At 46.5% G+C, this 72,089-nt stretch overlaps 1 protein-coding gene across 1 annotated transcript; it reads right to left on the bottom strand.

Moving 5' to 3' along the window:
* Window positions 1-5,603: 5,603 nt before the first annotated feature.
* On the bottom strand, window positions 5,604-50,134 carry PDLIM4 (PDZ and LIM domain 4). Its single transcript, XM_058815213.1, has 7 exons — window positions 49,907-50,134; window positions 36,722-36,873; window positions 28,233-28,317; window positions 17,090-17,268; window positions 12,923-13,080; window positions 9,145-9,265; window positions 5,604-8,295 (listed from the first exon to the last, which is right to left on the bottom strand). The coding sequence occupies exons 1-7, from the start codon at window positions 49,997-49,999 to the stop codon at window positions 8,091-8,093; spliced, it is 993 nt and encodes a 330-aa protein (XP_058671196.1). The 5' UTR covers window positions 50,000-50,134; the 3' UTR covers window positions 5,604-8,090.
* Between the last annotated feature and the right edge of the window lie 21,955 nt (window positions 50,135-72,089).

Consider the following 72,089-nt stretch of genomic DNA (forward strand, 5'->3'; position numbering starts at 1 on the left):
GCTCCAGCAGAGATCACAGAGGGCGAGGGGGAGTGTGGGAAGGAAGCAGGGAGTGGAAGCCGCGCTGCCTGGGGAGGAGAAGCTTTTGGCAACATTTATCTGCCAGGCAGCGATCTGCTGCTGCTGCTTTGGATGTGGGCGAAGAATTCATGTCATGGGAAGCTTCAGATATCTCCTGTTTGGAGAGGACATCCTCGTGCCAGGCCTGGGCTACTGAGCAGTCTAAGCTGTCCCCAGTGATAAGAGCAGGGTGGTGGCCAGCTGGGACGGATCAGGCGTTCCCAGGCAGCAGCCCTCCACCTGCCCTGCCCTGCGGCTGTGCAAGAACCACAGTAAAATGCAATGCATGCCTGCTCCCGTGAGGAAATTAGGGATGTGGAGTGTATTGTCTTAAGCATTAATGTTAATGCAATCTTAGCAATTATTCAGTCAACAGTAATTTATTACAGAGGACTAATTCGCAGAGCTCAGAAATAACTGTGGTTAGGCTGCAAACTTAGCATATCAAAAGTGGTAGACACAGACTCAGTAAGTGGTAGATGATGTGCTTAGGTTTATCTGGTTTGCAGATGCATGCTTAGCATATTAAAATTGCATGTGTCTGACATGAGAACACCACAGGGTTTTCTCTTATACTGTGAACCTGCATAAATTAGCAGCAATAGAATCCCTTGTGTTCTAGCCAGCTCTGCCACAGCACCACAAGCTCTTGCTGCAATCACCATAGACCAGAGCTTTTGCTGGGTGTTCCCCAGCTTGCAAAACCCACTTGTGATCTAACATCAGGGATGCTTTAAACCAAGCACAGAGATTATGAAAACTACATGAAACAGTGGCCAGTGAATGGCTTGGACTGTTGTGGAGCAAATTCACTGTAGGGGAAGGACTAGTCCTGGTTCTTGCAAATGACCCTTCTTAAAGAGGTCAGTGCATGTGTCCAGAGAAGGACAACAGAGCTGGGAAAGGACCTGGAGCACAATTCTGATGAGGAGCAGCTGAGGGAGCAGGAGGGGCTCTGGAGTATGGGAGGCTCAGTGGGGACCTTCGTGCTCTCTACAACTCCCTGAAAAGAGGAGTTGGTGAGGTGGGGGTTGGTCTCTTCTCCCAAGGAACAAGAATAGGAGAGAGGAAATGGCCTCAAGTTGTACCAGGGGAGGTTTAGGTTGGATATTAGAGAAAATTTGTTCGTGACACTGGTAGTGGTGTAGTCACCATCCGCAGAGGGATTTAACAGGTGTGAAGATATGGCACTTGGTGGCATGGTTTAGTGATGGGGGCTTTGGTAGTGCTGGAGGCTTTTTTCACCAAAACAATTCTGTGATTTTACCACAGCCTTATAAAACACACTTTCAGCTATTAGGTAAAGAGCAGTGTGTGGGAAATGAGCTCAGATTTAAATCCTTTAAATTGAACCCATATGCCAAGGAGCCAGCAGAGAAAAGGAGGAGCACTTTGTTATAGGGGGAGATGAAACAAATCTTTGAATGCCTGAGACACCACCTCTAGTGCAGGCACTTGGTTCTTGTGGAGGCAGGAAGCTGCTCCAATGGCTGCTGGATGCCACAGGTGCCCCCAGCTGTGGAGGAGCCCAGCTCCTGCTCGTGCAGTCACATTACCCTTACCCAGTGTCCCACTGCTGGCATCAGAGCTCCTGCTCTGCTCCAGAGTGGGGTGGTGCTGCCCACAGCAGCTCTGCTCTTTCTGCCAGGGCAAAAGCCCCTTTGAAGGGACCCTCTGCTGTGGTGGGACAGCTGTGCCACTTTCCCAGTAGCCATCTGGAGAGATGGGAATTAAGAAAGCACAGGATAATTTAGAGTTCTGTGGATTGCCTAGCACTGGGATCACATGGAAATTTGCTTATCAACAGGGCAAATCAAGGCCCATTTTGTATGTGAGCTGCAGTGTCTCCTCTGAGGGGCTCTGTGCCACATGCTGGAGCTCCTGTGCCACTCTGCTGGAGTGTGGCACAGCCCTGCTCTGGCCAAAGCCCTCCTGCCTACCTGCTGCCCATGCTGGAGCTGGTGATCCCATCCATCAGGGTCACATCCCACTGGACCAAGAGGACTTGGGAAAAGTAATCTTTGGCAGTCTTTAAAAAGGCTCTTGGCTCATCTCAGCCTTTCTGCTCTCCCAGCAGTTCAGTGCAGGTACCCCTTGCAGCAGTGCCAAGAGTTGCCTGAGGCTCACTTGAATCCAGCCTGTGGGACTTGGAGCTCTCAGGGGCATTATGGCCACCACTTCTCAGCTCCTGGTAGTGGTGAATGAACTTCTCTCCTCCTAAGCAGGGCCCAGCAGACAAACATATGGTGTGAATGATTTTTCATCTTATTTGTGGTAGGAATCCTGTAAAAGAGATGGAGTGAGGATGCCTGTCTTTAGCAGGTGTGTGAGGATTTGGTATAAACCCTCCCAGAGCCCACCTTCTCAAGGGCAGTCAGCTTTCTCAAGGCTATCCACCAGGCAGGAAGGACTTCAGGAATTTTGCCTGGTGCAATGTCACTCCAGCAGGGGAAGGGACATTGCTTTGGCCCTGGCGAGGACCAGCACTTGCTTCCTGTGCAGCAGGAGCACATCCTGCTTCCCTGGCCCCCAGCCTTCGGGTCAGAGTCAGTGATGTGGGTCAGGGCTGCATCGGAGCAAGGAACCGTCAGAGAAGAGAGGAGATGCTCAAGCACATCACTGCGGTGTGAAACGACCTCTCCCGGAGAGATCATTGCCGGACGTTTCCCGAAGTGCTGCCCTCTGGGTGGATTTGGATGTTCTCGCTCAGGAACTTCCTCACCGTGCCGGGACTCCTCACAGAGCGGGCTCTTGTTCCAGCCTGCTGGAAGCCGCTGGATATTTCAGTTTTCATCACTAGATGGAGCAGGAGACAGCACAGCGCAGGGATGGAGCTCTGCCTTGTCCCATGGCCCTGCAGCCAGACCGCTCCTCTGCCCCTCATCCTCTCCCCACATCCTTTACAGCCCCCTGCAGCCCATCTGCCCCTCATCCCCTCCCCACATCCTTTACAGCCCCCTGCAGCCCATCTGCCCCTCATCCCCTCCCCACATCCTTTACAGCCCCCTGCAGCCCATCTGCCCCTCATCCCCTCCCCACATCCTTTACAGCCCCCTGCAGCCCATCTGCCCCTCATCCCCTCCCCACATCCTTTACAGCCCCCTGCAGCCCATCTGCCCCCCCACACCCTTTATAGCCCCCTGCAGCCCAGGCACACCCATTTACCACCATTTCCCCTACAGATCCCATACATTCCTCTGCACATCGTGTATCCAACGCCCTCCTTTACATCCCCTGCACTCCCCCAGATGTGGGGAAAACCCCTGGGACGTGCTGCCTGGGGAGCCGGGATTGTCCATTCCAAGGACAGGTTGGACACCTCTTGGGAGGGTCATGGTAGCTGGTGCTGCCTGGGGACAGGAGCAAGGTGTAAGTGGTCTCTGGAGAGCCCCTCCAGCTGGATTTTCCAGTGGTGGTGTCCATGCCCCACTGGTGAGCCCAAGCCCTCCCAACCCACGGTCCCACAGTGCCAGCAACTTTGCATCTCCTCAGGGTCCATCAATTTGAGGAAGACACACTCATCACTGGCCTCCTGCAACCCTTCAGGTTTGGGAGTGCAGGACTAAGGTGCTTCTTCAGAAAGTAGTTATTAATAAAGGCAAAAGCCTGAACCAGGCTTGAGCAGAACCTTTGCAGAGTAAAGTGTGGCCCTGTGCACTTGAACTGCCCTGAAATCAGTTCTGGCCCAGCCCAGGCCCTCCCCACTGGGCTCCCTGCACGAGCAACTGCTTTAGGACTACCTAAAAATTCAGAATATTTAAATGTCCTGGGGGAGAAGCTGGTCCTAGCTGGAAGAGCTCTGAGAGTGTTTGCTGGGGAGAAACAAACAACTTGCAGATAAGTTTCTCTAGAATCAGGAGCAGTTTTCTGGGTTTTACTATATGTGTAAAGGGAAGATTTTTTTCCTCCCTAAAGTAATGAAAATAGCTTATTTTATACATGAGAAAGGGAAGAGAGGGAACTTTTCCAAAGAGCTACTTCCCCTCAATCCCCCTCCTATGGCACAGGACATTTATCCTCAGATAAATGGACAAGCTGAGATTTTTTCAGTCCCTGGGGCAGACCAGTAGTAACAAAAGCAAAGTTAAACAACTCCAAACAAAAGCTGCAGCAGAGTGGGGTGTGGTGGTGGAAATGATGCCTGGCTAAGTAAGAAACTTTAATGATACATGGAAAAAGCTAAACAATTAAAACTTGCATCAGTCTGGCCCTGGTCCCACCTCATTTAGTTAATAAATGCTGTGCTTCATCACGGTGGAGCTTGTGCTCTTTTTTCCTGAAGAGAGGAGGCTCCCAGTGTTGGGCTGGTCAGAGTAGCTGTGTGGGCAGCAGAGGGTCTGGGGGGCCCCAGAGCTGCCCAGGCTCTCTGTACCCCTCAGTCTCACAGTGGGGATCACTCCAAGGGGCTGAAGCCCCCCAGAATCAATGCCCAGGGGAGAAGGGCTGGGGATGGTGGAGGCTAAACCACAGAAATACATCCAACACATGTGTGTGTTCAAGGGTGAATAGAAAACCACTAATTGGAGAGTCATAACCATATTAATTATTTGAATATGTGTACAAATTAGACATAGAGTCACACAGACCCACACTGGAAACTTTTTCTTTCCCCTATGGAAACTTTTTCTGCCACATGCAGAGCCTCAGAGGTTTTGTCTTTTAAATGTTTTAGGCACATACAGACAACAATTTCCATATGTGAACAGTTGCCAAATCAAACCTTTTAGGTTAAATATTGGAGGCACTTACCTCACACCCCTTCTGACTTTCCCATACACCAGTGGTTTGAATCCCAATCAACTGTTAAAGCCAGACCCACAGAGACTGAGCTACAGAAGCAAACATCCCTCTGACACAGCTGCTAACCCCAGCCTGCCCTCCCCTCCCACTCCCCCACACTCCCACCACCCAGTGGGCTTCTGTACTCCAAGGGCCAGCAGTAACCTCTCCTTGGGAAGGCCCAGCTCACTCCAGCAGTGACAGCAGCAACACCCCAGCACTGCAGAACTGTGGATTCCAGTCTGGTGACAGCCTGGGACATCAGGTGGGAGAAGGATCCCTTGGAGTGTCACTGTGGCTGATTAAACATCACCAAAACCACCGATTCTTCAGCCTTGTGCAGGAGTAGAGGCAGCAAAGCTCTGAACCATCACAAGGTGAGCTGGGTCCCACTGGTGGAGAGGAGCCAGCCACCAGTGGGGGATCACACAGAGACACAGTGGCCTTTCCCACCTCCACACCTGATAGGATGTAGGATCCCAGGAAGGTCTCAAGTCAAAAAAACCTCACACCAACTCCCCCAAAACATAGACCAAACCTCAAACAAGGTCTCAATGAAATGTGGAAAGCAATTCACATTTGCAATGGCATGGAGATGCAATTTGTATCTCCAAGATGCTTTTTGAAGTTTATCCAGTGTCCTTCTCACCTGGATGCCAGGGGACCCCCACACATACAGACCAGGCAAAGGCCAAGTGATGTGAGACAAAACCCATAATACAATTTTATTTTTTGTTTCATACAAACAGTACCCTCCCCACATTTTACAGAGTTTAACAGCATTATCTGGTGACAGAGAAGGTGACACTTGTGGCTGCTCCTGCAAGCCTCACAACAGGAACAGGGTGGCCTGAAGCCAGGAAACCATGTGCCCTGAGATGGGCCTGTGTGAGGCAGCTCCAAGCTCTGCAGGGGGATCAGGTGAATGTATTACTCCTAAGAAAGGGTATCATGAGATGCCATGTGGAAATATTGATTTGAGGGAACTTGGGATCATTAGAAGAACAGCTCCATGCCCAGCATTCCCACTGGTGTGGCAGCCAAGCAAGACCACCAAGGGTGCGCTGGCAGCAGCCTGCTCAGCTGGGTGTTTAAAATGAGGGCAATGAACCCACTTATGAACTTCTTGGTGCTCCCTGTATCAGGGCTGCAGATTTCTGGCATCCTGCAGGACATGGCCACCATGCAGATGGGGACAAGAGCCTCAGGGAGTGACAAACAGCACCACTGGCAGCTCCAACTGCCTGCCTGGAAACAGGGAAGGGCATCCTGTGCCATTCATGTTGGGAGTCTTCCATCATGCAGCTGGGCTGTATTCAGTCCTGGATTTTGGTGAAGCCTGAACTCTCAAGCTACAGGCACCAGAGCTCAAACCAACAATGTATAAGGATAACAGAGGAATTCAGAATAAATGTTTCTGACAAGGGCACTCCAAGGAGCTCCAAGCAGAGCCCTGCAAACCAGGGCAGTAATACTTCCCACCTGATTACCACCTCCTCCTTTACACTTGTCCCAAACATTCCCCCCTTCAGAGGGTCCAACTGACCAAGCAAGGCCATGCAAATACAAGAAAAACGTGGTTCAGAACTGTGATAAAATTTCCACATTTCTTGTACTTTAATAATTAAAAATTCCTGATGGCAGAAGGAGGAGAATGTCCTCTGGATGTCCCCCTGCTAGCAGGAATGCACAGAGCCAGCATCCCTGTGGTACCCAGCTGGAGGGGCGGCAGGACATGGGGCAGGAGCTGCTGTGTCTCTGTAAAGCACTGCATGAAGAGGTCTAGATGAACACCAGTAACACCCTAAAATCCCTTCTGGGGTGCGGAACCTGTAGGAAGAAATTACCTGCTCATCTAGGATCATGCTCCCAATCCTGTGCCAATCCCCAATTTTCCCTCTTATGGAGAGCCAGGAGAGAAAGGGGTGCCTTGCCCATCACTCCATTTCTTATTTTCCTTTTCCATGGAAGGAAAGCAAGCACAAGCATTTATTTTTCTCCCCCACATCCTTTCTCTCTCAAAATAAGGAGGAAGAAGACTGAGGCTGTTGCAAAGCAGAAATAACCTCGTGGTACCAAAGACACAGCTCCCATCACTTTGCACAGCAGTACCCAGCAGCTGAGCAAGTCAGCTCCCTCTCTCCTTCCTCTAACATGAAAAAAAACCACATTTCTCTAACAAAGAAACATTTCAAGAGCCACTAAATCTTTTCCCTGTCAAATAAAGTGGATGATGGACCTGGCTGAAAGCACAGCCTTAGGAGATGGGTATAAACACAATCCTGCTGCCCTGGGACCTGGGGCTCACCCAAGCTCTGGTTATTCCCTAAGTGCCTGGAGGGATTTTATCACCCCCTCTCTGCTGGGAGGCAGACCCAGATAGCAGCAATCTGAGGATTTAGAAATAAAGGACTGTAAAATTACAGCAAAAATTGGGGAATAGTCACAATGGCCAAAGCAAAGGCAGCTGTGGGCAGAAATGTAGGAGGTGGGGATAATCAAAGGGTGCTCCAGACTGCTGCAGTATCCTTTCAAGGTGTGCTTGAGTCATTAGATAACAGAATAACAGAACTAGGAGTAGAAGGAGGAAGAAAAAGGCCTCATGACACACTCAGTGTGGAGATCTCTTGGGAACTTGAATCAGTCCTTGGCAGCCTCAAACTGCACTGCCCTGGTCCAGAGAGTCTCACTGTAATTACTGTTTTAAGAGACCACCCTTCCTTGGCACATCTGCTGGGATGCAGCTGAGTGAGGCACCCACTGGTATTGTCCTGACTCTCAGGGGTTGGTTTTTAATCACTGGGCAGCCACAGGACAGGAGATTAGGGTCAGGACATAAGAGACAGCTTCTTTTGTTAAAGTGCCTTATTTTCTTTGAGCTTTTTAAAACATCTTCTAAAACATCTTCAGTAGAAGGAGGGCACAAAAAAAAAAAAAGGAAAAAAAAAAGGAATACAGGTTTTATATGAAAGAGAGTAGAGAATTAATCAATATTTACACAGATCTTGGATAAGATTACAGCACAGACTAATAACCCAACACAGCAAAAAGCAGAGTGTCAAAAAGAAGGGCAAAACCTGTTTGAATGCTTTCAACACCATTCCCCGGAGATCCCAAGTGTAAACGGTTTTATCTAGGAAAAGGCATTTGAACTTGGGCTTTGGTCATGGGGGTTGATTACAGCCCCAGTGCTTGCAGCTGGCAGGAGGACGTGGGTGGGCCACTCCACCTCTCCAGAGCACAGCCCAGCCTTAGACAAGTTCAACTTTGGCATTTGGATAAACAGCCACCACGTCATATCCTTCGGGGGGCTTAACCCTCTCCTTGGCGTGTGTCTCGCAGTACAGCTGCTCCTCGATGAAGAAATACCCCCTCTGCTTCAGGTTGAGGCCACAGTCGTCACACATGAAGCACTCGGGGTGGTAGAGCTTGTCCCGAGCCTTGACGATGGTGCCCCTGCGAGAGATCCGGAGAGCTCGAGTGAGGTGGAGGAACGAGGAGCATGAACAGCTTTTCCCGCTGCCTCAAGTGAAACAGTAAAGTGGAGGAAAGCAGCGTGCAGGGACATGTAAGGGTGTTATCAGGGGTTCTCAGCCCACCCAAAGCTGCCACCTCACTCCAGGTGTGGCTTCACTGTGCTTCTGCAGGCAGGGTGCTCCACACCCAGCAGCACTGCTCCACAGCTTGGTGCAAAACAGAGCCCTGAATATCTACATTCAGCCTGGATCTGAAAATCATCTGCAAGGACTGGGGCTGAGCACTTGCAGACACTGACTTGTGGAGCAGACCCTCACTCACAGCTCCAGCAACAATACCACTGCAGGCATGTGCACAGCTCACACTCAGCCAGCAAATTTGGCTTGAGCAGGATGTAAATTACAGCAGAACATAAATTACAACAGGTCATAAATTACAACAAACAAAGCATAAAACCACCAATACTATCTGAAACAAACATCCATCTGACAGAGAGTAACTCTTCAAGAAACAAACAAACCAGCTGTCTTCTTCTCAACACTCAAGGTGTTTCTCCCACAACCCTTGTAAGGCAGTGAAGGAGTGCTTGGTGCTGTGGTGCTATTCATAGTCCCTGGGCAGCTACTATGATAAGCAGGGCACAAACCATCCCATAAATCATCCCTTGCGAGATTCCCTTAAAAGGGGCAATCCAAACTGCATTGCTCAGGTTTAGATATGGTTAGAAAAAGCCAGAAAGGGATTCAAGGTATTCTGCTATAAATTCTAGCCACGTCCCAGTGTCACTGTCCCCACTGCACAGAGGCCCTGGTGAGGCAGGACACTTACACAATGCCATTCCTGCAGCGGGTGCACTCAGGGAGCATCTGCAGCCCAGACATGGGGCCACCAAGCTTTGGCACCGGGGACTTGATGTTCCGGGGGTTGCTCAGTTTGTCGAGTTTTTCACCTGCCAAGAATTATAAAGACACAGATTAAAAACTTGGCCTCTCAGAGCTGGTTTTTTCCCCTCTTCTTCCTTCTTCTTCCTTTTTTTTTTCCTTTTCCCTTACAGAGTCAGATGGAGCCTGCATGTCATAACAGGACCTGCAACTCCCTTGGAAGTTCCAGGACAGCACCAGGTCAACAGACATAGACCTTGTCAAAATGCAGAGCAGCTGTGATCTAGAGATGAGAAGTTAATTTGGCTATAATAGTACTTAGTTAAAAATCATAAAGTGAAGAGCTCAGAAAAGTCACTCCTCCCCATCCCTCCACCAAAAAAAAAAGTTCCATCCATGAAAGAATTTCAGAGAATAAGGCAAATTGAACCTAACAATAATAGAATCACATGCACTTTTCTTCCTAGAGCACACATTTAAGCTCAAATAACATAAATCAAAATACTGTGATAGAAGATAAGGTCTTCTGAGGCACCAGACCTCCTTTAATGAAGGTTCAGCAACAGGAAAGGAAGCAATGAAGATTTTGTGCATATGAAAAATATAATAGCATAATTTTCAGTGTTGCTGCTACCACTCCCTACAGACCCTCTACCATCTGCCCTCCAATTCTGGACAACAACAACATGCTTGTTGCCAACTCCTGGGGTACTTAAAAGCTTCCAGTATTGACTGCATGGTTTTCCACAGCTGACAACTGACTGGGGTCTGTTTGGCATATATTGATCTATGGTTCCTCTGTGATTGCCTAAGGTCATAGAAAGGAAAGGCTCATGAAGAAGGACCACCTGGCTCACAGTTTGGAAAAGCAGCAGAGGAGCTCTTGGATGAACAAGTCTTCCCCAGAGTTCTAATATGCCACACACTCCCTGAGCTTCCAAGGTGTTTCAGTCCAGGGTCCATTGTAAACATGGGCTTCAAGCCCTGATGCCCAAAAGGTCTCAGTAGGCCACAAGCACTTTCTGACCTAGGTACCTGCACATACTCTGTGCCAGTTTTGGCAGCTTCAGAGCAAAATCCAGTGTAAGTGCTTCCCATGGCTCCAGAAGCATCTCTGCCTTTCCTAAAGGGAATTTTGAGTACCTGGAGCCTGATGCATCATCACTGCTGGTTGCTCACAGCCCTGAGGCAGGGTCACACCACAGATACATTCTGAAGGGCATTACTCAGAAAAGAGACCCCTGCTCTCCAGGAGTGTTTATTGTCCTGGGCCCAGATGGGAAGGAGGGTGCACCCCTGACTCATCCCCTGGGGTGCACAGGCACCTTCCCACCACAGCCCCCCTCTCCAGCCATGGCTCTGACACAGAGGCCAACGCTGCCAGCAGTGCCAGCTGAGGGGGTAAAACCAAAAGGACCAACTTCCCACCAGACCCCACCTCCCCAAAACACAGCACAGTGTTGGGCAATGCTCTATGAAAGAGCATGAATGCTCTATGAAAGAGCTTTCATACATGCAGGAGTGACTGCCCAAGAGCAGAGCAGGGCTACTCCACCAGAGGAGTACTTGTCTGGCTCCAGCCAAGCCCCTTGGTGAATCCTTCCGCTGCCTTGCTGGGAATAAACTGAAGCAACTGCTCAAGCTGTTGGCTTCTCCCAGCATGAGACACAGCATGCTTGGACTAGACAGGCTCATCTGCCAACATTTAACAGTTAAGCTGTCACTGCCTCTCATGCAGAGTGCTTGCATAAGCTGCTTAAAAAAGGAAAGAAGGGAAAAAAAAAAAAAGGGATTTTACAGCAAAATGAACCCTGCAGAGAAAGCTGCTTCCCATCTTCTTGAACTGTGTATCATTTCCTTCTATTTACCAGCCCAGTCTCATGGTGATTTATGGTCTTCAGCAAGGCAGTAAAATGCTTTAACTACAGCCCCCACCATGCCATCCATGTTATGGCTGGAGTTTTTTGTCCTTTCTGGGTTATGGGTGTATATGAGGGTGGGCACTGCTCCCTAAGGGTGTGGGATAGGGCTAAAATGCTTCCAGTAGGAATACATTCTATATAAAACAGATTGTTGTCCAAGACACTCAGCTCCTTGGGAGAGGAGAGCTTGACTTTAAAAGGACAATGCAGAGCAGGCTCAGGTCAAAATGTGTAATTTTAGGCTTAAGGATAAAGGAGCAGGGGTGGCAGCTGTAAAACAAACCCAGCAGGAACACTTAGGATTGAAAACATGCTGGAACATCACAGAGCTTCATGCCAAGCAGAGATGCTTTTCACCTAATTTCTCATCCCTCGTGAAATAAACAGAGTTGGAATGAGCAAGGCATAAGTGAGGCTGTGCCAGCAGCAGTCACACATCCCCTTCACACTACTGAGAGGGAGAATGGTGGAACCCAGGTGACAGTGACTGCTCCAGCCTGTCCCATACTGGCTGGTACCAAAAGCAGCCTGTCAGGCTGCAGTCAAACACACAGTGTTGCACTGGTGATAGGTTAGAGCCAGAGAATGCTGATGAACACATATCCAGGACTGGCTGCACAGTCCCAGGATGTGGGGATTTGTCCTGGCACCTCTTTGTTCCCCAGCCTTTTCTTTCTCCCTTCCTCTTAGCACTGGGTTTCTGCCAGCCCAGTGCTGCAGGATGCAGGGGGAGGCAGGAGCAAACCAGCAAAGCTTGAATTTTGTTCCCTTTCCCTGGGACAGAGAAGGGAGGAAGGCAGCAGCATTACTAATTGGGATTAACACAATCACTTCCCATTTACTTCTTCCTAACAAGGTGACTGGAGAAGAAGCAGATTTGCCCTTGCTCCTGGAGGTCTTGAAGGACCTGAAGGTCCAGCTGAGGCTGGTATTTAACATCCATCCAAGGGCTTTAATACTGCCAATCCAGGGGCTGTATTACTAATATAAAATACAATAATATACCCAGTGCTTCTGAGGTTGATTCTATCTCATGCTTTGCAACTATGGCTCAGTCCCACTGAGAAAACTAATACTGGTGGAATTCCATGATGATCAGAAGTTACCTGCAATTGTGCTTCTTGTGAAGCAAGAATCAACATCCTTCTAGTCAAAGAACAGACTTCTCCAACATTTGAAACAAACAAACTGAAATGCAACAGCCCAACTCACTACCTCTCACGGCTCCATAATGAGATTTACAGCAGTTGGTCTTTTCTCATAAAAGATATGTTCCTGGATTCACATGATTGCAGTATGGGGCCCTTGGAAGGAAACAGAAAGAGAGGTCTTGCCCTGTAAGACTGTAAAGCAAAGCCTAAAAATTTGAACATAAAAGCCCCAATAGACTTGATGATGAAAGGCTAATAAAATAAAAAAGAAGCTGAAAGGTATAGATTGGGGATCTTATTATTTAATGTGTTAACAACATGGGCAGGAAGCTGTGACAGACCTGAGAAGTGAGCCAAGAGCTCCTGATCTCTATCCCTGCCTTGCTGAGGACCATCCCACGTCCTTATGCAAATGCCATTTACTTAACCAGACCAGGTTCTCCAACAGTGATCTTACACAACTGCTTAGGGCCATCACATCTCATAAACCATCTCAGAAAACAGCTGCCACGCTGCTTACAAATCCAGCTTTCACATGGTGCTCAAGTCAGCCACAAAATCTGGTAAACAGGAGTATGTGAAACACTGATTTGAAGCCTGCCATCCCAGTGGGTCTCCTCACAGGAGGGTGCTTGGGTGCCAACCCCCTTACCATTCTCACTGGCCTCCAACATGCCCTGCAAGTACCGGAAGGATCCAGACTGCTTTGGCTCTGAAACAGGCTTTTCATAATCCTGGAGCATCTTGTAGACATCGGACTCCACATCAATCCCATTTCTGTTCCGTGGGAGAGACTTCACGGGGTCAATGCTGGTTTAAAGCAAAGAAAGAAAGGCTCAAGTCAAACAGAAACAGCTACTGTCAGCTCATCAGGGAGGTACTGAAATGTCCACATTCCCACAGATTCAATTAAGCACCTCTGTTTTCATGTGTTTCCCTGCCTGGAGGTATGTCTGGCACAGGAACAGTTGCTGAACCGAGGAGGTTAAACTTGTTCCCTGTTGGGCTCCCATTGAGCAACACAGCAAGGGCTGGCCCAGTTACCAGATGCCTTCAGGAAAGAAGGCAGCTGCTTGCAAATGCTGTAAATTGCTTTGCTACCCATGGAATTTATTGATAAAATGGGAAAAAAACATGCATTTCATTAACTGTGTAGGGCCAGAGCATGCACCCACCCCTTGTAAGGGCATCTGGAGAGCATGTGCCACGCAGGACAGCAAAATCCCTCACCACCCACAAGTGCTTCCTATGAAGCTGGTGTTACTGTAGGTACATCACAAACACAGAGCACAGCTTAACTGAGAAAACCACCTCACCAGGGAGGGGGACACTGGGGCTGCCCTGTAACCCCCACCTCCTGCCTTCAGCCTGGAGCTGCTCCTGCTCTGTATGAGGAGCGTTTGGGATGCACAGGCAACAAATAGCAATTTAAACCATTATTTCAGTCCAAAACATCAAAAAATGAAAAGCATGGTCTGGAATCAAATATATTTCAGGTATATGCTTAAATGTCCTGCTGAGAAAAGCTGAATCCAAGTGCTGTTGTGCTCCAGAGGCCCCAACACACAGCACAGCTCCAGGGGAAGGGGCTCCTCTTCCTTTTTATAGAGCAGGTCATCAAGGTCATTATAAAACCAGTAAAAACAGCAAGAGCCCTGAACTCCATCAGCTTCACATACTTTAGCTATCATCTGGATCATTTTCTCCACCAGTGTTATATTCATGTCTGCTTAAACAAATAAACAAAAGAAATAACATTCACTTTCAAAGAAAGAAAGAAGGAAGGAGAAAAAAACTTCCAGCAAAAGTCACTTTCAGAGAATGGCTACAGCTCCATATTCTGGTAGTGACTCTCCAGCAACTCTGCTCCCTGTGGGAGGTGAGGACCAGCCTGGGTGGTGCAGAGCCATGGACCCATCCCTGTGACTCCCAACCAGTCCAAACGCTGCAGGTGTGCTCCCAGCAATTCTCTACCCTGCTACAGCTCACTCCTACGTCAATTCACACATTGTCAATGGCAAAGGGCAGGTTTTGGCCAGCTGTGTTAATTTGGCACAACCTTGTTTGTTGGTAGCGGCAGGGAGGGGCCCCACAAGGGTAGCATCTGTGAGAAGCTGCTGAAAGCTTCCACCATGTCTGACAGAGCCAATCTCTGATGGCTCTGAAGTTGGACATGCTGCTGGCCCAATTAGAGAAGTTGGTAACACCTCTGTGATGACATATTTAAGTAGAAAATCAAAACGATGCAGGGGCAGATTTTCCAGGGATAGTGAGGCACTGCAATGGGGGTCCATCCCTGGCCCGGCTTGTGGCGATACACGGCCATGGCTGCCACCATCTTGGCATGGCCCGCGGTGAGCCCTCCCCTGCCTGCCCAGCCATGCTGTGGGCAGGGGGGCAAAGGGGCACCAGTGGCTTCTCCTTCCCCGTGCCCTGCAGGCATTAAACAGCGCCGGGGCCGCGGCCGCCACTGCTGGAAACATGGCGGCAGGGCCTGGCCTGTGGTGAAAACACGGCCAGAGACTCCCTCACACAGAAACTAGACAAAATCGACCTCTCAGTGCTGTGGGATCCTACAAAAATTTTTGAATTAGTGGAACTTGTTGGCAATGGTATCTACGAGCAGCAGCTTTTCTTCTAGTCAGAGAAGAGGAAGAAATAAGGACGCGTGAGGGAAAACAACATGGCGGCACCAAGGTCAGTGGAAAAACAAAGAGGGGGAGGAGGTGCTCCAGGTGTTGGAGCCAAAATTCCTTTGCAAGCTCTGGTAAAGGCTATGATGAAACAGACTGTCCCCCTGTAATGCAGGAAGTGCACAGGGGTGTAGAGATCCACTCACAGCCCATGGGAAAAGTGCTCACAGCAGAGTGGGTGGATGGCAGAGAAAGCTGAGATCCAGTGGGAGACCCGAATGGAGAGAGGGCTCCTGCTTGCAGAGACACAGAGAGGGGCCTGGCTGCCAAACTAGAGCAGCCTATCCTTAGGACTGCACCCTGTGGATGAGTGACCCAGGCCACAACAGTTTTGGGAACACTTGTTTGCCTGTGGGAGGGACTCACAGCATAGCAGAGAATAGACTTCTCTCCCTGAGAGAACAGAAAATCTCAGGTGATAGGTGATGAGCTGGCCAAAACCCCCACACCCTGTTTTGTCCTGTGCTGTCACTGGGAAAGGAGGGCTGGGGGGGGGGGGGGGGGGGAATAGGTGTTTTAAAGGCTTATTTTACTTCTCATTAGCCTCCTTTTACTCTGTTAATAATCAATTTACTTTATACCTATAAATTTGAACCTGTTTTGCCCTTAGAGTGTTTTCTCCAAGTCCTCATCTCAACTCATGAGCCCTTTGTTATTTCTTTTTCCCTCTCCTCTACCCAGCTGAAAGCAAGAGAGGGTAAGCAAGTGATTTTAGTGGTGCCCGGCATTTGGCCAGGGTCAAATCATGACACCAGCCCAGCCTCATCAAAGAAAATGTACTGCAATTCAAAGAAAATGCCCTCCTACCCCAATTCTACTCAAAGACCCAAGTGAATGTCCTTGCTTTAGGCTCATTTGAAGAAAATACCAGATTTTGTCCTCTATTTTTTGTGCAGTTCTCCTCTTTCCAACTTCAATAACTCTCCCAGAGCAGCGCAGGGAATGAGCTGGCTTGCTGCATCACTGAAATGCAGATTCATGCAGACACAGAGTTCCCAAGCTGAAAATAAACTCTTTTTGCGATACAGACATTACTTTCTTGCAGGATATTTTGCCAGTTTGGAAGAACATAAATCAGATCCTCATAAGCCATGTGAAAGCATCCCAGTCCACAACCTGGCTTGTCTCAAAGTCTGAGTTATTCACCCAAACCATTCTTGGCTACACAAAAGCCTTTTCTTTCCTAGGAGCATTATTTATTTCTCAGCCTCCCAGACAGCTGCACTGAGCAGATCTTACACTTATAAACATCCCAGTTACTGGAGTTCATCCTTTCAGCCAGTATCTCCAGCTTCCAGAGCAAGTATTGGCTCCTAGGTCTGTGGCAAGGTGATCCCCACTCCTAGGAGCACAGCACCCTCCATCCTGCCTTGGAGATACACTTTGAAAAAACAAAGTATAAACAAAATATTATTGTCTGTGACACTCACAGAGCCATGGAATTGTTTAGGTAAGAAAAGCCCTCTAAGATCATCAAGCCAAACCATTCCCCCAGCACTACCAAGGCCACCACTAAACCATGTCCCCAGGAGAAACACCCACATGTCTGTTAAGTCCCTCCAAGTATGGTGACTCCACCATTGCCCCAGGCAGCCTGTGCCAGGGCTTGACAACCTTGTTGGTGAAGAAATTTTTGCTAATATCCAATTTAAACCTGTCCTCCTCTTGTCTTCCTTGGCATTAATCCCAGCTGGGAGACTGTACCTAGGGGACACTAATCTGCCTACTCACATCAGCAAAAGAAGGATCTTAACAGAGATCTGGAGAGTGAGCACCTTCATCAAGATGCAAACCTGAGCATTGCTTCACAAGCTTCAATTTAATGTTGCGGTTGCTACCTATGTAATTGTTCAGAAATTGCCATCTCCAAGCCTTTTGATTTTTGCTTTGTTTTGTTTATTTGGCTAGTTTCTTTTCTCCTCCCACCTACACTTGACCAGCCCATCATCCCGATGGACTTGGCAGAATTAAGTCAATGGTTAGAGAGGATGATCTTGAAGGTGTTTCCAACTGAAGTGAGTCTAGGATTCCATGACCTCAGGAGCACAGCAGCCTCTGTGCACTCCCTGAACCTTAGTTAGCAGGAGCAGCAGCAGATGCAGAGCCAAGCCCTGCCCTGCTCCTACCTGTGTGCAGGAGTGATGTGGAGTCCACTCAGTTGGCCTGGAAGGGCTGACTCAGAGCTGTTGTTCGTGTACAGCCGGGTTGGTTGGTGATGCTGCATGTTCAGCATCTGCTTGCTGTCCACAGGGCTGCCCCCAGCTCCATGGGGCATGGACCTCCTGCTCTGGGCAGGGCCACTGTCCTGGAAGAGAAAGAAAGCAGAAAACATGAGATTTATAGTGTGTGATACACATGGAGGGGCTGTGTTTGGACATGCAGTTTGCAGTAATAACATTTTGCGTGTGCTGTGGAAAACAGAGATGTGCAGCAGGAAAAGGAAAATTCAGCCTTGACCTGCAGTTAAATTGTGCTGAATCTACACAGCTCCCCTTGGTCCCCAACCAAATGAATTTGCTGTTTCTCCATGGTGAGCCACTGCCAAATATTCTGCATTTATTTCTCCTGTATTTATTATATATTTAAAAGCATATGTGCTGTTTCTTTAAAAGAAAGGCTGTGAGTCTACTTCTTATTCCACATTCCATCACTCTGAGCACACCTGCTGTGCTCCTGACTTCAGGGCCATCCCTTCCATTTCTATCAGCCAAACAGGATAAACCCAGGCTAGGCAGCTCCACAGGCCGGATGGGAACCCCCGAGGCCAAGGGATCAGTCCTGGGATTTTCACTTGCAGCCACCCTTGTCCACACAGATCCATGTTCATTTAGGAAGGTTTTCTCCCCAAATAAGATTAGTCATTTACAGTGTGAGAAACACATCAATCAAGGGTTTAGCTTGATATTCATATTTCCATTTGCTTTTTAAGTCCCAATGTAAACTGTGGAAATATTTTTGTCATATGACCTCAAGTCAGGAACTCAGATGCCATTAAACGACAAATTTTCCACATTATTTTACCATTTTACCGATGTCAAACATTACCTATGTGTTATTCCACACACATGGAATTCCACATACATGGGTGTGCTATTAGTCAGTCCCATCCACACCCATAAACCAAGCAATACCTACTGCTAATGTCACCTGAGCCAGGCTTTGCCTGCAAAAACTCACTATGGGGAGAGAAGCTAACCCCAGCAACTGGGAAAAGCAGCAGGAAGCTGGACACAGCCCATGGACACACGTTGGCTGCTATTTCCAGCCATCTGAGTCACAAACATGCCTGGGCTGATGAAAGACATAGATGATGTGTAAGAGGCAGGAATCTATTTAACCTGGTTTAATTTGTTCTAGGGCAGCTCCCCAACACAGCTGCCTTCCACCAGCTTTTCAGTAGATTGAAGCTGATAAAAAGCCAAGCAGGGAAATAAAACACCATCCTGTGAGCAAATAATGAAGTGTATATTGTGAGGCTCTGATACAAAGCTTATTTTTGACTAAAATAATCCAATAAATACTAATTAGAAACAAGTGTCTATCCCTAGTGCACAGGAGAACACACTGGCACTCACAAACCTTGTAAAAAACAACAGCTAAGAGAAGTAACAACCAGATCCTGCTAGAAAAGGAGCTTGAAAGTCCAATTCTTCAGTTCTTCCTAAGGCAAAATGTCCATTGATACAACCAAGCTTACTTAAGAACAACAAGATGGTGTCTTTGAGGTTTTTTTCCTACCATCAGCTGAAAGCCTGCAGCCTTCAGCAAGCTCCCAGCAACTCCCCCTGCCTCAGAAGCTGCCTGGAGCCCTCTTGGCACAGTTCCCTCCACACCACACATGCACAAACACGTGGGGAAAACTGCTTCCAACATAGTAACTTCAAATTGTCTATTAAAAAAGGAATTTTGCTGCCAGGAATAATATAATTTTAACTGTTCCCCAATTTATAGTCTTGAAAAAACCCAACCATATGTATACACACACAAGCAGGCTATGTGTTCCCAATTCCCAGATTTTGATTATTATTTCAAGGGAAATAAAGAAAACACTCAACTATGCTGCAGAGAGGAAAAGAAGGATCATAAACATTTTTTTGGGATAAAAGCAATGGCCCATATGGGTGGAAGCACTGACAGCAATGCTTTTAGAAAGCCATCACCTTTAATTATCTGGGCCAGATTCACACTCAGTCCAGGGTGGCTGCAGGAGAGGGCTGGGTCCTCTCCTCTGACCTCACATGCACATTGGTGTCATCCAGACCATGGAACTGGCAGCTGTTTCCAGAATGGAAACCTCCTCCAGACCATCATCTCCATGGACTTGCTTAAATCTAGAGTAGTTTGTAAAGCGTTGCCCCTTCGTCCCTGTTAAGCTCAGCAATTTGTACATCAGGACCAAATGTTGCTATAAAGCTAAAACTTATTGCTTGGGCACTCTCCAAAAGGAGGCCCTTGATGGAGGGGAGGAAACAGAGCCTTCCTGCACTGCCTGGCAGTGCCACCAGCTCCCTGTCCCTGTGGGAGGAGGATGCTCATGGTGGTGGCAGCTCACCTTTGCTCAGCCATGTTATAAAGCCACAGGTGACCCAGCAGCATCCAAAGGGATCAAGAGGCTCCTCCTGCACCACAAAATGCTGCTCCCAGGCCAGAGCTCAGTCTCCTCTTCCTCTCAAAGGCAGTGAGACCTCTGCAAGGTCTGAGTGCAAAACACTCACACATTCACCCTCAGAAACCCAGAACCAGATGGATTTCTTTCCAGTTGTCAAATTCAAGATCAGTTCAGATTTCTCCCTTTCGAGGCCTAATTTGCTTTTCTTTGCTGGATTTTCTTCCTGCTTTTTATGGCCTTTCTTAAACTGTGCTTGCAAACTCTTCTCAAGAGCTGGCCTGTGAACTCTTACCAAGGAGAAATCTTTCAGCCTACAAACCAGAAACTCCCAATTTGTTTTCTCATGCTTGGCTGTTTTTGTAATGCATATTGCAAAATGTCCTATTTGTCTGTGGAATTCTGCACTCTTTGGCATGCAGCAGTGTGATGTGGGACCCACACCACCACAGACCAGACAAAATGAGACAAGACATTGTTGGGACCCCATTGTTGGATGGGTGATAGTTCCAACTAACCCCTGTCACTCTCTCTCCCCCAACCCCCCCACTTCTTTTTCTCTCTTTCTTTTCTCTTTCTTTCTCTTTGCCTCTTTTACTATTAAATAAAAAATACATCCATTTTTTGGCACCAATATCTAGCCTCATTTGGTTTTAATCTAGTTTTTGAGTATATTTTGAACCTTCAAAGTTCTTTGTGGTTTATACACAGAGACTCAGCTTTCCTCACTTTTCTGGGTTTAAACTGGATCCTAACAAATGTATACCACAGTCTGAAGGAAAGCCTTATCCATCACATCCTTCTCACTACACTCCTTTCACAGCTGTCACCTAAATATCAAATAAGTTTTTCAGATCTCTCTAAGTAAGAGACCAAATTCTTAAAATCAGACGTTCTTTTTGAAAAAAGGCTGCAGACAATGTTCACATGAAACATAACTCAAGCTGGAGCCTGGTGGAGCCCCAGCCTGCCCATATTCCCAGGACAGGCTGTACTGCACAAGGGCATGTAGTGACAGGACAAGGGGGAATGGCTTCACACTGACAGAGGGCAGGTTTAGAGGGGATTTTAGGGAGAAATTCTTCCCTGTGAGGGTGGTGAGGCCCTGGCACAGGCTGCCCAGGGAAGCTGCGGCTGTCCCATCCCTGGAAGTGTCCAAGGCCAGATTGGACGGGGCTTGGAGCAACCTGGGATAGGGGAAGGTGTCCCTGGGCATGGAAGGGGTGTGGAACTAGATGAGCTTTAAGGCCCCTTTCAACCCAAACCATTCTGTGATTCTGCATAGCACAAGGCATAGCCCACATTTAACCCAGGGACAAATCTCTCACACACAGAGCAGTAACATTTCTCCACCTTGGAGCAGCCATGTGGATGGATGGCCATCAGCAAGGCTCCTATTGATGTTTCCTCCCACAGCTCCAGGGAGAAGCTGCACCCTCGTGCAAATTAAAGAGCTCAGGAGAGACTCGAGCTGTAATGCCAGGGCTTTAACCTACCTGGCTCCCCAGCAGTCTCTTAAAAATCCTCAGCTATGGAAAAAAGTTACCTAAGACTGTCAAGATTAAAATGTGTTTGCATTTATTTTGCCCGCACAGTGCAGAGAGCACATTTCTAACATCAAGTGTGTGAGGGGCATTTACCCAGCAGGCAGAGGAGAACTCTGTATGAATGTCTTGGTAGAAGAGCCTTGAAATTTCCTCCTTTGCCCAGCAGCAGCAAGCTCCTGCCAGGTGACCACCTCACTAGAGCTAGGCTGAACAACAGCCTAAACCCTAGAGAGGACTGTCCTAGATCCAGGTATTCAGGGTCACCTTCCAAGCTCAGGAACAGGAGGGCATTGCTCAGTGCAGGTGTTGGACTGATGCCCAGATTAACTTCCCCACTGACAGAAAATAATGCCCACTACAGATGGAAAAACACCCTGGAACCATCACAGCAAGTGTCCACTGCCCTCCTGTCTGCCTCCTTTCTCCCACAGAAGAGGCTGCTGCTCCCATTCCAGTCTGTGTTTCCACTGAATCACTTTACTCACAATCTGGTGTTTGCCTTACAGGACAAACCTGGTGAGCTTAACACTGACAGACTATGCCCTGATCTGTTTTCCAGCTTACTGTCACTCTCCTCTCTCTGAGTTGGGGAATTGTTGCATTTTCAGGTGTTACCATATCACACGTTATGATTTTCTTTCCATAATCATTATCAGCTGCTAATTGAAACTAAAAATTTCACTGGCAACAAGCTAAGCTTCAGGCTACAAAAATATTACATGCTTAAAACCAAAAGGTGCCTACTTCACCAGCATGGCTTATCTGAACACTTCCTTCTGTAAAAGCCAGGATAAGGTACACCAGAAAACACAGCAAAAGCAACAGGATGATATACTGTTTCATTTTGGATTGTCCCAACCTTTTGCTTTTCCTTATTAATAAAAAAGATAAATTCAGGTAGATTCAAAAACATGTCTCAGCCTTTCCCAGCCCTCTGTGGCATGAGCTGCTTTAGGGGATGGAAGCAGCTGCTTCAGCCTGATCATCCTGAGGGACCACAGTGAGCATCCCTCCAGCATCCCTCTTTGTGCCACTGGGGATGGCTCTCTCCACTCAAGTGACCTCCAAGAGCAGTTAATTCCTCTTAAGCGAGACAGAATGAAAAGTGAAAGGGGATAAGCTGTTTTTCCTGATGGACAAGAACAGAAGCTACACTGAGCTACACCTGTGCTTCCAAACACCTGGCACTTCTGAGTACACAACAGCAGTTTCCTTAGCTGTGTTAATGCAGTCATCACTGAAACTGATGTTATCAAGTAAATAACACAGTATATGTCTGTGCTAGCACTTAATCCAACAGCATTTTGTTTTGTCCCAAACCAACCCCCACTGTTATCATTTCAGGATAAATCCTATGTACCTTTGATGAGAACAAATTATTCAAGTTACCTGGACAGAAGAAAACACTATTTTGAAGTTTCCATTCCCATTTTTTCCCTCCTTTATCCTAATATTGTTTTTGCCTCTTTCATATATCAGGACTATCAAAACTCACTTAAAGATGCTAATTTACCTATGACACACACAGAGAATTTCACATAAAAGGTTACAGCTTCAAGATGTTACAATGGTACTCAGAAAACTCCTTTGCTTTCAAATGATGCAATATTATAAAACAGCCAAAAGAAAACACAAGTGCACATGCTATGTGTGTGTAACCTTTTCACCCAGTAAATTAGATTAGTGTTTTTTGTAGTGTAAAACCCCAATATCTGGGTGTGAAATGCTGCCTGAGCACCCAGAGCTCAGGGCTGATGTACCCACAGTGGCTGTCAGCATTCAGCATGCTTCTGCTATTGAATCAGTCCTCAAACAACGAGCTGCAAGTTCCCATGGAAGGGAGCCGGGTTTGTGCCAGGGCATGAGCTCATCCTTTGTTTTCCCCAAAGCAGACATTTTCCCTCCTTCCTCAGGAGAGTGCTGGTTGGTGTCCCTGCTGGCTGGGACTGGGGGTCACAGCAGGAGCTTTCCCAGAAGCAGGCATGGCCTATCCTGCCCCAAGAGCAGGGGAGGAAGGATGGTCAGTCTCCCTGAGAAAGGAAATTCCATCTCTCCAGCCAGGAGGCTTTAACCCCCAGCTCACAGAACTCAGCATGGCTCATGCCAGGCTTTTGCAAAGAAGTACATAGAAGTTTCCTGCTTGGCAGCAACCCACAGAAAACTTAAAACAACACTCCATCTAATTAAAGTTAACTTAAATCCATTACTCAGTTAATTAAATAAGGAGACATTCACCCCTAGTAAAAAAAAAATAAATTATATATAATCTAAAAAAAAAGTAAATATGAGCATATTTAATACATTTTAAAGGTGTTAAAATCAGTTCTAAGGTACAGGATAGCAGCCAACTACCCTCCCTGCTCTACCATGAGACACCACTGCTGTCCCTGGGTGCCCAGAGCTGGGGCACCAGAGGCTCAGACTGCCCTGAAATGAAGTGATTTCATTTATGTACTTAGGAGCAAGCAGGATCAGCAGTGATACTATTTGTGAAGTCAGGGCAAGTATGAAAAGCTCCCAGGAATGATGCTGCAGAGCCCATGCTGGGTGGATGCCATGTGCAATGAGAGGTGGCAGGTCCTCAGCCCTGCAACCACACACACCTGAGCCCCTCTGACAAGAGCAGACAAAGGTGTGTTCACATTTCCACTGGCCTAGCTCACACCCAGCACTGCCTGGATTAGGCAGCTCAAACAGTTACAATAGATGCAAAAGTTTATCCCAATTCCTCTTCATCCCATTCTGGCTGGCATTTTCACACAGCAAGCCACACACCTTGCACCTGATTTTAGTCAGAGCAAACTAACAACAAACTTCTGTGGACTGAGGCCTGGGTGTCAAGAACAGAGTAACACATAGGAAAAATAATTGGTATATGATGAGCAGAAACAGCCTTCTCATTGTTCCTGTGCAGCTCCCCTGGGGCTGTGGCTCTTCTTCACTGCCCAGAGCTCACCCTCCCTGTCAGGGGGTCAGGATGGGAAAGCTCAGGACAGAGCACAAGAGAGGAGCAAGAGTGCTGCTGCACCTCCCTCATCCATCCCCTGAGAATGACATGGGGCTGCTCTGCTAGCTCAGCAGCACCAGGACACCATTCCCCTGGATAACTGTGGGAAGTGCCTCTGCTGTCTGCACTGCCAGAGGAAACCCAGCCTTTCATCCCATGGAGTTATTTCAGCCAAGCATCCAGGTTTGGGAGGACTTGCATCCTATTCCAGCTCTGGCTACGTGCTGCCAATTTAATTTCTGCTGCAATTATTCTCCCACCCACACACTTGATCTATTGTCAGTTAGCACTGACAGAGTCCCCAAAGCCCAGAGCCCACATTTCCAGCCCCCCTGGGCCAAAGAGCTGCCAATTATGGCAGTTTGGGAATGAACAACAAAATAAACATCCTCTGCATGGCAATATTTTGACTAGCAAGCCCATGCTACAGGAAGCCAATAACAATGGGATCTCCAGAAACTGATGGATGGGTGCCACCACTCCCCCTGTCTGCTGGGGAGGAGTGGCTGGGACCAGTGCCCACAGGGACACCAACACCAGGCCAAGTGAGACTGGGATCCCAACACGTCAGCAGTGATGTCATGTCTGAGTGATGGAAATCTTGAAAGTGGAAAGCTCTGAGCTGTGCCCAGCATCCCTGTAGGTCCCACCTCCACCCATCTCTGGGTCCAACAGACAGGCAAGCCCTTCTTTAGGTTGCAAGTCTGAGCATCACTGCATTTGTGGCCTCCTCTGTAGGTCCCTCCTGCTAAGGACAGACTCATCTAGCAAAACCAACTGATAACCAAAGTCTGTTTTTAAAAATAATATTTCCCCAAAGTGACTCACTCATCTTGTTCAGTGCTGTTCCTGCTCATTGTGAAAAAGCAGCTCTCCAGTTCCTGCTTCTACAGTTTGAGGGCAGCTATTTCCCACAGTCATGGCAATAACCAAAGTTTTAATAAGGAGGACTGATCACATTCTTGGACTCTGAGTAGGGGTTTACCAGAAAGCTCAACTGAGAAACCACAACAGCTTTAGAAAAAGGGGAGAGGAAAACTCACCAGCTACTCCACACCTTCCAAGTTCTCTTGCACAGAAGGTAACTACAAATTTCACTGCCTTCAAGACAAAGATTACACCTAAAAACCTAAATTGTAATAACAGAAATACAGATTTTCCTACAAATCATTCAGACTGAGGCATTCTGCTTATGCTCACATGTTTCAGTCAAGAGTTACTGTAGTCATAAGTCAAGATTTTCAACAGATCTTTATCCAGTATGATGAAAAAGCATACAGAGCAAAACCTGGAAGAAGAAAGGAAATGTGCTCCCTATTACTGCAAAGGCCACTTGGGGTAAAAATCTCAAAACCTTTTTCAGGGACAAACCCCCAAACTCTTTTTGTGATTTGAGGGCAGAATTCCAGCAGAACTTTTTCCCTGTTTTTTAAAGCATATTGCTTTTTTCCAGATGCAAGGAAGTGCACCTAAAGGTTGCACATAGTGAGCCAAGTTATTACTTTACAATGAGATTTTTCCTTCTCACAATCTCGTACGTGCCTTTGCCAGAGGGGCTGAATGAACACAGCACAGGACAGCCCTGGGTCACCTGGCACTGCTCCACAGGGACCCCAGCCCTGCCTGTGAGCTCTGCTCCCAGGGGATTGGCACCTGCAGCAAAGATTGGCTCTCTCTGGGGGCTGATGGTGACCCTCAGCCTCACACAGGTCAGAGGACATCAGTGATAACACTGATAAGATATGCACAGCTGCGGGCATGTGCTCCAGGCTGCCAGCATGAACCACACTGGAGGCAGTTTGGGGGGAAGAGTCAACCAACACACCTTGGCTGCAAGCACAGCAACGTGGAGGTGTGCAGGGAACCACCTTCACCTCCTCTCTGGGAAACCCAAAAAGCCACTAAGGAAGACAACACATGGATATAGGCACAAAAAAAAAAAAGAGCAAGAGCAGGAATCTGCTGCCTGTAGTTGTGTACCCTTGTTCACACACCTCTCTCAGTGCCCTACCACAAACACATCTGCCTTGCACACCTACTCCCCAGATTTATATATATTCAGTGTAGGTCTGGATTCAGAATAGTCCATCCCTATCCCCTTCATTATATTCTATAAAAGTGTCTAATTTTTAAAAAGATCCATATGTAACATATATTAATAGTCAGATTCAAATCCAATCTGCATTAAACCTCAGGAAGTTGTAGCTGGCAGTGGAACTGCTGCACATTTGTTCCTCATTTAATATTCTTCATAGGTAAAGCCTAGTAAGAAAAAATATCTGTCAAAAAAGATGGCTGTAATTGATAAATGAAGCAAACATGGCCAGAATGCAGGGCCCAAGCTCACACATCAGCCAGTGCTGTGAGTCAGGGAAGGAAAGACAAACAGCCCCGTGTGCTGCTGGTGTGTGGTACCAGGCAACTCTGCCATTGCTGCTGGTGTGCTGTGCCTCTGTCCTGGGCAGAAATGCAGAATATCTGCAAACTCCTCATCGCTGGAATGGCCAACAGACCCAATGTCCTCACACTCTGGTCCATTTCTTATGGGGTTTGGGGGATCTCACCCTCATCCTGATCACTCAGTGGGCTCTCTGCTGCCAGGACTTTCTCCCCATTCCTCACTGAAGGAGACTTCACACCTTACAGCATCATTCCCTCTCTTCCACCCTTGCAGTTCTTGTAATCCTTCTGAAGTGAGCCAAGGGAGGGCTGAGGGGGCACCCTGGAGCCCTCATCAGGACACTCTAAAAGCCTCTCTGGAAAGCTGAGCTAAACCAGCAGACCCTGCACACAGGCATTTTGTAAGGGCTGGAGAAAAAGCATGGAAAAGCACATGACATAAACCACCTCTGTGGAGGAGACAGCCATCTGAGCAATATTTGAACACTCAGCATCAGCCAAAGGGAGCTCACATGCTTTGGGGGCAAGCACAAGGGATTCTGTCAGCCTGAACTGACAGACTCTGATGTTCTGAAGGCTGCAGGCAGCCCCAGGGCCTCTGCCCTGCCCTGGGAGGGGTGGCCAACCTACAGCAGTGAGAAGCCTCAGCAGGCTCCTGCCCTGCCATCCATGACCTCAGTGCCCTGGGAAGGCTGGCAGCATGTGCACCAGCCCAGCACACATTCAAGGGGGAGCCAGACTGCAGGAGCTGCCCTCTGCCCATCTGTCCTCCTGGTCTCCTCCTTGTTCCCCAGATATCTCCACAACATGGACCAGCACATGCAAAAATTGACAATCTGGTACCTTATAAGAAGAGAGGGAGAAGAGAAACCCATTCCTCTTTCCATCAAGAAGCCAAAGGAGAAGAATGAGAGTCACCTCTGACCTTGCTAACAAGCCATCAGAGATGGGTAGAAAAGATGGGAAGACCTGCTCAGCTCCATCCACCACTTGGCTGCTGCAGGAGACAGGGCAGTAAGGCAGGGCAGGACACAGGTAGAAGGCTCCAGGGAACAGAGCTGAGGACAGAGGAAAGAGAGAAGCTGCAAAACAGAGAGAAGGAGTGAGAGAAAAAACCCAAAACAACACAAAAGATGAGAACATTCCAAAAAAAAAAAAAAAAAGAAAAGAAAGCCACCATCATGGGAGGTGAATCACTGTCACGGGATTGGGAGGGCGCAGCAGATGTTGGAAGCAGCCAAGGTAGAGGCACACCAGCTGAGGCAGATGCAGACAGACCCTGGACATGCTGAACCCTGGGAAGGGCAGGCGCTGGACAGTCAGAGGACTCCCAAGAGCTCCATCCAAAACAACACTAACTCTGAGCTTGGTCACAGCCTCACAGGGTCAGTGCTGGATGCCACCCTCCACGTGCTGCCCAGCCATCCTGTGTCCCCAGCAGGCTGATCCAGCAAAGCCTGGCCTGGCTGGAAGGCAATGACACAGATGAGATCGTGCCAGTTCTGCTCAGGATCTGGCTCACCATGGAACCAGCTCAAGAAAAGCACAGATAGACCTGCAGAGAACTTCAACATCACACATGGAAACTCCTTCACTTCTGGAAGGAGCACAGGCAGAGCACAGGGCTTTCCAGCCTCCAGACATGGATGTCCTCTCCCCAAAGCAAGCTGGGAGAGCAGCAGAGTGGGGCAGGGCTGCAGCTGCCATACCTGTGGGTCTGGCTCGATGTTGATCCGGTATGCTTGAGCCTTGCCATCTTCCAGGACAGGGGAGGACCAGGTCTTCCCTTCAGATCTGCAGTGGGAAATAAGGTAAACTCTACTTGAATTGCTTTTGAGAAAGCCCAAATCAAAGCGCTCCCCCTCAAACAAACAAAACACACAAAAATCCCAAAGAAAGAAACAGGCTCCTTAAACAAAACAAAAAAGCAATTAAACAAATTAAAAAAAAAAAACCAAAACAACAAGCCAAAAAAAGAAAAAGCCAAATATATATATATATAGCATCTATTAATTCCTTGGCAGGTTTATATTATATTTGCAATTGTGCAAAATTATCCTCAGAAACATTACAATGATAAATAGAGAAGATGACTTTCATTCTATTAAAGCTCAAAACCATCCTTGAACTACAAGGTTCCGTCTTAGTTTGAGGTTAAAGAGACAAACTTATTTTGGTTGAAGAAATCAGAACACGAAATCAGAACACAGGCTCTTGGTGGCTCCTGTTTTGCACATTCCTGGCTTTGTCCCTTTATTCTGGCCCTGAATCCAGAAAGTATTCTGATTACACATGTGTATAGATTATATATATATATATATATTATATATATATATATATATATATATATATATATATATACACATGCTATCCCTGGCAGGCCTGTGTACTAGACCACATCAGGAATTCCATAAACACCTTTCAGGGAGAAGGCTTTCACCACCCTGTATGAATCATCCTGACCCTTTCAACAGTTGCCAGATAGAAAAAGCCCTAAAAATACAGTTTCCATTCCCAAATGCATCTTCAGTCCTGCCAAGGCAGAGCAGAATACTGTCACTGTCCAAAGATTTTCCATGTGCCTGATCATTTTTTCCCCACAAAGGCATCTGGGGACACAGCTGGAATGTGATCTCCAGCACTGAGGGTATGAGGGAGTCCCAGGGGCCCGGGCAAGGTCCAGCAGGTACATCCAGACTTCTCAGGATGCAAGAAGGTTAAGCTGGAAGATGGAAACTCGAGTAAGTTCAAGATAAAGCTTTCAACATGGAAACTGTTCTATTTATCATCACACTCTGTACATGCACCACTTCACAAAAATAGCTGTTGTTCCATGGGCACAGATGCATCCAAGCATCCTTTGTGGACTCTCACCCCTGCCACATACCATGTTTGCTTTCAGTTAAATTATCTGCAGAGTCCAAGTTTGAAAAATAAGGAGCATGATTTTAACCCAGGAATTCTCGAGGAGATTTTACCTTTGGTATTTTGCAGCTACACAAGTCAACATACAAAGCTGCCTTTACAAATCTACCCAAAACCTACCAAATGCAGGGACTCCCACTGACTTGAACACACTTTGGATCCAGCCCCTGAGGATTTCAGCTTTTTTTCCTCACTACTGCTATTACAGCTTTTTCAACAGGGAGTGATTACTCTCATAGCTAGGTATCTTGTTCTGGTAATTTATCTTTAGTGTTATTATTTGATTTTAGGCTGGGACAATTCACTTATAAATTAGTCTGTCCAACTGGGACAAAGGAAACTGTTTCTCCCAGGAACATCAGCATTCCCAGCAATCCCCACTTGCTGTTTGCCATGATCTGGTGCTGTGTACATTGCTTCCACATTGAAAATCAAATCTGGAGGCCCAGAACAATGGAGATGCCTAATTGCATAGGCAGGGATCACCATTATTATTTCTGTGCTTTCCCCTGCACTGAGCAAGCCTGAGGGGAGCTCACAGTGCCCTGAGGAGGGTCCATGACAACTTCCCCCTCTCAGCTCTGGAGCCCACATGCCAAACACAGCTTAAAGCATCCCCAAAGACTTCAACCTGCCAGTAAATAAGAACACAGCTTCAGCAAGTGATTCTGACTGCAGAAGATAAGAGCAATAGCAGTAAATTCATTCTGTGTGAAGGTATGGCATTTAGTCACCAGCACTGCCAGCACACCCAGCTCCCCATATCCCTGACAGAGATCACACTGTCTGAGCAGAAAACAAATAAACCTGTGCTTTCCAAAAGGCATGATGGGTATGTTTACACTTACTGACAGACATGGACAGACTTCAGTTTACATGGAGAAGCCCATTCATGGTTAATGCTTTAATGATTAAACTCAAGGTTTCACTATCAGTTCTGCAGAGTGAACAAGTTCTTGGTATAACTGAGACCAACTCTGACAGCTTCCCGCAACAGTGTGAACAAAGCCAGGCTCACATCAGCCCCAGCTTCCACCTGAACTACACTGAAACAAGCTGATACAGCACAATCTGGGCTCCACCTGGCACTTTGAAAGGCAAAGCTAAGGCGAATGGGAGAACCACCAGCCTCACCAAAAAGAAAGTCAAGTTGGAAATTTAATGAGCATTTATGCTTACACAGAGAGACCTCCCTCTTTTCCCTGGGAACAGCAAAATACCATGTAATCTGAAATAATCCAAATAATTAAGAGATTACTCTGCCTGAGAGAACAACGCTACAGACAGCTACTGCAGGAGGGGCTGATGCTTGGAGCTCACACCCCAACCCCAGCTGCCAGGAACATCCATCCCATACTCACAGGACCAGCAGTAGGGGGGTCCCCTGTACCCCCAGAACAAGCCCCAGGGCAGTGGGGACTTGGGGGCCAGCAGAGACCCTCACCCCAGGAGCAGGTTCACCCTACCAACAGTCAGAGCTTTGTGTTTAGGCAACAGCAAAATCCCAACACATTTCTCATACGTCACAGGCAACAGATCAGGCATCACTCAAATGTTCCAAGTTGTTTAATTTACAGTTCAAGGACAGGAAAAGTGTTCTCAGATGTGCTATAAGGGATTAAAGGCAGTTATGTGGAAATCATTACCCTGCACTTACACCACTCTGCTCTCTTAATGGCATCCAGGACAATCCCAAGAAAAATAACTTGACCTAGGTTCGTGCAAGGCCTTCCACACAGGGCTTGGTAGGAAATGGACCCATAAACAGGACATCACTAAAAAAAAAACCCCAAAGTTGCAGACACCTTTTATCCCACCATTTGCTTTCTAAGAGTCTCAGTCATTCTCAAAAGATTACTTGCATATGCTCACATATTTTACCAGAATGTTTTTTCACCTGGTAGTGATCTGCAAGCCTCACTCTCAAGTTTGTCAAGCTGCTTTTAAGTTGCAAGAATTCCTGTGTCTTACCAAATTTCTTATTTCTCCATCCCCTAAAAACTAACATTTATCACCTGGGGAAGTGCCAGCCTGGATCCAGGTCACTGCTGTCACCATGCAGCCACAAAACACCAGAATAATCACATTGCTATTTTCATCCCCTTTCTTTGGGGGTGGCTCCAGGGTCCTGCCCACCTCCTGACTGCTCTTCACCTCCCACTATGGCACATCACTGTGCTCACAGCTGATTGTTACCACTGATATGGCCATCAGCCTTCCAGAAGCAGAACTCAGTCCAGAAGCAGCTACAGCTGATGCCTCAAACTTCCCAGGCTTGTGAACCTCCCCCAATAACTGTGGGGTGTTGGATCCATCCTCTGCAGGGCAGCTGAGCAGCACAGGAGCTGAGCTCTGCTCAGCGCCCCAAAGGACACAACTCCTTCAGTCATTGTGAAGGAACTGCAGGATTTCTCCTCCTTCATTCCTCTCAGCTGAAACCATTGTGTATTGCTCTGGAAAGCTGCCGGGTTTCCTCTCTAATAGTCTTCAAGGAGCTCCAGAGGGGAAGCTGTGATTCACTTTTTCAGTTGTACTTTTACTGGAAACTTGAGAACATACATTGTCATCCTTCCCATCTTCCAGCAGCTTGCCTGTGCTGCTTACAGCTAACAGACCCCAATAAAATCCCCAGGAACTGGGGGAGATGGGAGGAACATCAAGTACGTGAGGTTCCAAGTCCTTTTGGGGCTACATGTCCAGCAGATTCATTACTGGGCTGTCTTACACAGAAACTGTCAGAGAAACTCCTTCTTTTTACACAGAGCAGGAACAGATAATCTTAGTCAATTCTCCAAGCAGACTCAGCAGTGGCATACATACCAAACCAAGGGGGAACAAACTGCTTCCAGGATTTAGTTTCGATAGAAGGAATCAAAGCTGAATCTTTAAGGATTTATTCTTTGACACCACAGTCAGGAAATAAATTCATCTCAACTACCCTGGGGTTCTTGGCTGCACCTGGGGCCAAGCAGATGCTCCCAGTTGTCCAGCACCGACCTGGCCCTGTGCACAATAGCCCCAGGGCTGTCACCAAACCAAAGGGCTGGAATTGGATTGGACTGGAAATCATAAAAGTGTGAAAGTTGAAAAAGCCTCTTAGACCATCAAGCCCCACTGCTACCTGAGCATTGCCAAGCCCACCACGAAACCATGTCCCCAAGTGCCACATGCACACGTCTTTTAAATCCCTCCAGGGATATGAGGTCCCTGGGCTTGAAAATCCTTTCAGCAAAGAAATTTTCCCTAACAGCCAATTGAAACCTCCCCTGGCACAACACACTAACTTGCCTCTTAAGGAATTTGTTGTGTAACTTGGAAGCAACTTCACAGTGAGTAAAAAGAACAAGTTTTATACCAGGTGTTTGTGAGTAATACTTCATGGTACTGCTCAACACCCCGGATCTTTCTCCAACCAGCTGCCACGTAACTGGCCTGACCCTTCCTGCACTAAGGCAGGCAAAGTACAGCTCGTGCTACCTTGGCTTGAGATTCAACAGCTGGGAAGAAGATGATGGAACAGCTGCCTAATTTATCACCAGAGCAGCCTGAACCATCCTGCTGGATCTTTATCAGCACCATCACTGCCTTCCCCACAGCCTATGTGAACTAAGCCCATGTGAACTCCTGGCCTCCCATTCTGGAGCCATTAACCACAGCCTGAACATCCAGCCCTTGTTCCAGGAGTGCCCACACCAAGTAATTCCTCACATCTTACATCAGTGCCCACATAGGCATCAGTTACATAAATCAACTCCTTTCGTAAACCAATGAGGATTTTCAACCACTTTGTTTCAGAACAGTAAGGCCACTGTGCTGCTTTGCCTTTCACTGCCCAAAGACAGACTTGCACATGTTGGGGAAAAGCAGGATCCAAAAGATCCAGGGACAAAACACCCACTGACTTCAGGGACGTCAGGGCTCTGGCCAAGAAAAGGAGGCAGAAAATGGAGGGTATGAAGAAGGAAGCAAAACCCCCTCAAGAGATTTGTCCTTGACAAATGACAAAGAGATTTGAAAAAAGGAAATATCTGCTAGTCCAGCCTGAGAGCAGGGGCAGCTTCACAGACACCAACACTGACTGTGGCTCCAGGGGCACAGGAGAGCCATGGAGCCCAGCATGCTCAAAAACCTGTGACACCCTCTTGCCAGCAGTTTTCCCAATGTGGGCACAGGGCCAGTTTCTTCAGGAAAGCTGCAGCACAAGACTTCATCCTCCCTGGCAGATGACAAAAGGTTCACAAAAAGCTGTGGGGCTCGCCCTGGCCCTCTGGCACAGATGGGCAGGTCTGGACAGTGCTGCCAAGGGTTTCCTGGTAGTCTGTGTCAGCAGGAACAGCAATGCCATGAGGTCTCCCATCCCACACCCAAGGTACTTTCAAGCAGTGATTTCAGCAAAACACAGCTCCAACTCCATTTTATGGCTGCCTTTATTTGATGCATGACACTTGGTCTGGTCAGGCCACTCAGTGACTCCCCTTTCTTGTTCTCCCCACATTCTGACTTTCCTACTGAAGTTCCTATGTTTTCCTACTGAAGTTCCTATGTCTAAGGGCATTTACTGACCAGCGACTGAAAACAAAACCCATCTTGTTCTCTGGCTCAGTAACACAAAATGTCAAGGGTTGATGGAGAAAGGGCATGGAATGAAGCAGTCCAGAGGGCACCATGGGGATGGAAGAACTGCACAGTTCCCTGCCCTCCCCTTCCCTCATGCCTGGCTGAAGGAATCCTGCTTTGACAAAACAGCTCCTCACTAAAGACATGCAACAAACAGGCTTCTAATTGCAAATGTATTTCAGACAAACACATTTAAAAATAAATCTTTTGTGTTGGCTTGCAAACTGTATTTTGTTGAAGGCAGCATACAGAAAAGATGTTTGAAGAGCAACCTCAGCCCAGAGGAAAAGATACTAACCCACACCACCACAGGCAGAGCTTTGTTGAAGCTCAGCCTCAGAGCAGGGTCCAGGGTGTTGATCCACAGCTGTGACAAACAGCAGTGGCTGGACATGCAGACAAACCAACAAAACCCCTCATTATTGGCCCAGGACACACCTCCCTGGGCAGTACCAGGTCACCCCATGTTCTAGGAGGCAGATCCTGGAGCAGGGATCTACTCACACTAGGAGGGAATGCCAGATGTGCTTCCAGCAATGACTAACAGCTGGGCAACAGGATCCAACAGGTCACTTGGGAGACAGGAGAGACATCCAAGAACCAAGTGACTGTGCACCCACTTTGGGCCAAACTAAAAATAGACCTAAAGCTCACCACTGGAGCTGCTGTCCCTACTGCAGAAAAAAACCAAACTATTCAGTTTTTCCTGTCAAGAGAAATGCCACTCTCATGGACATCTCTGGGCGCAGCCAAGGTGAGTTCTGCCCTTGGAGAAGCCACCAAGCAGTGTTACCTCCAAGAGGAGCCACCCCAAGCTGAACAGCTTCTCACGTCACCATCTGTTCCTGCCTTGTAGAACCTATGAGACACAAAAGTCTTTAAAATCTGTGCTTATAAAGACTTTAAGGCCTGACAAAACCATTGCAATCCTACTGCTTAGCAAAGGCCAGTCATGTCACCCACAAACCCTGCACCACTGAAAGGCTGTGGGCGACCACCAGCAACATCTGCTAGAAAATTCACCTCCTCTGGACACACCACAAGGTCTCACTGCTAAAAATATCCACACCTTGCTAGGTGCAGTTGGGAAAAACAACCTGAAGTCACAGATCCTCCACACAGCATCTTCCAGGTCACCCTGAGGTCATGAATGAGCATGGAAAGGGAAAGCAAGCAGACAGATCATCCCTAACCCCAGCAAGGCACACACCAACACTGCTGTGACCTCTGTGACCACAACCTCTGCCCTGGGCAGGAATCACCGCCCAGGAGAGGAGATGCACCCACACAGAGATATTCAAGGGTCCAATCCAAGCCAAAAAACAAACATCAGTTGATATCAGGGGCTAAAATGTAAAGGTGGGAATTCAGTCCATCAGTTCACACAGCAGAAACACTCATCTGTGAGAATAAACACCTCCATGCTGCAGGTGAAAGCTGCTTTCAGGAAAATGTGGTTCTAACTCCCAGTGAAGCTGCTCTGCTGCCAGACCACCACAGCAGTGGTGGCTCACCAAAACCTCCTGTCACTACACAAGGATTTTCACCTCGTCCGAGAGCTCCAGCAGCCTGCAGGCAGTCAGGAAGGGAACTCTGGTCCTGCCCTGGGCACAGGTCCTCCTGGGGGTAGAAAAATCACCTGTCTCCCTAAAACTGCTCCAGACAGAAAGCAGAACTACTGCCCTCCTTGGCTATGGGAAACTCCACCTGTCTGAAGGGGTTTTGCTTGCTTTTCTTATCTTCTTCCTTTTGTAATACTGAAGCCACATCATCTGTACACCATGAGCTGAGCTCAGGGGACTCTGCTTTAGCCAGGCAGCTCAGAGATGCCTGTCTGAGGAACCATGAGGAATCACTGAGGGTTTGCTCCATTTATGGCAGCGCTCCTTCCCCACTGCCCAGGCATCCAGTCAGAGCTACATGGTTTTCCAAGAAAAGTATAAACAGTAAATGATAGCTCTTTATATCAGGAAATGCCTCTTTAATCTGAAGTGGAAAACTATATTCACTTATTTTAACTTATGCCAGATACTATTAGCCATTTGTGAACCTTATAAGGAGTGCTCATTTTGCTTGGGTAATTTGTGATTTTGCTATAAAATTAATTCCAATAGAAATCCAAAAAAAGACCAAGAAAATGAAACCAAACAAACAAAAACCTACAACACACACACAAAACATCCCAACTATAAAAAAAAAAAAAATAAAAAACCCAATACCAAACTCATGCCTTCATTTTGCTTTGAAATACCCTAAAAAGCAAATCTGGCAGGACCTTCAAATGTTTTTTTTATTGAACAGATGCTTAAAATGATGGGTGAATGTTAATGAAGCAGAAGGGTTTGCCCAAAGGACATTTTGATTCCCAGGCTAGTCTTGCTTGAGTTGACACAACCACAAAGACTCAACTCAGGCCACAGCATGGAAAAGCTTTCCAAGGTACAAATGATAATCCACATGTAAAAATGAGCTGAACCCACTTTTTCTACCAGTGAACCACTAAAAATAATTTTGTTTTACTGTTTTTGAAAACACAGAACAATTACCCAGGCCATGGGGATGCTCCAAGAACCCAGCCTGAGAGTTCTTCTGCTCCAGGGCCACCCAAAAGCCCTCTGAACAAAACTGACACAGGAGCACACCAGAGAGAACCAACCTGTTCACAGAGAGCAGCAGCTGGTCCACACAGGCTTTGATCTTGTTTTGAGCTTCTAGATGTGTCATGTTGTCTGTGTTCTCTCCGTTAATTGCCAGAATAATGTCTCCTGGGCACAGGTCTGCCATGGCTGCTTTACTGCCAGGGTTAATCTGGGAAAAAAAAAAGGTTACTTAAAAGAATGCTGGGGTTTTTTGAAAAGAAGTCCAGTTTCTTGGAGTAAGATGCAGGTAAAGGGAAAGATATTTCTAGAGATTATGTGTTTTCTCTTCACCAACAGCACCTACCTGGGGTTGGATGTCAGAGCTCTCAGGTCTCCAAGGGCCATGCCCTATAACAACACTCTTTGAAATAAGGAATTTCAGTCAACTCCAGCCACTGTGTGACCAGGTCCCCTCTTCACATTTGTCTCCTGCTTGAAATAAATGCAATATGCTCTTTCCAGAGAGATGCTTCACACTCCTTTGGCTTGCAGGCCTTTCATGATGCTGCAAGAGTCTGTACCTAAGCAGCACATGAAACCCTCCTCTGGTTAACCACCATCCCCCTGGCTGGGGGAGAGGTTACGTTTGACATCACTTCTTCTGCACTGACATCCAAATGACTTCTCTCTTTCTAGCCCTGCGTGGTCACAGCCCCAGAGGGATTCAGCAGATATGGCACTTGGGAACATGGTTTAGTGGTAGCCTTGGCAGTGGTGAGGTAACAGCTGGAACTGAGGATCTTTAAGATCATTTCCATCCTAAACGATTCCATGATTTTATTCTATAAATACCACACAGCTCTTTAAGCCTCCACAATTCTTTCCTTCTGGTTTTGTCAGAGTGCCAGAACCTTATAAAACTTCTAACTTCTTTCCTGAGGAACTAATGACAGGTCCAGGTACAGTCTGTGGTCAGCAACAAGACCAATCCTATTGCCCATAAAAGAGGTTCTTGAGAAATTACCATTTCATTTACATCATTCTAAATGTGGTTTTAATTTTACAGTAATAGAGAATGACGCAAGGCATATTCAGAACAGGTAAACATGTCTGGTTAAACTCTATGCTATGTGCTTTCCCCCTAATTTCCTCTTCAGTTTATTCACAGCATCTGCTAACCAAACACATTTTATCAACTGAGAAGTTATGGCATGCCTGACTTTTGGTTCTTCATGTGTCACTACACTAAAGCAAGCTGGTGCTTTGGTTCTGTTTACTCTTGATTTACACAAATGGAATTCCCTGTCTTAGGTGCTGGGTCTCTGCCCCACCCTGCTTGAGAAACCCAGACAACAGGAGCACTGCTGTACCCACCACCTGCCCTTGGCTTGCAGCAGTGCATGACAGCAACCATGCAGACCTGGCGTAGTTATTCAGGCAGTAAGACCAAGTGGGGCAGTTCCCCAGTGCCCAGAAGCCCCCAACCACACTTCATCATTAAACAGATGGTTTTTTTAGAAAGGGGGCATGCACATGTACATCCCAGCTTTCATCTTGATTTCATACAACCCTACAATGGCTTGCAGGATTAAAGATCACCTTGTTCCAACACAGAGCACATTCCACCCAGGTTGCTCCAAGCCCCATCCAGCCTGGCTTTCAACATTTCCAGGGACAATTTGTTCTGTTTTTGTAAGGAATTAGAAGAGGATTTAGTCTTACCACAACAGCCCCAGTATAACACTGCACTGCTCCCTGCAAGAGCACAGCTCCTGCACCACAGAAACACAAACCTGAAGGTGTTTGGCAAGCTCCAAACCACTTCTGACAGTTAAGCAGAACTGGCAGCCCAAGTTACAGCTTTTGTTGCATTGTCAGAGTAAATCAGTATTTGCCATTTGCCCTCCAATAGTTTCAGCTGGGCTGTTTGGCTCCACCAAACCCGCCCAGACCAACTGCTCAGGGGCAGCCCTGTGACTCAGCTCAGAGCAAACAACAGGAGATGGCTCTCAGCTCCACACACATTAGCTCTGACACAGGACATTTCAAGCCAGGACAGGATTATTTTTCCCCTGGCATTGTTAGGGGCTTTCTGACCCCTGTATCCATTTACAGGACATTAGGGTCCTATTACAGCCACAGAAGCTGCCAGACTCATCAGAAAGTCAACCTAAAGCTCAACCAGCACCTCCAAAGAAGCACCTCCATACTCTTGCCTGCTGTTATCTGCTTCCCCCAGTGTTCATCACACAGCTCTGGCTGCCAGCAGGCTTTTAGACCTTCAGCTTGACCCAGGACAGCTGTATTTTGTTCTTGTCTATTCGGTGCTGTCTAGATGTCTGATGGATTTTTCCCCCTGTACTGATCTTAACCACCTTGTAGCTTCCTTGAAGAATAAGCTGTTCACAAATGGGACTTTTAGCTGTTTCCTAATTTAAGCTTCTGCTGTATTTCAAATTGTTTTGGCAGTATTTTCATATTAGCATTTTATGTTTGCTGTGGAGATGACTGAGGGCTTGAAATGGAGCTGCACTCCAAGAATTCATCTGAGATACAGCATCAGTGACTAAACAGCTTGGGAATCATTACTGTAATGTCTGTCAGGCCCCAAGTTTGTATTTTAGTGAATAATATTTAAAATACTGTAGACTAAGTTCTCCTGACCCACAGCTGTGCAAAGCCATTGAGACCAAACACTGCACATAAAGCCTGACAGGTCTGGTTATGGGTCAGTGCTGTGCCTGAATCCAAGTGCAGAGGTTCTACCTGCTTTGGACATGGCTTAGTGGTGACCTCAGCAGTCCTGGGTTAATAGCTGGACTCAATGTCCTAAAAATCTTGTCCCACAAAGGACTCTGTGATTGTATGACATTGGAGCCTGGCAGTGCGCAGAGGTGTTGGGATGGAGCTTGGATCAGAGGCATCATCTGTGCCTCCCTCCAGAGAGCCCTCAGGTCTGCCCTGAGCCAGAACCACAGAGTGTATGACTTCAAGGAAGCACACACGAATCTGAGAGTAATCAGGCAGGCTATGAAGCGAAAAACAGTGCAAAGAAAACCTGCACCAAGTCACTGCAGCCCTGTGCTCTTGAAAGGCAAACATAAACCCAAAGCCACATACAGCAGACTTGGGGTGAAGTTGCCCAACACAGACATGCCAGTTCTGCAGAAAGGGGAGAACACCATCTCTCTGTATCTTCCTGCCCCAGGAGTACCATCCAGCCCCTTTCTGTGTGCCATCCCTGGTGCTCAGCAGTTCTGAGGCACAGCCTGGGATGCAATCCAGAAGAGCTGAATGCTTTACAGAATCACAGAATGGTTTGGGGTGGAAGGGACCCTAAAGATCATCTTGCTCCAACACCCTGCCATGGGCAGGGACACCTTCAACTATCCCAGGCTGCTCCAAGCCCCATCCCACCTGGTCTTGAGCACTTCCAGGGATGGAGCAGCCACAGCTTCTCCGGGCAACCTATGCCAATGCCTCACCATGCTCACAGAAATAATTTCTTCCTCATACCTAATCTAAATCTTTCTTACTTCAGCTTAAGGCCATATCCCCAAGTTTTCTGTAAGTGAATCAAAGCAATTCACAGGAACAGGTCCAGTGCAGTGGATCTATCACCAGGGACCATTGCAGGGCTGGGTGAGCTCCTTGTGAGATGGTTAAGCAGATCCCAGTGCTACCCACCACCTTAGCACCGCTCCATTTTCAGCAGGAAGGAACCAAGCATGAACTATGTGCAGAAGCAGTTCATGTGCTGGGAGGTCATTGGCACCAGTGCTTTCCCAGCTCCTTTTATGCCCAAAGAAGCTCTGGGGTGTTCTCAGCCGTGCATGCACAGCACAGTCGCCGCTCTGAGACGCACGCCTGCCAGCTTCACTGCTCTCCCAAAATTAAATAAAGAACAACCCTCTGAGTTTAACCCCTCCACATAAACAGCAGCTACTTCCTCGCTTCTCGCTCTCAAAAAATGAAGATGCTTCAGAAAGCTTATAAACAGAAAAGACTAAAGAAACAAACCACTTGGCCAGCAATGCTATGGTAGAGCAGAGCACAAGGGGGTGTTTGCAGAGCACTTGCCCCAGGTAAGCAGCTCCAGGCTCTCCAGATCCCAGAGAGCAGCCCCTCCTCACACAGCATGCCTGTGGAGGGTGTGTCCCGCAGGGATTTGTTCCCCTAGGGAGCCAGAACTTTTCCCCTCTTTTCTAATAAAAATATTGTTCTTCCTAATCCCCTTGGCATATGTCTCATTTGTGACATCTTTCCATGTTCTCCACATAGCATTGTGCTTCAAAAAATACCAGAGGTCCAGTACTGGTGCCTCTCTCAACCCCCTCTATTGTTCCAGGAAGAAAAAGACAAATTTAAAGAAAGAGCTCCCAGAGGACAGCACTTCTTTCACTGCCCTCTGCCTCTTCAGCCACCACAGAAGGTTCAGTGACAGCACTGCAAGCATCACCTCCACACCATGCCTTTTGCCAAATCATCCACCAGAGAACTCTATCTCATTTTTAAAAATTGGCTGTGTTTATTAAGTTTTTTCAACTATACTCCTCACTGCTTTTTTCAGGATTATCACCCACCTCTCCTCTCAGGCAGTTACCCTCCAGCAGCCCCTTCCCCAGCCAAGTGCATACTCTGATGCTATGAAACAGATTGGGATAGTCCCAAAGGCAGCAGCAGCTCTCTTATCTGACCACTGGAGCATCACCAGGATTTACTGAGTGCTGGCATCTGACAATGACAGGACATTAAAATAAAGTACATTGGGGCAACTGCCTTGTGCTTAACCTAAACTGGTTGGTGTTGGAGCCATGCAGTCTAATTTAGCAAGCAAGATTATTTGCACCAAGAGAAGTTTGCTCTTGAAACACAGTGTTCTACCATGTGCCCTGGAGCTTGGCCACAGAAGGGAGCCAGGGCTGGGAGAGCATTCAAACCAGGGTGAAGTCCCCATGCCTGCATCCCTGCCCTCACAGGGATGGGAGCCCTGCCCACCACAAGGATGGCTCTACTCAGAAACAGCTTTGCTCAAGCCAACTTCAGAACTGGGCAAATACCACAAGTTGAACCAATCAATAGTTTAGTAAAAGGTTAATTTGTAATATTAACTTAATCCCTTTTCATTTCTACTTTTTCCCCCACAAACCTGCATCTGAGGTCACCTGTGTAGGACTGAAGGATGAGGGATGCAGCTCCTCACTCCCTGCAAGACCTCAGCACAACCATGGGAAAGATTAGGTTAGTCTTTATTCTCACAGAAATTTTTTATCCAAATCAACAAAAGGTGCCTATTCAGGCCATTCCCACCTACACAATGAAGGCAGCTTTATCTCTGCCACATCTTCACTTTATTAAAGGTGTACTCTAATGCATCCCATCAGTGAACAAAGCCAGGATTTAATGGGTTAAAAGGTGCAATCCCAAACAAGCCTACACAGACCACAGCACTCTTCTCTTAAATCAGTGGTAGTTTGTTGTAGGCAAGGCTGGGGGAATTCTCTGTTCTGCAACTGTGATCAAAAGGACCCAATTAAAGTCTTTGAGAGACTTTCATGACAGTGTGACAAAATTCTCAGCTTTTAAACAAAGCCTGTCTGTTCCATGCTATGGGGAAGGGAATGATCTTACATAGCTACATCTTTTAAAACAAGATGAACCAAGAGTCAAACAATTAACTAATGAAAATAAATTCTCTAAACCCTTTAAACATTCTTTCCAGGGATTCTCTTCAGCTTTTCAAAGCATCCTGCCTTGAATTCCTTGCCAATTCATTTGCATTTTTCTAGTTGCTTATATAAAAGTCTGATGTATCAAGGCATTATTTAGATAAGCTCACAGCCCAGTACATGAAGAACACTGTTCATGGAATCTGAATTCATTTAACTACTGGAGAAAATAAGTTTAAAACAATAGAAGGGAAAGAATCAAGTATTATAAAAGGCAAGACAGTCAAAAATCCTTTTGAATCCAAGTACTAATGGATCCAAATCCAAATTTAGAAATAGTTTCATAGGGCAGATCCTAACCCAGCCCAAAGTACGAGGTCTCTGTACAAAGAAGAGGCTGAGAATCAGTGAAACTGGACATGTGTTTTAGAGCACCAGCCACTAACCCATGTGCAGAGCTCAGAACATGGATTGAGAAAAACAAGGAAGGGATCCACAAGGATCACCTGGTGTATCTTGTCACCAGCTGTCTTGCTCAGCCCAAGGGCACACAGCACAGCTCTGGGAGCACTCCCCATGGTCACAGCCACCAGGAGCCCCCTCCTCCACAGACAAGTTAAAGGTTCTGTGTTTCTTTAGTGCACAGAACAGCCCCACTCAGCAATACAGCTGCCACTACACTTAAATCTGCTCTGTGTTTACTCTGCCTTGTTAGGGAGCAAGGCCAGGGAGGGAGAGCTGCCCTGGGGACACCAGTGAGCCCCTGGTGTGGGTGTGCTTGGAGCACCACCCCAGTCCCTCAGGTACCCCACCTCTGCACAGACCAGACTGAGCAGCATCACAGAAAGTGTTTATGGCCAGAATTGCTTCATCTCCTTCAGGAGTTTAGGAGCCAGCTCTCCAGTGAAGTTTTGCCCCTCAGACACCCCTCAACAAGCAGCAGGGCTTCTCGAGCCCCTCTCAGGAACAAGCCTTAAGCACTGTACAGAAGACATAGAGGAATTGCTTAGAGTTTGCCTTCCAAACCATCTGCCTCTTGGCCAGGAAGGCAGGCTGACACTTTCCTTCCCATCAAAAGCAAAGTGTACACACAGTGATCTCCAAAGAGAAAAAAAATTCTTCAAGATAAAAAGTTTCATCCAGTTGGTGAGCATACCTGAAGTTTCCTTCTTGCAGCACACTCAGGTGTTAATCACAGAGTGAAGAGATTTGTGCCTTTGCCAAACAGCTGCTTTGTTGGTCAATGTCAAGTAGTTTGCAGGGTTTGGTCTTTTGAACCAGAACCTTTGCATATGCTAAAGGTTTTTGAAGTGTTTTGTTGCTTATGGTAGACAACAGCATTCAGAGCAGGGTCAGCATCCTGCAAACCTCCCCTCTGACAATCTCCTCTGTTATTATCAACCAGTCCTGGAGTCAACTGCTCAAAACAGCTTCTCTTTTAGCTGTGCACTGCCCATATCTAATAATTAAGAATATCAACTTAAAATAATCTTCTTTACTCTGGTATATTTTGTTTTCTGAAGCTTGGGCTGTAAAATGTCATTGCCACATAATCTGCTATCAATCCACACAATATGTAAAACTACTTAAGGTTTAATGGGTGTGAATGCAAGTTTCTCTGGTTGTCAAGAAGGATTGAGTGTGGCTGTGAGGCATCTTGATGGTGTTTGGAAAACTCATTGCCTGAAATCCTGTTGAACAGAACATTTTTTTTAAATACAGCTGTGTTCTCTGTGGGGAGAAATCAAAATTTGTTTTGGGCTTCTCCTGGCTGGAAAAGTTCCTCAAAAGCCACACTGGCTTGACATCTTTGCTGTTGCTCGAGTAAGATAGTGAAACCTGTGTTTGCTTGAAGTTTTTGTGTAAATTCTGAAGTAGAAACCAAACACAGCCTTATCTAGCAGGGCCTGGGGCAAGTGGGGTGTTAGGGGCTGTGTACAAACCCACTACACGAACAAGCTCAGTGAGATACGGGGTTTGCTCTGGCACACATCTGGCACTGATAACAAATCAAGCAGAGTATTTTTCTGTGAACTTGTTTGTTTTAACCTTTTCTATCAACACTGCTAGATCTTGAGAGAGCTACTGTTTTCTTTCACACTTCAGAACCTGTGGTTACAGATGACTTAAAAATAAAAAATGTTTTTACTAAGTGTTTGGGGATCTGAGAATCACAAATCAAGGTATTTTGAGAGCTCAGAAACTGGAAAACAAATTCAGTTAGAAATACTATATTGCTCCTTCTAGGATTTCCTGTGACAGGTGTTTCATCCTCAAGCTATCAAAAATGAAATTAAATTGCATTGGTCTGCATTAATTCTACACAGCTCATAATGACATATTTGTATAAAAATTAAGGGACTTACCCAATTTCAGGGGAACCAGGATTATAACCATTTGTTTTGTTACATAGCAAAAAGTTTAGGAAAAAAAAGAATAATTGCACATAATTCCCCCTGTATACCTCTTGTACCAACCGGGCTGTTCTAGTAAGCCTGTTATCTAACTATCCCCTTTAACCCACTTTATCAAGTGGGATTTAAATGCACACTTCTATGAAATAATTTTGAATACCTGTCCCAACAGGCAATCTTTCAATCTTCAAGGGAAGCTGACATCACCACCATTTGAAACAAAAAGAAGGGGGAAGGAAGAAAACCCCAAATCCCTAATCCCAAATACCCAGGGACACTGACCCTATGCTGCTTTGTCCAGCCTGGCAGAGGCCTGGTGTTTTCACGGGTATGCTGGGTTTATTTTGTTAACTTGCCCCAAGGTCAGAGCTTGCCTACATGGATCTACATGAATCATTCTTTCCACCTGCTTTCCCACTCAGGATTATCAGGGTGCTTAATTACGGTAATTAGTATTAGGTTTTCATTCCAGTACGTTCCACCACTACTGTCTCCTGAACCAGCACAAGCATTTACTCTTCTCTTTCAGTTATTAAACAAAGCCTCAGCAATAGAAACACTTCAGCAGCAAATATATTTGTGACATATTTCTGTTAGTTCTTATGTGTAGGTCAGATTAAGTGTTCTGTACCAGCACAGCTTCACACTTAAACACCCAAACCTCTCAGCCCTGAGTTTATGGGAGTGATGAGAAAAACAAAAACTGACTCGCAAAAGATTATTTCCTTCCACTTGAAATAATCATCCCACTTGAAATACTGTAACAATTTTACTATGCAACAAAGTGAGGGACAGCTTTCATCACTCAGCTCCACACAGACAGCAAACCCAACAAAAGTCAGCAGAAATCGGGGGGGGGGGGGGGGCATAGCTTTGGGATTCAGCAAACAGAGAGGCTTCTGCAGTCCATTTGGGAGCTCTGAACAGAGTGCATCATTTCCATCCAGTAAACTATCAAATACATGAGAACTATATGAAACAAAACCCCCCACCTTAAGGAAATTGAAATCCTCCTAACTTGTCTCAAACAGAGACAAAATTCCTGTTCCTTTTGCTGCTGTCTCTGATCCTTGCCTTCTACACCAACACAGGTGGAGTTCCTGGGGTAACCAAACCTGTTACTGCCAGCCCTGGGGAGCCCCTTCTGCTCAGCCATCCCACCCACACAAGAACAAACCTCCCAGGTATTATACCACTGAGTTCCCTCTGCATTCACACAGGATCACAGCACAGACTTGGGCATTTGCTGGCTGCCCTGACAGAGTCAACAAAACCACTTTTACTGGAATTCCTTCCTCAGCAGAATTCTTTCTCGAGTATCCTAACCTTTAACAGGACACGTCTCTGCTCAAATGTGAAAGCTGCTTAAGTTTAAAAGTCAACCTTAACTCAAACAATACCTGGATAATGGATTGCAGACCAATTATTTCTCATCCTTCTTGTGTTACATTTCCAAGCCAAAACTGAAACTTGCATTTTTGCTGCTCCTCTAGAGACCAGCAGGTAAACTTATGTTGAAGCCAGCAGATAAAGGAAAACTTGTGTTAAAATCTCATTAAAAATACTGGAATTGGTCCATTTGTGAATTATCTGTTTAGCCAAGTAATTTATCTATGATTTCAAAAAAAGAAAGTGCATGGATTAACACTGGGAGAACTGGGCAGATGATGACATCAGCTGCTCCAGGAGCAGGACAAGCAAGTTCAAATGATTAAATGCATTCAGCTCCTCCAGTTACGCTAATGACTGATTATCTTTTAATCCCAGGCAAGGGGGTAGATCAACTGTGATCCCACACAGAACCACAGCACTCACTGATGTGGTTACAAGCACAACACTGAGAACAGCCAAGTGAGTTATCCCATTCCTGTTCCTGAGCCATGGCTGCTGGTCAAAAGGAATGCTGTCACTGGAGTCAGAGCCACAGGGAACCCCCTTTCCCACAGAGGGCAAACACAGCACCCTGTATTAGCCTGCTCAACCAAGGAAAAGCAGCTACCAGACATTTAATTAAATCTTAAAACCACTCTCTATGCAGTCATTAAGGTCAACTCAAAGCAGATCTTTTGGATAATTTCCTACCCCCATAAATATCATTAGGAGGAGTAACCATTAATGATGTGATGTCCTACACCTAGTGTTAGCTCACTGTAACAGTGGCCATAAAACAAACTGTGCCCTGTGCTGACAACACACCAGTCTCACCCTCAGGGCTGCATGCCCCCAAACCAGTCCAGCAAACTCCAGCCCTGCTAATGTGGGTCCTCCTGAATACACAAGAAGGAACAGGATAAAAGGGTGGCTATAGCACACCTAACTCTTCATGTGACTGTATGAGAGAGACGCCCTAAGCATGCCCTTCTGGATTTGCATTTATCTTTAATACCAAGGAACACAACACCCCACCTGGAGCCCTGGCCTCTCCAGGGCAGAGTTCAGCATCAGCTGCTCAGCAGAGCAATCAGATCCTTACCCCTTGTCACTTAAGACTTACCAAATCACAGAGAGAAGTGACCTGCTTTCAAGGAAAAAAGACCATTGCTTAATGTCCTGAGCCTATTAGAGACAGCTGCAAGGGACAGACTGAATACCATCAGCACCTGCACAGCCACTGCCACCTCACAGGGGCTAAAGGCCAAAGTAAACCCTTGTGAGGGAGGCAAGTTCCATCCCAAAGCAGGACAGGGTCATTGTCATGTTCCATGCTAGCAATCCATATACTGTCCTTTATCTCTTGACAATATTGTCACAAGACACTTTTGTGGACCACCTCCAGCTTTGTCCCCTGCCTGACACTACTGTGCCTCTTTCTCAGCTCACCCTGGCAGCTCCTTTCATTATTTCCAGCCTCCAGTACCCAGAGCTGAATGTGGGTGGCCTTGGATGCCTGAAATCCCAAACTGCACCTGATTTCCCAACATAACCAGGTAGGATGCTTGCAGAGCTGTACAGCCCAAACACCTTGTGACGGGTTGATCCTCAGCCTCCTTTGGCCAAGCAATGGGACACAGCAGTTCCACACGCCCCAGGCAGACCAGCACACCCAGCACATGTTGGCATCCTGGGCCCACAGTTGGATGTGAGAATCAGAGTGTGGTCCTGCCTTCCAGCAGGGTTTCTGCTTTTCCAAAGATGTTTGTAATTTAATGGCATTTTAGTATAAAACAAATAAAACCGAAATTAAAGAAGAAAGGCACTTTGAAGGGAAGCAGAAGTCAGCCAAAAGCCTCCACAATTAGCAAGAGTCTCCTGCCGTGAGCCAGGCTGGGCAAAGGGGATGGAGGCTTCTCATTCCTGGAGATGGGAAGCCCCCAGCCCCCTTGCCAAGATTTAAAGCCAGAAAGAACAGACTTCCTGGCCAATTACAGAATAAAAGGGAATATGGGACCACAACAGCCATGATCAGTGCTCTGCACAGTAGCAGGGTTGCACAGAGCCACCACCAAGCAAAGCCCAGGCTCCCCAGGAGCCCTCCAGCAGCCCCTTCCTACATCCCCACAGCCAGGAGCTGCAGCAGAAGATAATTCTTACCCAGCTTTAACATTTTCAGGTACTGTTTGCAAAGCAAGTAAGGTCTTTTCTTGTGTTTAGAGACTAGAGCCCAAGCAGAGCGCCCTACATCTAGATTTACACCCTAGTGATTTGTTTCCCACCCTCTGGGAGCAGCTGTTAGAGTACAGCACATCAGAGCATCAGCCCACTCCTCAGGGGGAACAGAATTTTAAAAGGATCCAATTTAAAAGGCTGCCAAATGGAATAACACCCTACATCTGCTTCTTGCATTACAACTCCTGGTGATCCACAGCAAGACTGGCCTGAGGAGAATCATCCTCCTGACACCTCCCAGGTTTGCTGAATCAAACAAGAAATCTGGCCAATTACCTATCTAGGCAGAAACAGACTTAGGTTTTTCTTGTTTAATATTAAACCAATTGGCTTTTTTTTTAAGTAACAGGAAAACTGGCTACCTCCACTGAGTTCAGATGTTCACTTCCACAACAAGAACATTTCTACAATTGCCGGGAAGAGATTTTTGATACATGCCATTTTACCAGGGGAGAAATAGAACTCTCCATGTCCAGGAGGTTCAGACTGAACCCCAAAAGCCGAGTGCCCCTCTCACAGCACATTCCCCCAGCTGTATGGAATACAGCTCCCCCGTGCTGCACAGCCAGCCCCACCTGCACCACCCCACCTTCCCTCTCCTCCTGCTTCTCCCCAAAACAGCCCTCGCTGGAGCACTGGGAAAGGGACAGGCCAAAGTAGAAACAGAAACAAAGCCATGCAATAGGCATGTTTGAACTCAAAGACAAACTAAACCTCTTTAAAACACATTCTCTTCCATAATTATTTCTCTGAAACTCAGGATTCGTGTTTTCGCTTTTCTGTCACAGCTTTGGCAGATGAATTAAAAGACGGCAAACAGCTTGTGCGCATTACAACAGTATTTTTAAGTTACAGCTCCTTTCAAATGCACTCAGTGTTTGTTCCAGAAATTCAGCAACAGCAGCAGCTGCCCAGGGGTGCTGGGCAGTGCTGCAGAGCCCGACACGCCGGGCAGGCAGAGCAGGGCACGGACACATCAGCGCCCCAAGGAGCGTGCCCAGCTCACACCCAGCACCTCATCCATCACACAGCCATCACACCGCCGCGCCGCCAGCCTTCCTGCACGGGGGATGCTTTGTTTGCACATGTATCTACACACAAAGCCTATTTCAAACTATCTGCGGCGTCTTAGCGAAGAATTTTCCAGAATACGTATTTGTGAGGTCAAACACAAGTGTGAGTACACTTACACAGTAATTATTACCAGCCCACATAGACCCCAGAATACTGCAGCCTGCATGGAGAAACTTCTTGCTGACTTAACTCATGCCTTCTTTAAAAACCCCAACAGCCTGTGAACTCAGTCCAGGGCATGAATCCAAACCCTGCGAACACTAAAAACTTTGAAAGCAGATCCTTATGAATTAACATCCAAAAAACTAAAGCACGGAGAACGCTGTAACACTGGGGAAAGCAGCTGAAACAGTGCAAAGCTCAGAGGGGAGCACTTATTTGAGTGCATATAGAATAATTTGGAGTTGCAAAGAACCCAAGCGCTGCCACCCGCCCGGCTCCGGGTACCACCCGCCCGCCCCCATCACCTGCGGCCGTCCCGCTCCCCCTGCGGGCTCACCCTGGAGATGGTCAGCGGGGCGCTGAAATCTTTACCGCCCACCAGACGAAAGCCCCACGGCGAAGGGCCACGCAGGACCACCGAGTGCGCCATAGCGGCGGCGGCGGGCGCTCCCTGCCCGCGGACTGCGGCAACTCCGAGCGCCGGCACCGAGCGAGCCCCAGCGCCGGCACCGAGCGAGCCCGCCTCCCGGCACACCCCGCCCTCAAGGCGGGCCGGGGAGGAGGGATGGACCCGCTCCGACTGGCCCTGGGGGAGCTACAGCGCGGATTTCCCCCTGGATGCTTTTATAAGCGGGGTTCGGAGCGTTTACTCGCCCTGGTAAAGTTGCAGTCCTTTACTAGTAGTAAAGTACTTTGCATACTACCAGTATGCAAAAGTGAAGTTTGGTGTGGTTTTGGTCAAAGTCCCCCTCACTGCAGTTTCATCCTCTGCAGTGCAAGGAAAATGATGCAATAGGTCACTAAACGTTTGGTTGTGACTGTTTTATTCATTACAATAAGTCTTCCGAATGAGAAAAAAGTTCAAGGAAACAATCAGATTTGGTTTAAAGCGCTTTGTGAATCATTCATGGTCGTCACTTGGGCAAAAGATAAACTTCCAGGAAAATAATCACAGAATCACAGAGTGGTTTCGTTTGGGATGGACCTGAAATGTCATCTCAACTCAGCCCCCTGCTGTGGGCAGGGACACCTTCCACTATCCCAGGTTGCTTCAAGTCCCATCCAATCTCGCCTTGGACATTTCCAGGGATGGGGCAGCCACACCTTCCTTGGGCACCCTGTGCCAGGGCCTTACCACCCTCACAGGGAGGAATTTCTTCCTAATATCCAACCTACCCCTGCCCTCTGTCAGTTTGAAGCCATTCCCCCTTGTTCTGTCTCTCCATGCTCCAGGTCCCTCTCCAGCTCTCCTGGAGCCCCTTTAGGCACTGGAAGAGGCCCTCATTGTCCCCAGAGCCTTTTCTTCTCCAGGCTGAATGCTCCCTGGTGTCTCTGTCTGTCCCCACAGCAGAGATGCTCCAGCCCTCAGAGCATCTTCATGGTCATTGTACCCCAACATTACTGTGTCCTTGCAGGGGTCTCTGGAGCAGCACCTGGCCCTGCAGAGGATCTCAGTTTCCTGGTGGTACAGCTGGATCAGTGACTCTTGGAGCACCATGGAGATGTCCATGCTGCCCGTGAGTGTTTAATGGGAGGTTTGCAGGCACAGAGTGGTGGGTTGCAGGTGGGGTGGGTGGTCAGCAGAGATGCAAAGCATGTCCCCCAGAAGCTGAGAAAAAAAATCTCCAAATATCTGTAAAATTTCCTTTTCTTCCTGGAAAGGGCTGGACCAGAATTTACCACTTGAAAAAGAAAGACCTAACAAAGGATTCATTGTTTAAAAAGTCCAGTTCCATTGAGCACCTTCCCACTGCCTGGTTTCTGCAAGTTTATGTGCCATTTGCTGTGAATGCTCTTTGCTCGTGACACAGGAAGGTTTGTGTGACTGCCTCATTGCTGTGCCCATTTTTTGGGCTTTGGTCTGGGACAGGGGTCACAGCTGTGACCCTGAGGTGTCCTGCAGCTTTGGGTATAGCAGCATGAGTACAGTCTGCATTCTGTGTCACAAACCTGAAACACAATACTCTTGGTTTGCTCTGCTAGAAAGGTGCCTGCAGAGGGGAGGTCCAGCTGCAGCCAATACCAGCAGAGCTTTCCCTGCTCTTTGTTCCTCACAAGAGTCTGCCTTCACCAACAGAGGCTACACAGGCTGACTTTGTCTGGGTGATGAATCATACCTCCTTATTCCTGCATGATATCACCCAGCTTGCAGAAGCCTGGGAGTAGGCTGGTCTGAGGTTTCTTGCTTGTGTTAGAAAATCCACCCAGCCAAACAGCAAAATTCCTCTCACAGAGAGCTGGACTGGTTGTGTCCCACCTCTCCTGCTCTCGCTGTTCAGTGATGAAGAGGATTCTCTGAAGGACAGAGCTAAAAATGTGCACAAATGCAGCGTGCCAGCAATGGCATCTCCTTCTTCTTAAGAGGGAAAAGAAAAAATTCTTGCAGTGAAGGGCACTAAGTTTACTGGAAAGTAGCAACAATAAACCAGAGCTATGGGAAAAAAAGAGGAAAAACCGAAACCCGCGGTTCTGTAGAGTCAAACATTTCCCACTGCCACTCGCTCCATTCCCTGGGTGGGTTCTGAACTGCACCCTGCTGGGAAGGGCAATTCTGCTGTGCAGCAAAGCTTCAGGGGTTCCAAGTAATTCGCTGGCAGAGGCAAAAGATGATCAAAACACAGAAATCCCCTCCATTAGAGTATTCATTTCAAAAGCAGACAGGAAACTGCTGGCTCCGAGGCACTTTCTCTTCAAGGCTTTTTGAACGCTCAGCCCAGATCACTCCTTATGGAACTGATGCCTCATCTAAGACTTAACCCAAGTAGAACAAAATAGCCAAATTGGTATAAATTTGTGGGTGTGTTTATTCCAAATGAGACTATATTCCAGAATATACTACACTCTGTGAAGCAGTTTTACTATGAAGAAAACGATATGCATTTGAATTGCTCCTGATTGAAAGTGTTCACATGCAGAGCAGCTCTCAGGATTCAGAACTGTATCAGGAACTAATTTTGCACCACTCTGCCATAGATGTTTTTCCCCAGGATGCAGGGAACGAGAGCATTAGCTAAAGAGGTCCATGGTTCACAGGTGCCCCGTGTTCTCTCAGCTGCTCACACACCTTTTCATATGTGCTTTCTTTGAGCAAAGCAAACATGACTCTGCAGTCTACAAAGGACCCAATCAGCTCTCACTTCAACCACCTAAAGTTGGCTCATAAATTTCTGGTTTTGTCTTTGAGACAATCATAGAATCACAAAATGGCTTAGGTTGGGTGGGACCTTAAAGATCAGCTTGTTCCAACCCCCACTGATAGGGCCACATCCCTCTAAAACAGGTTGCTCAGAGAGAATTTTTCAGTTCTATTTTAGGTAATTTCTAAAATCTAATTGGAACTAATTAAGAGAAATTAACAGGACCAACAGCAGCTGAACCTTGCTGTGGGAGCAAGCCTCAACTTCCAGCTGAAATACAGAATTGCCAATGAGTTCATTCTTCAGCTGAGTGCTGAAACCTGACATCGAGCTCTAACAAAGACCACACATTATTCAAAGGGAGGTCAAACATGTTCATGAATTCAATCTCATTACTTTGTTCACTTTATCTTTCCCCTCCCTGATATTTTCCTTGATATTTGTTTCCAGTAGTTTTCCACCCCAGTGACTTATCATCTCTTTGTTTCTGTTTTTGACTATTCCATTCAGGCTCTACTTCACCACTGAGAGTGGTGACACTCTCAGTTTCCTTCCTTTGTTATCACAGACTGACTGGGTAAACTATGGATCTTTGTGTCCCATTCTGAATGAACATTCAGGTTTTCCATCTACCACCCTCCCAATATTTAGCAGAGGTCTGTGTTTATCTGAGAGTCCTGATATGACCCTTCAATGCTTTGTTTTTGAACATCTGTCCATATGAGGGTGATTTAAAGCATCACTATGGCTTGATAGCTCTTCTTCAGGTCAGGAGATTTTCTTGCTTGTACCAATTGCCATCAGGGCTCTGGTTGTTTCTGCTTAGACCATTTCAGTGGCTGAAGTTAGTCATGAGTTATCCATCCCTGCAAGTATTCAAGGCCAGGTGGGAAAGATCTTGGAGCAACCTGGTCTGTTGGAAGGTGCCTCTGCCCATGGCAGGGGACTGGAATGAGTTTTAAGATCCTTTCCAATCCAAACCATTCTGTGGTTCTATGATTTAAAAGTAGCTTTAAGCACCAAACTAGCCATTAGCCTGTGGGTTGGCCTTACCAACAGCCACACTTCTGTTAAAATTGTGTGTCAGAAGCACATGGTTTGTGTTTGGAAATCGTTTGTTGTGAATGGTTATTTTTATTTTTTAATGCTGGTTACTCCTCTTCATATTTTTGATTGGAAAAGGTCCCTAAAAGTGATGCTGATCACATGAGTTCAAAATCCTCGTGGGAATAAAAAACTCCAAGCAATGTTTCATGGCATTTGTGCAATTTGCCCTCCAAGTAGTCAGTGCTTCTCAGAGTACAATCTCTTTTCCTTTCTTACATTAATCAGTAATCCTTGATTTTTTTGTCTTGATTTCCATTTCCATTGCCTGAATGAGTCCTTTCTGGTGCCTTCCTGTCCCAAGAGGATTCACATACAACAGATTCTCAAGGGTTCCAGTTTATTCCTTTACTTAATAGATTAAAAAAAAAATAAAAATCCAAAGCCTCAACATCCTGTGAACAATTAAATTTGAAACTCCTTACTTGGATTAAATACAGGCAAATCTCAACCCTATGGCAACTTTAGCTGCAGGTTTCCAAAGGATTATTTAATTTATAGGCTTTGCAGGATCTCTCAGATCTGAGTTATTATTTTGGCTTTTGAAAGTTCATTGGCAGATGCCCAAGTGTTTGGAACTGTCATTCTGAATTCTGTTTAATTCATTTGTTTGTCTAAATCATTTCTAAGAAGTTTGTCTCATGGATCTAAGCATCCCACAGAGAAAAACCCAGCTGTGATAGAAACCATTAGGGTAATGAAAGAAATCTCATTCCTCCAGTAGAGTTTTTTCTCTGTAATCACGTTCAGGTGAAGAAGCCAGCTGCCTCCCAGGGCTTTGGAGATTTAAGGGATTCTAGCAGCCTGGTCTAGTGGAAGGTGTCCCTGCCCATGGCAGGGTGTTGGATCAAGATTATCTTTAAGGTCTTTTCCAACCCAAAACATTCTATGAATCTATAAAAACTAAGAACCTTCACTGTGCGTGGTCAGATTAAGCTTTGATTTGCAACACTGTACAGCAGGAGCAGAATCACAAAAGGGACAAAGGCAAATCCTTTGTTATATGCGTTCAGAGAGTAAAATGCAGCAGGGCCTGTCACCAAATGCAGTTTATTCTTCTATTCTGGCAAATATTCATGGGTCAATATTCTAAGTCTTGCTCATCAGGCTACCAGTCATCTACCAGAACTTCATGTCCTGGGGTTTTGCGACCCCCTAAGCAGCAAGGACAAGTCCCTACCTCCCTAACAATGCAGACTAAACACAAGATAAGAGCCTGTGATGGATTTCCCAAGGGGAGCACCAGGAAGCAATGACACAGCGTGGCCAGCTCACATCAGAGCTTAACAGCAGCCTGTCCTTGATAATGGCAGCTCTGCAGAAGGCTGTGGACAAGGACAAGGTTGACATCAGGGCTCAAAGAAAGGTCACAACATGTTCAAAAAGTTACAAACAAACCACTTAAAAAAAAATATATATATACATATATATGTATATTCCCTTCCTACCAATTTTGCTGGAAAATGAATTGGTTCATGTTCACCCTATTCTCAGTCTCACTTTCCATCTCAGAAGTCAGAGCAAACAGATGAGCAAGTGCCTGTTAGGTCACACCTGACCTCTCTCACCTTAATCTCCAGACTGAGACTAATGCTGTGACAAGCCAGGCAGCTCAGAGCAGGCAGGGGACTGTCCTGCTGCCCTGCCACACTCACTGCTGCCACACCACAGCAGATCCCTGGGTCTTTTTCACCTCACCTGTGTAGCTGCAAGCCTGTAATACAGGAGCAGATGGAAGGAGCTGGTGTGTTTGCTTGGAAGGGGCATGACCTCCTCCCGGCGGGTTCGGCTGCTGCTGACAGCAAGGGCAGGATTAACCCTGGCTCTCACCCTGCCAGAGCTGTAACCTCTTCACAGCCATGCCACTGTGACCAGGGAATGGCAGTTGAGAAAATCAAAACAAATACTGGCACAATATTGCAAGCAGAAGATGAGATTACAAGTGATTTGCTGTTTCTGCAAGGATAATTGTTCCCATTATGGGATTAAACTGATTGATTTCCCATCAGAAACGGTGCCTGGAAGAACAAAGTCAAAACCTCTGGTCTAATGTGAGTCACTTCACTGAGCAGTTAAACACTGAGATTTTGTTGGTTTTTCTCTTGTGAAATCATGACAGATGTCAGCTGTTGCTATATTCTGCAAACAAATTTGGCACATTTTTCTTTCACACAGTAGAATCCAAGTGACTGTACCTATCCACAGAAGAGCTCCCCAGCCTTTCCTGGGGATCTCAGCATTTATCACCCTCTCTCTTGACTCTGTTTACATTGATGCATCCTTTTTGGGGTGTTGTACAGCTCCAGAATGCAGACAACTGGAGAGAATTAAGCTGAATGTTCCCAATTTATGCAGGTCAAGGAGAGTTTGCCTTTTATCCTTCAGAGATAAGTACAGCAAACTAACTCTTTTTGAAAGGCTGAGTTCCACAGATGCCAGCATTAAGATTCAGTGATCACAAAGATTCCTGTAGATGGATTTCACAGGAGTTTCCCCATTCATTTCAGCCTTAAACTGATAGGGACAGAGGAACAAACAGTAGGCTAAGAAAGAGGGAACAAGTTTTGTGATATCTTAACCCAGTATGTTCTGCTGGAATTCATTTAGCCCAGTCCATCACTGCTGTCTCACCCCATGTAAAGCATTCCTGCTGTGCTGAGGGTGTTCCATACACTCCCTGGGGAGGATCCAGAGGGATCAGTTCTCATCAGTGTGAGAGGCTGTGCTCTGCAAAGTGTAAACTGCATGGTAAGGGCAAAGCAGTGCTGTAGAATAGCTCAGGGTGTGAGAACAGGACACAGCTCAGCTCCTGGAGCAGATCCTTTCTCCCTCCACTCAGGCCGTGCTTCATCACTTCCAACACTTTTTCAGAAGTGTCTATAGAGGCCCAGGGCATCTCCTCACATCGAGGTTCTACTCACTAATGCATGTTTATATCACATCTTAGGGAAGGGAACATCCCCCAGAAGGACATGGAAAATGCAGTGCATAACTGGGGGTGTTTATCCTGGAGGAGAGAGGTATGTTTAACAGTTTGAACTCTCCCAATTTCCTGAATTCATTGGTTCATCAGAGGAGGATTTCCAAGAATCTTTTGAAAAATATTGTGCTTGAACTTTGAGGTGAAATGCTAGGAGGTGCTCACACTGGACAGAAGATTAGGCATTCATCATCCATGAGCAAGAAATGAAGAAACTGAATAATGCACAATGAAAAAACTCCTTCCTGATGTCATAGGCTTTTGCTTACTCCTTATTTTTTTTGGTTACTGTAAAGAAACAAATACACTAAGCCTTCATCTCATTACTAGGGCTTGCAGGCCAGAATTAAGATTCTTTGGTGTCCAAATCCTGCCATTTCTGGGAGAGAATCTCTTGGGCACCAGCTGAGACTAAAAGCAGGCAAATAACATGACAATAGAATTTAAAATATTTCTATAACAATTCAAGATTGGTTTTCTGAATTAGTATGTCTTGTCTTACTTCTCTTTTAATATTCCTGAAGTTTGCACTTGTGCACCCAGATTTCACAAATACAACAGCATAAATTCCAAACCCTGAACACAGGCGGTGACTTTATTGAATAGACAAAAAAAATCAAAGTAATTGCCAATATTTATGTTCTAGCATATAAGTAGGAATTCATAAATGCTTGCAGGAATGTAACATATCAGCCTCCTTAAACAGCCATATCCTGTTTCTTTTGTTTCCTTTTCTGCCTTTGCAATGACTGTTGCTACAACACCATCCATCACTGCTCCTTTCATCTGTCAGGCCCTCCAGCCACCCGCCCACAGCTCCATACCTGTTTCCCCAGGTCTGAGCTGTCTGGATTTCCCCCGTGTTTGCTGTTTCAGGGTGTAGATGCTCACCCTTTGCAGCTGGAGCTGTGTGGGCAATGCAGGGACTGCTCGGGTTCCTCAGCACCCTCCTGTACCTGCTCAGCTGGTTGCATGAACTGAGTTCACTCAAGCAAAGTTAGATTTGGCAGATATTGTCACAGGGCATTCACACTGGGGACTGAAATGATGGTTAAATGGTCTCTAGGCTGAGACTGGGAGCATGGTGGCTGCAGTCAGAGGACAGCATGAATCAACATCCCTGTTCAGAGAAGTTCAAGCACATCTTTCCTCTGCTTTATTAGCTTCTCAGCACATCAGTTTTGTGGCTGATCAGCTGCAGGATCCTGCTGCTGAAGATGCTCCTCTGCTCTCTCCAGAACATTGCCCCAGAATATCTTCTGGATCATATTCCTTGAAGAAACTGATGCTGCACAAATGCTAATTTAATTTTCCTTTACCCCTCATTCCAAGTATCCAGTTACTGGGTTGTGGAAAAGCTGAGCCTGAAATAAACCTTTAAAGTACTTTGAAGGATTTGTCATTACTCAGAGAAATAGGTCTGACATTCACTTGAGTGCAAGAAGTGGAGGGAACAAAATGGGTTCCTCAGAAGCTGCCTCAGCCAGGCCCAAGCTCTGTCTTGGGCTCCATCTGGGCAGCTCATTTAGGCTGAGAGAGCTGTGTCACATGATTTGGAGGAGGATTTGCCCTTGGAGCTTAAAGAGCCTGGATGATATTTAAGAATCTGCAAGGCTGTTTGGTGATACTGCACAAAACCTTATCTAGCAGCACTGCAAACTTTGATCCAGGATTCAGTGATGTCAGTAGAAAAGATCCCACCAGTGGTGGTGGGAGGTTGAGTCAGTGAGCACTTTGGCCATTATCCTAAGTGCAGTGGGCATTAGGATCACCAGGGATTCCACCTAAAATAGGGTCAGGTCTCACTGTTTCTTTTATAACACATGCTGTCCCTTACGTTCTTCAGCCTATTTCTGCTTTTCTTAGAAAAGGGTTTGACCTGACTATGGAATAAAATGCCTTATGTCTGACAAAATAATAAAAGTAATTTAAAATCCAAGGAGCATGAAAAGTAAATGTTATTAACATTGAACTGTTTGTCTGCTTGAAGCACGGTATTACACTGTGGTAATGAATATAGGTCTGTACTTTAATTTATTGTTAAGAAAATAGCACCCATCTGCTTCTCTAACCAAGGCACTTAAGAGCCTTCTGCAAACATTAGCCCCAAATTTGTCCTCACACATGCAATAAATTATGTTTAACAAATAAATGAGACTGTGGCATCAAATGGTTAAATAACCAGTTCCTAGACAAACAGTCATGCTAGAAATTGTACCAAATCTCCTAGTTCACTCTACTGTGGTTTAAGCAAATGATGGATGTGTCTGAAAAACCCACTAAGGACTGAGGGTCCTCTTCTGTCCTATCAATTGTCCTGAGGTCCAACTGGAGATACAACCAGTTAGCAGAAAGAGCTAATGATGTTCCACCAAAAGTATTTCATCTGTTAAAGATACCACAGAAATAACACTTGGTTGCCAAAGGATAGGATATTTATGAGTGTTTAGGCATGCAAGGTGAGGTGTCACAAGATCAAACAGAACCTAGCAATTCTGATGCTCGTAAAATTAGCAAGAAGGATGAATCACTCAGCTTTTTTAATTCTTCCATGACTCTAATTTAAAGATTTAATGTGGGGTTTTTTGGGGTTTTTTTGTGGTTAGCTTTAAATCTTCACAGTGCTCTAAAACTCTTATTTATTCTCAGCAACCCCAACATCAATCTGTGGATGGTTCTGCTGAGCTCAGCCAGAGGGTGCCCTGCTGTGCAGCCCTGTGCCATGGCCCCAGCTTGCCTGTTCCCAGGAAAATCTCACCTGGATCAAGATCCATTTTTTTGTTTAGTTCACCCCAAAACCTTTCACTGCTTCCTTCAGTATCTTAATTTCAGTACTACTTTTAAAACCATCAGTGTCACTGCCTAGGGAAAGAGAATACAAATACTTGGCACAGATGGACATTTACTTTTCTGTTTTCATGGATGTGGAGTCAGTTGTGCCTGTTCAGAATGTCTCAGGAGAAGCATGAATAGTTTAAACATGTGTTCAAGGAAGATTTTTAGTTTATGGGTCCCCAGGTATTATTCCAAGTTGTGCTTTGGTAAAATTTTTCAAATAGGTATACTGTTGTTCTTCTAAAGGAGACTGAAAAAATAATTGAGGACAGAAGGAATATCCTTCAGAGCACACTTTGCAGAGGAAGTGAAATTGCTGAGTTAGTGCTGGAGGCAGCCCAGCGTGGCTCCAGCCCCTCACCCTCCTGGCTCCCCAGGAAGCCTCAGGCCAGCCATACTGCAGCCACACGAATCATCCCAAGAAAAGGTCAGTTCATATTAGATATTAGACAGAAATTCTTCCCCAGGAGGGTGCTGAGGCCCCGTCACAGGTTGCCCAAGGAAGCTGTGTATGCCTGATCCCTGCAAGTGTTCCAGGACAGGTAGGATGGGGCTTAGAGTAAGCTGGTCTAATAGAAGGTATCCCTGCACATGTCAGGGGGTTGGATTAGATAAGCGTTAAAGGTGCCTTCCAACCCAAAACATTCCATGATTCTGTGAGGGAGAGAGGTATAGTGCTCTTGGAATGCTACAGAAAGCTCGAGCATCTTAGTGGTTTGTAAACTGAAGCTGGGATGGAGCAAGCACATAGCTGAGTTAACAGCAGAGAGCTTTGTTTGCATCTGCAGCCACTGAGCTCAACTGCTGATGAGTCACTTGGAAATGCTCTGCTGGCAGCTTGTCCCCAGGCAGCACAAAGGCTCCATCCCACCACTCCCACTGCCCCCCTGGCTGCACACACGTCTCCATGGTGTCGGGCAGGGATGAGTCCAGCTGACAACAATAGATACCACAGGAGAAAATCCCCAAGAGTTTCTGCTCCTGTGAGGTATTTGACAATGGAAATAGGGGAAGTCCCTTCGCTGGACTTGGCAAAAAAAAATTGGACAGTGCTGTCAGGAAAATATTCCTTGCTGAATGAGTGGTGCAGCTTTTTAGGTCTTTTCTGTATTTTTGTAACTATGAAGACAGAATTAATGAGTAAGAGGCCCTTACAGCTGGTGTCCAACTCAACAGTTACGACATGCTGAGGGAAGCACACGTTTTCTTTCCTTTTGGACAACCAAATGTGGTATTTTTAGCCTAGCCCCATGGAGAGTTTTCTCCTCTGTAATGATGTAAGGTTCCTGTTAGCTCATCAGATTTGGTTGCCCACTGTAAAAAGCCAAAAAAAGATAAAATTGAACACCCCATCATGTCTTAGCCTCGGCTTGATGTCAAGAAAAGACTTTTGGCTGCTGAATCAATCACTCCTCCACTCCTCTGCAAGTGGAGGAGAAGGCAGGACACAAAACCCAAACAAACCACAAAGCCTAATTCTGGTTTGAACAGAACTCCTGCTAATGTATCTCTATTTATGGGATTGTTTGATGTTAGTCAAAATATGAAGCTACTTTATGGGCGCTTCATTTGAGAGGAAATATGTGATGACCTAAACAAATACCAAATTCCACAAATTATACCCAGGTGGCAAATTTATTGTTCATGTTTTCAGAGACCTTTTTTCTGTAATCCTCCTAATGGGTGGCTGATTGGCTGGTGTCAGCCTGTGTAGTTGTGTCCAGTGTATTCATCTCTGCTGATTTGTGCTAGCTAACAATTTGCCCAAGTATTTTCATGTTCTAATGTTGGATGGGCCTTTGAGCAACCTGGTTTAGTGGAAGATATCCCTGCTTATGGCAGGGCTTGGATTGAGACGATCATTAATGTTCCTTCCCACCCAAACCATTCCATGACTCTGTGATTCTTTGTAGCTAGAAATCTAGAAATCTCCCCTTCTCCCAGCACTGTGTAACTCCACTATAAAGTGTTATTAGGAAAGTTTTTTCTGTCTTATGTTTTTTCCTCTCATAGGCAACCAAATCACATTCACCTACATCATTCTATGCAAGAAATTAAAGTAATTTCCTTTGGGCATTCATTTGAGGTGTGTTAGTTTATAAAGAAATCTCATTCTCTTCCACTGCCCTTCCCAGGCACTTCCTTTGCATTCCTGGGTGTGTGTCAGTAGGAAATGCAGGTGCCTCAACCTTTGGCTGCTGGCAGCCATCACCACAGGAGAATGTAAGTGTGAAATTGAGTGCCTAAAATAGTCAGCCCAATGGTTTTTTAAATCTCCCCAGCATGAAAAGCTTGCAACTTCTAATTATAGATGCTAAGCACCCTTTAAAAAAAAAAAAAAAAAAGGTTTCCTATTGATGTATAAAACATATAGGGTCAGTTCCTGATGTGCTGTGAGCCAGCATCAACCTGGGGACTTTTAACAAATGGCTGCTGTGGCCTGTCATGCATGGGGACATTTCTATGATGCTTTGTATAAAACTTGGATTTTCCTTGTTGGACACATGGTCCCTTTTCTGCTGACCCACTCACTAAAACCGACAGGACATTTTAGGTGGATGTCCACACGCAGACACGAGTTCCAGGTGATACATCCTGCAACAATGCCCCCAAGTAATTCTGAGGCGTAGAAAAAGCCTTTCTGGCCCATTGGATGTGCCTGAGAATGAAGTTTCTGAGTGAGGCTGGAGCCTAAATGGGGTTTACTTTGCTGAATGCTCTGAGGGGCCCCTAAAGACTTTGCACTGGCTCCAGTCCAAGCCACATGAGCATTCCCGTCAGTGTGGCTTCTGGAGCAGCCAGGAGCAGTAATGGATTGCTTGCAATATTTCCCAGGCATTTGCTTTATAGTCACTGAAGACAAAGTGTATTTGGTTTCTAATGAAACAGGGATGTTTCTCAGCATAATGAAGTTCCTGCCCTTGTTTTGCCTTTTGTAGCCCAGCATTACGTGACACGTAAAACCAGCCCATTTGTTTTGCATTGACTGGAAATAAATTCCCCCATAAGACCACCACTGAGCAGATATTATCACAGAGGCCAGCCCCTCTCTCCATTCCTGTCTCCCTGGACCCCCAGCCCTGGCTTATCCTGCTGCAGGGCATTAGTATCTGGGTGATGCTGGTGTGTTCATGCAGTGTCCACCCTGTGCAGGCACAGCACACACTGCCTGCCATGGTGTAATGGTGTGTCCCATACAGGCACCAAGCCCCTGTTCTGTCAGGAATGTGTCACTCTCCTGCCACAGCACATGTTTACTCCTAATTTCCATGGGCCTTTTTCAGCCAGATATGCCCCATGCTCTATCCCACAGTACAGCTGGATGTGTAAATGCCTGTAGCATTTCTGGGTGAGTGCAAATGCATGTGCTTTGTTGAAAATAGTGCTTTATCTCCTCCAGAAGCAAAACACAACTATATCATAAACTGTGATCATAATAAATAATAAATCATATGGTGAATAAAATCATATGGTGGGTGTGAGTGGGATATTCTGGAATGGAGCTTTTAGTGTAAGGAGATTTTTTTGTGGCAATAGTTCCTCTTTCTATGACTGACAGAGTCAGGGTTATTCAGCTTGGAGAAGAGAGTCTAGGGAAACTCATTGCAGCCTTACAGTATTTAAAGGATGTCCATTAAAAAAAGGGAGAATGACATTTTACAGAGGCAGATAGTGATAGGACAAGAGGAAGTTGTTTAAAATTAAAAGAGGAGAGTTTTAGATTTGACATTAGGAAGAAATTCTTCCTTGTGATAGTGGTGAAGCCCTGGCACAGGTTGCCCAGAGAAGCTGTGGCTTCTCCATTGCTGGAAATGTTCAAGGCCAGTTGGGTGGTGCTTAGAGCAACCTGCCCATGGCAGGGAACTGGAACTGTACGATCTTTAATGTCTCTTCCATCCCAAACCATTCTATCATTCAATGATTGTCCATCTGCCAGGCTGATGGTGGAGTGTTGTGTCACTGGGACAGCTCTGTCAACCCTGGTGTCAATAGCTGCAGTCCTGGCTTTTCTTCCTGTCCTGCTGGAAGTAATTCAAGCCAGGACAGATGATAGATCTAGCCCCAGGCTGGAACTGATGTGTCCCCCTCCCTGGTGACTCCAGGGCCAACAGATGGAGACTGGAAAACTTGTGAGGTGGAGAGAAGGAAGAACTGTTTTCCAGGTTGCAAAGCTGAGACACATAGAAATGAAGTGACCTGACAGAGGCCTTTGGGGACAAAAGCATGGTCCACGTCTTTCCAATTGCAGTCCTGTGAATTCACAGAAACCCATCTTTCCTGTCCCTGTGTCTGGCACTAGTGGAGCCTTTAGGAGGAGCAGCAGGAGTCAGCCTGGAGGGAATGTGCCTGGAGAGGTTGGCAGCTCCTCTCTCAGTGCTCCCTGATCTTTCAGCTGGGTATTTCCAAAGCACACAGAGAATCAAGCATGCTGTTGTGGATGTTTTCCTCACAAAGCCTGCTTGCAGAACTCACCGGCTGTGCAGGGTCTCCATTTCCTCCATGTCTGGAAGTCACGTTAGGAGCACCTGCTTCTCTTCACAGACAATAGCTAACATGCAATCCTATATTTTGCTGCATTAAATGAAGGGATTACTCCCTAAAGGACCCAATACAGAATTCCCGTGTTTTTAAAGATGTGCCAACATTTTATTCACAAATCCTTGGTTCCCACCAAAGTTAGTGGAAAGATGGCTTTTAACTTGCTGAGGCCGTGCTGGGGCCCTAAATGGAGTTCACTTCAGGATAACCCTGAGAAAACCTTTTTTTTTTTTTTTTTATGTGAAAAGAATCATATATTCCCTTGCTGTGATTGCCAAGGAAAAAATATTAGTTGTGTTTTTTTTTTATTATTCTATAGCTTGAGGCTTATTGCTTTTTTGCTCTAGGACAAGGTGCTCACAAATGTATGTAGGCTGGTCTACACTGTTGGTATAGTGCTACTATTAATAACAACCTGGCCAGAAAAAATAATCTGATCCTGTTAAGAAACCTGTTACATAATTCTCAGTGTATTGTGTGTATCTTGAGTTGAATCCAACCAATCTTGATTAATCTGTGTTTGACTACTAAATCTGCAGCTGGAATTAAATTCAGCACAACAGCAATGTCCTACAGAATCTGAGTTACTAATAAATTCATATAAATGTTTCATTTAAATGAATGCATCTTCAGCTTGGATGTATTTTTTTTTTTTTTACTTTTGAAATGGACTTTGAGGATTGTAAGATTTGCTCTTTATTTATTCATTCATTGAGCCTAACCAGCAAAATTTGTGCCTTTTTTGCGTGACAGTAGCCAAAAGGGACGTTATAAGTCTCAGACTGCAGCATTTTGGGTATCAGAGGCTGTTTTTACTGCAGAAGACAAGTTCAGGTTGCCATAGGGGTTGTTTATTAGGAATCCTGCCAATTAAATGCTGAAGATATGCTTTGTGTTTACATCACTTGGTTGTCCTGGGCTGTGCTCACCCTGGCTAAACACTGTTTATTTTCAGCTGCTGCCCTCTCCTCCCCTTCCAGCTGTTTGAATTGCTGTGCCCCAGCGTGAAATGCATGGAGGCATTTTAGCCAAAACCCCCAAATTCCTGTCACCACCTTCATGGTGGTGGCAGCTGTGAGTCCTGGCTTGGAAGAACAACACTGAGAGGCAGGAGCCAGCAGTGCTGACCTCAGGGGACTGCTGCATCCTGAGGAGCAGTGCAGGGAGCAGCTCCTTCACTGCCTCCCACGGCTCCTGTGAGCAGCTCACTCACTCTTTGCTTGCTTTAGTCTGGAGAGTCCCTCAGTTAATGAGGTTTGCCAATCTGTCTCAGCTCACTGCTGGCCCCACGCAGGGACTCGCTGCTAATTATCCCTCTGAGGAATCAGAGGTGGTTCTGACATGTGGATTTTTACTGGCACAGACATCTCCATTTCACCCAGGAACCCAGACATGGCAGAGGGGACAGGCTCAGACAGGAACCCCAATCAAGGAGGGTGTCCATCTGTATGGGAAACAAGCAGGCTCCTAAAAGGAGCCCAGTGGGTGCACAGTGGGGACAGGACAGGTTGAGGAGGGCAGAGGTGCAGGGGGCCCCAGCTGCTTGGCATGAAAGAGCAGGGAACACGTCCTCACTTGTCACCCCTCCTCTCCAGAGTCAGCATCCTTGTCAAAGGGAGCTTTCTGGCTCTGCTGCAAACATCCCCTTGTGCAAAGAGCTCCACACAGTCAGGCTGCTCTGTGTTGTGCCCAGTGCAGGATAGTTGTGCAGGGGCTGAGGCAGGTCACAGCCCTTTGCCCTGCCTCCTCCTCCCTGTCCCCGTGGGACACGTGGCTTCCTCCTGATAGAGTGAAGGAATGATTTGAGTTGGAAGAGACCTTAGAGATCATTTCAATCCAAGCCCCCTGCCATGGGCAGGGACACCTTCCACTACTCCAGGCTGCTCCAAGCCCAGTTCAACCTGGCCTCCCCACTTCCACAGGGATGAGACAGCCACAGCTTCTCTGGGTGACCTGTGCCAGTGCTTTGACACCCTCACAGGGAGGAATTTCTTCCTAATAGCCAATCTAAAGCCAACCTCCATCAGTTTGAAGCCATTCCCCCTTGTTCTGTCACTCCAGGCCTTTGTCCAAAGCCTCTCTCCAACTCTCCTGGAGCCCTTTTAGGCACTGAAAGGGGCTCTGAGGTCTCCCTGGAGCCTGCTTTTCTCCAGGCTGAACAACCCCTGCTCTCCCAGCTCCTGAGAGCAGGGGGACTCCAGCCCTTGGAGCATCTTAGTGACCTCCTGTGGACCTCCTCTAGCAGATCCATGTCTTCTTGTTGATAGGACCTTCACCTATGTTCTCATCTTCATCCTCTGCAGGAGCAGAGCGAGGCTTTCCATGCCTCAGCTCTGCACCCCAGTAATTCCCAGCAGCTCTCCTTGGGTCCCAGCTCCCTGCTTTGTTTTCCAAACTGCTCCTTAATAAAGTCAGGAACACTTAGAGAGACAGAAATGCACTTGACTCCACCTCCAGACAATATCTTAGGAGCACTGGAACCTTATTTCAGCTCTCTGAAGTGGACAGCAGATGTGAGCAGGGACTTCAAGCTCTCCTGATAATTTAGTGTAATAATAATGTTAGCAAGAACCAAATTGCTAACTTGGTTGTGAATAAAAATAATCACCCTGCCAGACCATTGCCATGAAAATTCTAAGAGCAATGAAAACAGACTGGTCTGGAATGAAACCCACTCATTGTATCAGAAGCATCTTGTGCATATTCATTGCCAAGTATGTTGGCTTTTGGGTTGTTTTACAAAATATGGCCTCAGCTGCTCTCTGCTGTTTGGCACCATGTCAGGAAAACATGGAGAATAGGGGATCCTATTCCACAGACTTTAAGATAGAAGGTGAAAAAAAAAAAAAAAAAAAGAAAAGAAAGACAAAGGGTATTTTATATACATTTTTAATAATTTTTTATAGTAGCAATTATGCAAGCAAGCAATTGGATGGATTTTGTCTGATTTTTATTTCTTGGCTACAAATGGGATTTTTTTGTGGGGGAGAAAGTTCATAAAGCCTCTCTGCTATTTATCCCTTTGACCTCTGCATTACCCCAGCTGTGGCTGGGATGACAGATATACATCCATGCAGTTGGAGTTGGGAGGTTAAAAGGAAAAGTGACTCATTCAGTATGAAACCCCCAGGAAAAAATCCCTTCAGAACAATAGAGATGTTAGACCAGCAGCTGAATTTTGGCCAGTTGCTGGACTGACTGATGGGTTAGTGCTGTGCATCCATGGCTGCTTTGGGGTGAGCTTTCTGGACTAACTCTTTAGGGCACAGAATGAGTGGATAGGATAGCAAGCAATCCTATCTGCACAGGTCCTGCCAGGACACACAGCATGGTGCTGGAACAGAAGCAGAGCTGGATGTGAGAGGACTGAAGGAACCCTTGTTCTGTGCCTGCTGTGGGAGAGGCCCCAGCTGGTGAGGATGTGTGTCATGCAAGCTGGTCCTTTTTAGGGCAGAGACACAAAGCAAATGGACTTTGACAGTTTTTCATTGACAATTCCACTTTTTGAAACACCAGGCATGATCTCTCAATTTCTGTGGTTTGTAACTAGTGCTTGAAATCAGGCTTTTCCTCTCTGTGCTTTTGGGGTTTTTTTAAAATCTGTTCTTTAGGCAGCAAAAGTGGCATTTACAGCGCTCTCTGTGTAAATCAGTTTTATTATAACCACTCTGAGGACAGCTTAATCCTCTTGGTCACAGTTCTGTGCTGGGGATGTGTCATGTCATAACACATTCCCAGCTTAGTGGAGGAGGGAGCATCTTGGACTAGAGAACTATCCCAAGACAGATTTTTGTCACTTTTCATGCTGTAAATGAAAGGACTGGAAACAGAACTGCAAGGGCAGAACTGACCTCCATCTCTTCCATCTGGTTTACACTTTTTAATCCATTGTTTTCAATTCTTTGTCCTCATGTAAGGCAGTTCTCAGCTGCCTGAGCAGCCTGGGCTTAGGTACCAACATGAGAAGCCTCATGGGCTCTGCCTGTCTGCCCAGCGTGGTGTTAGGATGTTACCCCATAAAGCTGATCCTTTAATTTGTTTCTCTCTTTGATCCAACACTTACAGTATTCTTGCCTGCCCACATGCTTGGATCTCCTCGTCAGTCACAGACAGAGCCCTCTGTGCTGGGCACAGGGAAAATTGCATGTTGAGATGGAAAATACCGATAATGTTGTTGAATTTTGTTGCTGTGGGAACAGGGGCTGCCCTTTGTGAAGGATGCCCAGAATTCTGTCTTTAAACAATGACATGGAAAAAGAATGAGACACGGAAGGCCAAGAACTGCTCTGTGGGTTAGTTTTCTGTTTGTTTTGACCTTTAACTATAAATTGTCCCTCTTATGACTGTCTCATAATATAATTTTCTATCTTACATAATTTTTCATGCTCTTGCATTAATAAATGGGATGATGTATTCCCCTTCTTCTCTCTCTGTGACCTTCTATGATTAAAATACTTTCTTGAGAGATGAAAGATGCTATTTGCCTTCTGCCCAGATAAATATCTTGTGTTAATGCACTAATGCACGAGCATCTGCAGTCTGGACCCAGATGTCAGCCATGATGGCTTTTTATCTTTCAGTCTGATGACTGGGTTGCTTTTATTTAGGAATGAGTAGGACTCAAAGAGGAGGTGAATAATTCTGTGGTTAATGAGCACATCTGGAGCTATAAAAAGCCAAGCTATGAAGGAGTAGGAAGGTCAAACTGCTCCACACATGTCCTGCAGACAGCAGGCCTCTGCTGATCTCCCTGTGCTCGTAGAGGTACTTTAAATAGCCAGGGCTGATTCCCATCAGTGCTGACAGAATGGAGCTCAGTCTCATACCCAACTCCAGACCCAATGTTCTCTGTCTCCAAACTCCTTTTCCACCACTGGGAGCCACCCTTTGCTAATGTATAGCTGGTTTGATGTGTTTAGAACAAACTAAGTTCCACAACTTTGCAGCCAGGCCATGGCGAGGAGCCAGTTCCCATAATTTCTGGGGCATTTCCACCTGCACAAATGAGAGGCAGGTCAGTGCAAGGCCTTGATGCTCCAGTTCAGCTGCCATCCCAGCTGTGTCAGGGCACAGAAAACACCCAGCAAGCAGTGGGTCCCAAGGGGCCCATCATGAACCCTCAAAAGGACTGTTTCTTCAAAGCTGCTGGGAGCTTGGTCTTCTGCTGGCTTCCAGCATGCACATCTGTGATATATCCCCAAAACACACAGCCAAACACCGCAGCAGTGGAGGAGGAGGAGCACAGAGCTTGTGTCAGCATACAGGAGAGGTTTCCAAGGCAGGGTGGGGTGATTACACCATGAGTCCCTCGGCCTGGAGCCCGAGGCTGTGACAGGCGCTGAGCGGGGCCTGGGCCCTGAGTCAGCCTTATCATTGGGGCCTTGCCCCAGGGAGCAGCTCAGGGAGGTTATGGATGGGCCTGTCAGGGCCTCCCGGCACGGCCTGCCAGCACCAGGCAGCGTCACAGCTGCTGGCCCCTTTCCACAGCACTTTGGAGAATGCTTTTGAAAAATGGTGCAGGGAGGTTGTATTAAACACACTGCCCAGCTGACAGGACTGTCTGCTCAGCACCACCCAAATTCCTGCTGTATTTTTAACCTGTTCATTGCCCATTGCACTGGGTACCTGTGTTAGCTGTCTAGAGCTGTGTTAAATTTCTTTTGTACTTGGTCCCTCAAGAAGGATTTCAGCCCTGGATGCTCTGCTCTCTCCCCAGGGGTGGGACTTACATACAGAGTGTGTGTTTTGGGTTCTGCTCATGATGAGCAAGTGGCTGATGGTGACCATACTGAGAGAGGAGAGAAGGGAAGGTCTGAGCCAGAGCAGGGAGCAGTGGATCCTCCCAGCTCAGTGATGATCCAGGATGCACACAGAGGGTGTGCAGGAGATCCCATTCCTTCTACCTCTGCATGATTGCTCTCTGCTTCCTTCACACCTTCCTTCCACAGCCAATCCAAAATCAAAGCCAGGAGGAAGAGGAGGGAGAGGGTTCTGGTCAGCTCACAGTCAAAAGAGGCATTGGGATGCAGGGAAATGTCCAGGCAGTTATAGGATGAACTTTGGTCTCTACTCACTTTGCCTTTCTTGAGAAAGTGTCTCTAAAACTATGAAAATAAACAGTCTTGCTCTGTCTCAATTGTCTTTTCACCCAACAGAGTCTGTGATGCAACTCCTGGCTCACTGGTGTGAGGTCAGACACAGACCAGCTAATGCTGACTTCCTGCTCACCTGAATTCCCACCCAGAAAGTGACTGTGCAATTCAAACAAATTAATTTAGAAAGAGATTCTTTCAGGCTACATAATTTCTGTAGGTCCCTAGGGAGTGATGCCAAAGGGGAACTCATTCTTTCCTGCTCATTGTTTCACGGCTGGCCTGTCAAAGTAGAAACAAAGGCTACATTAGCAGGAGCTATGACAGCAACTGATGCCATCTGGACCTCATTCTGCTTGTCCCAGTGATTCACAGGGGCTGTCACAAACCACCCTCCCTTCATGGCCAGCAGATTTCCCTTTCAACTGAATCAAAATGATTCTGTCAAGATAAGGAGAGTAACAATGGCATTACCTATCTGGATGGCTGAAAGCCTATTATTAATCTTGCTAATTCTGTGTTTCACTGTCAAGCTGCTGAGTCAGTCACTGGTCCGTATTTGTGTATATTTAATGCTTTTAGGGATAAAGACAAGATCCTCGGGTTTTTCAGAACACAATTCCATTTTTTTACTTTAAAATAATCATGCCACACATCCTAAATACAGAAATACCCATTGTTTTCCAGTTGGGTTATAACAGCACTGTTGGAACTGTTGAATCTAATTTCTGGGTTTTTTCCTAGTTACTTTGTTACTACCCAATTATATGTGGCAGATGCTGGTATCGTGTTAGATTTGTGTAATGAATAGTGAAATATATTGCTTACATGTGTAGCCACAATATATTAGCAGAATGTGAGTTTTTATTTCAGTTTGATGTGAGGTAACAAGCACTTCAGTATTACCCCATGCTGCTTCCTTGGCTAGCCAAGACTCTTCACTTTGAGGGTAATAACCATTTTACCACCGGCATGTGGAGTTAGTACAGTTACCTGCAGGGGGGAATGGATTTATTCTGAGCACCTACAGCAAGAGGAGTGTGGTGGGGGTACCAGTTGAGTGTTTTTCTGGGTCTAGATTGAAGGCACTTGAGGCAGTATTTCATGTTTGGACTCAAGTGTTTATTATTTCTTATCAGTAAAACAGTCTCATTACTGTGAGTTTGGCAGCTATTTTTTAGAAGGCACAAAATGGCCAACAATCTCTTGGTACAAGGTCTTTTAAGACTGAAGTATCCAATTAAGAACTGACACCTAGATTATTTTCCCTTTTAACCCAATAACTGATCCCAAAGAGCTCCAATGCAGACTTTTCTGCCCAATTACAAAATGCCACCCAAACCCATGAAGAAGAAGGAAGAAGAAGCATGAAGAAGAAACCCAGGACAACACCCTGTGCCCTCCATCTTGCTCCCATCCACAACATACTAAAATCTCCAAACCTAAATTTCTCACCAAGTGATACACCTACACTTCTCTCTGCAATCTATTTCACAATTCTGTGGATTCTAATCTATCTTGAAGTCTAGGAAACTTTCTCCATGAATGAGGGTCAAAGTCAGTGCTCCCCTGGGGGTCAGGGCACTGCAGAGCAAACAGATAAATATTCCCGGTACCCTGGGTTTCCATAGAGTGTTTATTATTTCGATGTTGAGTCTCAGCTGTGGAGGCTTTTAGGCTGGAAATGGATTCACGGGAATGCAGGGCTAGAGAAAGGCACGCAGCCACTCAGCCTGATCCAGAGGTGAAACCGATCCTGGACCCGGCCGGTCCTGAACCCGGTTGATCCTGGTGAACCGAGCCGATCCTGGACCTGGCTGGTCCTGGGTCCGG

This window comes from Ammospiza caudacuta, chromosome 16 (genome assembly GCF_027887145.1).
Source record: "Ammospiza caudacuta isolate bAmmCau1 chromosome 16, bAmmCau1.pri, whole genome shotgun sequence".
NCBI lineage: Eukaryota > Metazoa > Chordata > Aves > Passeriformes > Passerellidae > Ammospiza > Ammospiza caudacuta.

Excerpts from the sequence above, each read along its gene's own strand:
- PDLIM4 (XM_058815213.1), bottom strand. The coding sequence starts at position 49,999 with ATGGCGCACTCGGTGGTCCTGCGTGGCCCTTCGCCGTGGGGCTTTCGT. Across the intron at positions 17,269-28,232 it reads ACATCGAGCCAGACCCACAG|GACAGTGGCCCTGCCCAGAG; the intron begins GTATGGCAGCTG and ends TTTCTCTTCCAG. Across the intron at positions 9,266-12,922 it reads GTTGGAGGCCAGTGAGAATG|GTGAAAAACTCGACAAACTG; the intron begins GTAAGGGGGTTG and ends AATTCTTGGCAG.